The sequence below is a fragment of the Aphis gossypii genome, chromosome 2, assembly GCF_020184175.1.
Source record: "Aphis gossypii isolate Hap1 chromosome 2, ASM2018417v2, whole genome shotgun sequence".
Classification (NCBI taxonomy): Eukaryota; Metazoa; Arthropoda; class Insecta; order Hemiptera; family Aphididae; genus Aphis; species Aphis gossypii.
In genome coordinates this window covers 67,739,318-67,802,868 of record NC_065531.1, presented here as the reverse complement: position 1 = coordinate 67,802,868, position 63,551 = coordinate 67,739,318, and the positions used below count along the sequence as shown (strand labels likewise).

The 63,551-nt window shown below is 27.1% G+C and overlaps 5 protein-coding genes across 5 annotated transcripts; 4 read left to right on the top strand and 1 right to left on the bottom strand.

Annotated features, from left to right (window-relative positions):
• The first annotated feature begins 13,992 nt into the window (after positions 1–13,992).
• On the top strand, positions 13,993–15,174 carry LOC114122081 (uncharacterized). The gene is made up of 2 exons (XM_027984640.2): positions 13,993–14,265; positions 14,330–15,174. The coding sequence occupies exons 1-2, from the start codon at positions 14,149–14,151 to the stop codon at positions 14,657–14,659; spliced, it is 447 nt and encodes a 148-aa protein (XP_027840441.2). The 5' UTR covers positions 13,993–14,148; the 3' UTR covers positions 14,660–15,174.
• Positions 15,175–17,957: 2,783 nt separating this feature from the next.
• Positions 17,958–22,061, top strand: LOC114122124 (pyridoxal-dependent decarboxylase domain-containing protein 1). The gene is made up of 15 exons (XM_027984696.2): positions 17,958–18,338; positions 18,651–18,797; positions 18,869–19,074; positions 19,158–19,335; positions 19,398–19,545; positions 19,601–19,728; positions 19,807–19,878; positions 20,104–20,187; positions 20,247–20,348; positions 20,410–20,484; positions 20,557–20,655; positions 20,713–20,874; positions 20,960–21,200; positions 21,270–21,422; positions 21,493–22,061. The coding sequence occupies exons 1-15, from the start codon at positions 18,279–18,281 to the stop codon at positions 21,756–21,758; spliced, it is 2,121 nt and encodes a 706-aa protein (XP_027840497.2). The 5' UTR covers positions 17,958–18,278; the 3' UTR covers positions 21,759–22,061.
• A 1,495-nt stretch (positions 22,062–23,556) lies between these two features.
• On the bottom strand, positions 23,557–29,144 carry LOC114122088 (peptidylprolyl isomerase domain and WD repeat-containing protein 1). The gene is made up of 13 exons (XM_027984651.2): positions 28,772–29,144; positions 27,757–27,859; positions 27,495–27,691; positions 27,241–27,328; positions 26,625–26,730; positions 26,310–26,528; positions 25,702–25,820; positions 25,439–25,631; positions 25,222–25,358; positions 24,949–25,046; positions 24,110–24,295; positions 23,882–24,033; positions 23,557–23,787 (listed from the first exon to the last, which is right to left on the bottom strand). Exons 1-13 carry the CDS (start codon positions 28,893–28,895, stop codon positions 23,644–23,646), a joined length of 1,866 nt encoding a protein of 621 aa, XP_027840452.2. The 5' UTR covers positions 28,896–29,144; the 3' UTR covers positions 23,557–23,643.
• Positions 29,145–29,286: 142 nt separating this feature from the next.
• LOC114122301 (proteasome subunit beta type-2-like) lies at positions 29,287–31,114 on the top strand. Its single transcript, XM_027984923.2, has 4 exons — positions 29,287–29,515; positions 29,592–29,785; positions 29,968–30,133; positions 30,821–31,114. The coding sequence occupies exons 1-4, from the start codon at positions 29,425–29,427 to the stop codon at positions 31,000–31,002; spliced, it is 633 nt and encodes a 210-aa protein (XP_027840724.1). The 5' UTR covers positions 29,287–29,424; the 3' UTR covers positions 31,003–31,114.
• An 8,137-nt stretch (positions 31,115–39,251) lies between these two features.
• Positions 39,252–42,350, top strand: LOC114122336 (transcription factor Jun). Its single transcript, XM_050200684.1, has 2 exons — positions 39,252–40,402; positions 40,987–42,350. The coding sequence occupies exon 1, from the start codon at positions 39,581–39,583 to the stop codon at positions 40,397–40,399; it is 819 nt and encodes a 272-aa protein (XP_050056641.1). The 5' UTR covers positions 39,252–39,580; the 3' UTR covers positions 40,400–40,402; positions 40,987–42,350.
• The last annotated feature ends 21,201 nt before the right edge of the window (positions 42,351–63,551 follow it).

Sequence of the window (63,551 nt, the reverse complement as noted above, 5' to 3'; positions counted from 1 at the left end):
GGCCATTATGCTATGATGATAGACTAGTAGGCCGTAAAATAAATTATTAATCTAATCGAAAACAAGTTTTGAGAATTAATTAATTGCATATTAGTCGTATACTATATGCACAAAAGACATTTGTAAAAATTTATTAGGTATATCATTTTATGATGCCTGTATTATAAATATATACATGTTGGCTATTGGACCGGTTGGCTTTTTGTAAAACTTTCTCACTATAGTTGTATAAAAAGTACGAATAAAATAACGGGAACATGTTAAAGTATTATTTTTAAATACAAATACAACATGATAAATCAACGTCCAATTCATATTCATTGATTAGTGAAGTATTTGTATTTCAACAGGTTTTTATCTTTTCATTTTACCGTTTTTCATTCAATATTATATTACCTATATATTTATATACTAGCATAAATATACAAAACTTCGAATATTGATATATAATATTTGTCATGTGATCTTTGTCATTTGGTAACAGACAATTTTCTTCTTCACTAAACTTATGAAGCTCATTACAATCACCGCATACTCATAAAACTAAATTCTCTGAATCTATATTATATAATAAGGTAAACATCATATTATTATTTTATACTAAAATAGTATATATTATAACAACCGAAAAACGTTGTAATTATTTATCTCTTCGTTAGATAATATTTTATAAAAGGGCATGTCGTTATCTGTAAAACATTCTTATTTTTAATTTTAGATCTTTAAACATAAATATTTATCAAAATACCACAATTTAAATTTTGTATTATGAAATTTAGCCATATTACCCGTTAGATAGATAAAAATTGCATTTACGGTATACATAATCTTAATCTAAATCCAAAAGAAAAAACTCAGCAATACACTATAAATACAATTATTTTAAATTTAAGAAATTTAATAATAATTTAAAAATTAAACCTATTAAATCAATTTTTTTATAACTTATAAAAATGTCTCGAATTTTAAACTCATTTAATGGAATTTTAGTAATTAAATTAATATGTAAGTATTTTAATGTTTCAAAAACACATAAAAGAAGGAATATAATTTTTGAAAAATGTCAGAGCAATTTTAGTTTTTGGTATTTTTAAATTTAAATTTCTTACTATTATTAAGGTACATTTACCAAACACTTCCATACATAAATTTCAATTCCAAAATTATTGAATGGTAAGTACAATTTTGTACAATCAAAAAAAAATGTCATACAAACTGATGTAAATTCTCCAATGCCCGATTACTTCTAAATAATTATTTGATTTGTTTTAACAAGTAACATGTATACAAATATTACTTTACAGCAACATTTTTTTTCGAAATTATTATAAGAGTGTACAATATCTCTTTTTTGTTAAAAAAAAATATGATAAAATATAATAAACCTAAAGTAACATACTGCATTTGCAAGTCAAATTTTGATTTGAATATTTTTAAGCGCTAGGGTAACGTCACTGTATCACGGGCGTGGAAAAATCGTTTTTATACATGTTTGTGAATATTATAACTTGCAAGAGTGTTGTTACAAAATAGTGTTAAACTGTAATGCTGGAATTAAAATTTTGTGTATTTGGTAATACTGACGTAATAGACCTCTTTTATAATATTATTATCAAAATAATTCGAATTTAATATATTATAGTATACTATAGATATAGAATATAATAGGGTGAGTACAACATATACAGCAATTTATTGAACGGTTTTGATAATATAATAATTATTAAGCAATAACTGTGATTTAGTGCGCCAAAATATATTTGTGTACAAAATATATACGCAAACTCTAAACTAAATATTCTGTTACAATATAAATTATACTAATTAGTAACACATTTACTTGATCCCCACGCGACCCATAGTCCCCGGGGTCTCGGATTACTACGGCAGAACAATATATATAGTATATACATAGTGTTACTGTTGCAAAAAACAATATTGTCACAATATTGAGCCACTGGATAAATAAAAAAAAAAAAAAAAAAAAAAAAACTCAACAATTATTTACGCGGATTAAGAAGGTATTATGTAGGAATTCGTATTACACATACAAAGTGATTTTTTTATCAAATGTATTGTAGAAAAACGTTTATGTATTTATAAATAAAATCGTAAATATCACAATTTATATCGTTCATATATATTATGACACAGTAAAGTTGTATTATAAACAAAAATAAGCAGTTACGTTAACAGCAAACACAATACATATTTTAGTGCAGACGGCGTGCAGGATAAATGTATTAATATGGCCCCACTAACATCTCAACGTTATTATGATGTATTATAGTGTGTCAGACTCAAACCGTGGCGTGAACTTCCGTAAAAAGGTCATCGTTGTAAGAAAATAAAAACACTCATAAAACAAAATAATAATTGAGAAAAACTTATTAAATATTAAACACGCGTTCTTAAAAGGTCACATAAAATGAACCATATATACAACATCAGTAACGGCAGTCAACGACCTGTGACTCTTAAACGCTTTTTCTCAAAAATATGTATTTTTATTAACGAAAAGATGCTCGATCGTCATATTATTATTAAAAATCGCTGTAAAAATAACGATATAATTAAGTACTGAATTTGAGGTTTTTGTAATATATATAATGCTATAATCAAATAAGTTGATATATTAATACTTCTTAAACTATGATACTAATACATTTTTTAAGGGGTATGAATCTAGCCAACAAACTTTTAAATTCAACTGTATCAACAGAAACAAGCTCACTCTTCTCACTAATTTCTTTGAAAGTAAGCGCTTTTAGTTTTTTTAATTTTTCGTATGTTAGTTTTTAGTAACCTTATGAAATAGAAATGTATGCAAGTCTTTAAAATGTTTTACCTATATAAATTTTAGTTTACTAACTAAGAAAGGGTACCTAAAAAAAGTTTATTGGTAAAAAAGGGTGCAGTGTTTATAAAAGTTTGAGAATTCTTGTATTAGTATATTATTAAGTCAAAAAAAATACTAAAGTGCAACTTTTTTTAAAAAATAATTATAAATATTAAAGTGTATATTATACTCCAACACGAGTCTTACGTTTTTCATTTGAAACGATGGCGCTACGCGTTAATAGTTTACACAAACAAATCCCTGGACCGAGATTTATGTGTAGTCATTTCAAACTAATGATTATTTTCCAATGTGCGAGGCATTGTCATTGAAACCGAATTAATTAAAAACGACATGACCGGCACTGCTGCAGAATTTAAAACGCGCATTTTAAATTAATTTCGTTTTTCTCTCCTTATCTTAAATAAATTAGGACATATCCACATAATATTATATTCAATAATGATCTCAAATATTCTATGAAAGCGACGTAATTATATTATATTATGACGTTTTACCTACAAGCATCTACACGTAAAAACAATATATTTGTATACTATACGATTTGGATAATATTATTTAAAATATTTGCAATAGTTTTTTGTACAGAATGTTGATTCAGCAAGATTATAATATAAGGAATGGATATAACAAATATCATTCGAATAGTTGCTTTTCGAACTAGTATTTACTAGAATTGTACAAAGTATAAGATGGTATAAAATATTAATATAAATTTCAGGTTTCAGAACTGATATAAATTGTGTTTATTAGGAGGATATTATTACTTAAGTCTATCTAGTCCGATATTAAATATGAATATTAATTTACGGATTGGTATTGATTGGAGCAATATTATCAAGGATCATATTTTTCGGAGATTGATAATAAATAGGATCTTATTTAATCAAAAAATACAGCCTTATGTTAATTATCAGTTATCAGATCTATAATACTCATCCAGTAAAATTAAATTCTTATTTAATATTATTCCCGATTTTTGCAGTCCTGAGTAATAATATTATCTTAATAAAAACTGTTACTAAGTGATTGACTGATTGAGTTCTGGAAATTTATTTTACTGATTTATTTCATCTTAGTTTTTACCATTCGTGTTTTTAAATTATTCTTAACTATATTATTCTTTAGAAATATTGTTCCTCTTTTTAAGTATTATTATTTATTACAAACAAATTTAATTATTTTCCTAATTTATATGAATACCATACGAGTTAGGTCTTTAAAATAATACGATTTGTATAGAACTGCGCAAACACGAATATACTGCGCGAGGTCCATGCTGCGCGATCAATTTAACGTAAAAAATTGAACCCGTTGGATCCCTATTAGAATTAATGGTATTTCACATGTTCGTATAATTCTGCAAAGCAAATCAAAGTCCCGATATCTTTCCCGCATATACATACACACACATATTTATATATACATAATATTATTATAATATTAAACGCACAAACGATCTCGATCGATTTTTGCCAACAGATTATTCGGTTGCAGATTAAATTTCACACGATAACCCGGGTGAATAATCTAACGAGCGTATATTCTGGACGATCATATTATTATGTGGATCAAAAAATAAGATATTCTCAACATAGGGACTACCACTAAATATTCTTTGAAATAATGACCAACGGGACAACCACGCGCCATCTAAATAATATACCTATCTTTACACTTTTATGAATCTCTATACCAAGGTGGTTCATCAATCTGATTTTTAGAATTTTCAAACATACCAACCTAATTAAAAACCAAATTTTCAAATTCTTGAGATTTTTTTTACTACTTGAGAAGTGTCCTGTGGAGGCACAAATTACTATTTTTCAAATGATAATCACCCTTTTCATGTTAAATACAGGCAATTCATATTGTAGACCAAGGTTATTTCAGACATCAGACTTACCTCTCGGCGGCCTACATTATTTTAATAGCAATCTGTTCTCGCCAAGTTCTCAGTATATGGATAATATAATTATCTACGTTTGCCAACCATCTCAAATTCCCGAAAAAATGTTTTTTTCAAATGTTTACTATTGTTTGAAAAAAAATGCATGAGTGCTTATGAACAAGAAAGTCATAAAAATAATAGATAATGATGAGTAGATATAGTTGCAAAACTAGAAAAAAATCCTATGTCCATTTCCACCACAAAAATTTTAAAAAATATGACACTGATTGTCTGACATAACATATTATTTTATTAATACCTATATATTATATATTATATATCATGTTTATTCCTACTCATTATCAAACATAAACCACATATTATAATATGTTGTTATTTTGTAATAGCAGTTATTGGTATTGTGCATTTCGAAATTATTGTGTTGCAGCGGTTTAACTAAAGTGTAAAATAATATTAATTTTATAATTTTATAAATAAGGTCAAAATTATAAAATACACTGGCTAAAATACACATGATGTAAAACAGTTACATTTTCTTAATCGCATACTAATAATATACTAATTTATGATGACATAACAACTACCTATATTTAAATAAATACATTATAATATTTGTACAAACTTACGTACGAACGAGAAGTTGATCAATCATCTTTGGCGTAACGAGTAACGACTCAAAATCTTCATTAATATTTTGCAAACATTTAAGTTCTTGTATTGATCGATTGAACAAGAATAAACTGTATACAAAACTTAGTAACAAAATAGCTACCATTTTTCACATATCGGAACAACAAAAACAGTAGGTATGCCGATGAAATGGTGAAAATTAAAATTGTTATCTTTAAAATGATTACTATTATAGTTTGTAAACAATTATAGCTGTTAATATATTTTACGTTTTTCGACTCTGAACGGAGCAATGAATATTATGTTGATTTCACAGCGATGTGATTTTTTATGTGTGTTAAATATGCGATAAGTGATAGAAAAAATTTTAAATCTCAACTTTGAGAGTTGTTTCTAAAATTGTATAACAAGGTAGGTATGTGGTTTAAACCAAGTATCTGTTTGTTATCTAGTATGTGGTTGTAACTAGATATGTGGTTTAAACTAAGTTTTTGGTTTCAACTGGGTAAATAAACATGCATGAATTCATTTAATTATTTTATAAATCACAACAGCAATATTTAAAAATTGTCCTTATCAGTAGTGCCGTGTATCTGTATTTCTAAGAATAATTTATTTATATTAATATTTAATTTAAGTAATTTGTTTTTCTATTTTATCATTGAAGTTGGTATTCACAAAATAATGAAGAAAAAAATAAAAAATAATTATAATAAAATTTATTAACTAGAAAATAAAATATGAATTAAAATCAAAAATAAAATAATATTGTAGGTACTATTGGTACTACATAGTAGATATTGGTAGAAGTGTTTACAGTATAATGAATAATAATATATATTTGATTTTTGATTTTAATACACACATTTCATTTTCTGGATACTAAAGGTTAAGTTAGGTCTATCTACGATGAAGATGATTAGGTGAATGTTTAAGTATTCCAAAATAGCGAATTGCTTATTATTTGTTTAAATTGTAGATATTATTTGAATTGAGCGTCTGCTGAACTTTATAATCTATTTTAATTTGAAAACATTAATAATATGAAAATGTTTAATCCAAAAGCTGTTCACGTCATTAGCAGTGCAGTTGTATAGATCATCTGATCATCACGTCATGTTCTATGAACTAAAAAAAAAAAAAACATAAATAAATGTTTTATTTTTTATGTTCGACATTATATTTTATATTAAGGTTTGATTGCTATAAATCCTGCTAAATCACTAATAGCTCATTTAGACAACTCTAATTACTGTTTCTCGATAGATTTTACTGTTATTATTATTATAATTTTAAACCATCGTGTCATGATTGTCTCTATTGAATTTTTTAAGTAGTTTATAAATTTTATTTAATACATACCACTTTTATTATAGTCATACATTCTTCACAATTTATAAAATAATGATTTTTATCCATTTAAAGTACATGAATAATATATTCTAGATCATATGCCAGTGTAATATTTAACATAAACTAGGTATAAAAATGAATAAAAAAAATTGAAAAATTAATTTAAATACTCAGTAGTGAAACTGACTCTATTGCCCAACGGAATATTTTTATACATAGAAAACGAACTCTCTAGATCCCCTTAAGAGATCGGTGCATACTGCATACAAGAGGTTTCAAATTACAACGCTAAATCTTAAATTTTGAAATGGTCGATATGTTATAGGCATACTGGCTGTATAGGTACTGAGGGCTATTATAATTATAATATGTAAATCAATAATCTATATACGTTTAATACATTTAATAATCAAGCCGATAACGAAAACAATAATAACCCAATATAACCATTTAGTCCGCATTCTGGGTTTTTACATTTCTTATTAATTTATTTATTTTTATTACAATAACATAATAAACATATAAAAAATTCACAGTTGGAATAATTTTAAAAATATCAATAAAAAAGCAAAAAAAAAAATTGGTTAATTTGGAATAAGAATGACGTGAAACGAATTTATGTATAAAAATTAGATTCCTATATCATACATAAAAAGAAGCATATGATTTATAATCCGAGTCCTATTAACTACCTAAATATTTTTAATTTAATTTCTATACTTGGAAACTAAGGTTATACAGTAGTATTATGCTTTAAATTTTAATTCAAAAACAAATTTATCAAACAGAACATTTGCTGAAAATGTTTTTTTTCGTGTTCATTCATCATCGTTTTATATTATTTGTATTTTGCTAGATTTTTTGAAAACCAAACTTAAATTTGTCTCAAATTAAAATTGCTAAATACCTTATATCAATCTAACATTCAAAAATGTCGATTAATGATAATACACCCATTACACGGGACGACGTTTGAAAATATATTATATTAAATTTTTCTATCATATATAGTGGCGTATCCAAGAATTTTCAATGGACTGCAGGGAGATATAGGTATATAATAACTTATAACTTATAAGTAATAATTTATTCAAAAATTGATCCGAATACAAAAGAAGCTTATAAATTTGTACATATTATGTCATATGTGTATATCGAGCATTACAACAATTTTAATAATAATTAGTTTATTTTTGTAAACAAGTGGTAGGTACATTGTTTTTCGATAAAATTTAGCATAATAAGTTCACCAAGCGTTGCTTTTAGGATGTGAGAAATTAAATGTAGAAGTTAAATTATTATATAAATGTTTTATTTTTAAGCGACCAAAAAAAGCTTTAAATAATCTTTTATAGGAAATTTTATTTTTATTGAATTTTGACTTTTGAGTAGCCTTAGCCTTTAAAATACATTTACTCAATAGCTTCAAATAGTTATTAAATTTTCAAACTATTTGCCATTATTATTAGGTATATAAATATTCATGCATTACTTTTTAATTGTTTTATAATAAGCTTATATGTAAAAGTAAAAATATTTTTTAATCCTAAAAACAAATTTTTAAAGTAAGTTGCAATTAATTAAAAATTAGTAAAGGCCAATTACTCCACCCAGAATCTAAAATTAGCCATTAGATTACAAATAAATATACTTATCATTTGTATAATTCAAATTGTGCAGATATGTGTAACTCAATTAGACTACATACAAATATAGTCTTTATCCAAAATGAAGATTTTAAAGTTAAGATATTTTTTTTAAATGGCTTATGTCCTATAAATTTTAATGCAAATTATAGGTATATAATGTTTACACCTTTGCCACTTATACCTATTTATAAGTTATAACCGAGCAAACGGGATCCCATATCATTATTCATTAATTTAATAAATCTATTTGACGATATCCCATTTTTAATGTCCTTTATACTTCTTTTATTTCGTTGTAATAAAACAGTAGCGTTTTTTGTGTAGAACTTGTCCTTACTCATAGTTATAATTAATCCCTTTATTTAATGAAAAAAAGTTAATTAAATTAATATAAGAAAATTTATCATCCAAAATTAATTATTTACCGTTTTGACACAACACATAATTTTATTGAATTCATAAGTAAGTAACAAACTTACGCGAAAGAAACAAAATATTTATAGCAAAATTATAATACATGTACTACGAAAAATTAATTATAAATTCTTACAGTAAAACGGAAAGTAGAAAATGAATATTTATCATATGCATAAAATAAGGATGTAAAATTATAAAATCCCTTCTTAGAATATTCAAAAATAAATTAAAATATAAAAACAATTCCTCATCAAAACATCCATCTATATTGCATTTCTTCGCAATTTGTCTACAGTTTTCTTTATTTCTATATATGTCTAAGTATATTACATAAATTAATAACTGATAATATGTACCTAAATGGTGGAGATTTAAATGTTTTATTATTATGCTTAATATTTTCGATTCGACTTTTCCAACAAGAAACTGTTACTCATAATAATCATAATACTCGGTTTATACTTAAAATTAACCAATGGTGTTTACCAATGGAGAAGCCAGACTTTTTTTTTACTAGAAGGGTAATATTTCATTTCACTGTTTATTGGTGGAAAGGATGGTTAGGTTAGATCACAATGAATCATGTCAATTTTTATATTTTATATATAATCTCTAGCTTTGACATTTTAACTTTAACTTATGCACTAGACATTAAAATATACGCGTATCATAGGAGCATATAATAACTGTCAGTATACAAACTTTGCTGATTACAAGTTACTACAAAACTAATTTATTGAATAATTTTATAATAAACGTATTTGAACTTAATAGTTGATACAATTTAGAAATAGATCCGAAGTGTAAATACAATTCAGCCAGCACCAATGTCACATAGACGCTTGCTTCTCAAACTGATGAAAATTTTTAAAAGTATATTGACAAGTTCTTAGATATTTTTTTGTCAAATAGTTTTTTTTTTATGGGAAATGGGCCAAAGTAAACGGACCAGCGGCTAAACAAAAACTTGTGTGACACCTACTGTCACCGTCAACGGCAAGCGAGAAGGTCGGACCATGAGGAGAAGGAATGTAGTGCGTACACCCACTACCCCTTTATCACCCATTCTTTCTCTATTTCTATGTCAGTTAAGATTTATACTCCCGAAGTAATCTCGAACATCGTCTCACCGGTGTACGCTGTAAATAGTGACGATACTCATGTGTTAAAAATTATATACAATTAATTTTATTTTAACACGAACAACATAATTATAAAATATATCACTAATACCAAAAAATGATTTTAGAGTGAAATTTAAAAAAATTAAAAAATTAATTTTCTAAGTTGAAGTTCAATTTTTTTAATTTTTCTATAAAAACTAAAATAATGTCGAAACATTCAGACGTTGAGTTTAAGATAAATAATCTAAATCCATCAAATAAAATAACGAAAATGAGTAGAAAATTTTTAATAAAGTATGTGTAGGTATATAAAACTCAACTGTTCAACGAATAAATATCCTCTTATGAAATGATAATAAATTTCCAAGAATCGTATACGGTGGAAACAATATCCCACGAAGCTTATTATTTTGTTGAACATGTGGAGGAATTGTCTTTTCTAACTATTTACCTACTTTAATAACTTTTAACATTTTATGATAACAAATATATCATTAATGATGACTTCAAGTGAATAAAGACACAAAATGTATTATACCTTATCATTCATTGTATTTTGTTATAAAATAACGAGGTTAAGAATTTGTGACTGTCTTAAAAATTAGAATAACATTCAAACACATTTGTTCAAATTTAACTTATAGTATTAAGAGAAAAAAGATATCTTTTTACTATAACTAAAAATTTTACAAAAAAAGGAACACCGACAGCTTGTATAGCTCTGCCAGTAAGATAGGATGAATTTACTTAATACAGTTACAGTTTTCTATACAATTAACAAGCAATGGAAATGAAATTTTGGAGTATGTTGCATCGAAACAATAGTTTTATGGAAAAAAGTACCTACCTACTCTTATTAATAAAGACGCAATGACCCGAGTCATCTATTTTAATAGATTGGTCAATGTATCAATTTATAATCAAAAAAATATTATTCTTTCTGCTGCTATGTAATAGATAATTAAAAGACGAAAGTGTCATCAATCGAAAAATCTTCTCCGATTAATTTTTCATGTTAACTAATTTTTTTAGTTCATACTTTTATTGTATCGTAGATTTAGATAGTGTATATTTGATAAAGAAAAGGATAATAAAAAAATTAAGTCGTTAACTATTTTAAACTTAAGTCCCAGCGTCGTGAAATACGTCGCTAAATGCGTCCCAAAGTCACATATCATGTTATTGCATGAAAGTGCTCCAAATGAGGAGCTTGACCAAGATCATGATGCATAAATCAGTTTATTCTGCAGTTTAACCTCTGTTTCTATATCATAGGTAAATGGAAATATTGCAAACGCATAATTATACTTTCACTTGATACAAAAAAAATGTAAGTTTGAAGTTTCTTTCACGCCATGTCACTCTACCTTATTTCTCTCTCCGGGAAACAAAAAGACCCCAAATTTGAAAAATATGCTCAAAGATATACTGAGATTAGATTTTGGAAACCGCAAACTATAAAAATGTTGAAGAATTTTGCGAAAAGAATGATATTCTATAAAACGATGGTGAAATACTTTTATGATTTTAGTAAATATATACGTATGTATATTAATTATTAGGGCTCGGTTTTTAAAGCATAATAAATAACTAAAAGAGCACACGATTGTTTTAAAAAAGCAAAAAAGAAGTATTTTTATTTTTTTAAATAAAAACATGACCAAAAATTAACACGAACTAGCTTTAAAAATAAATAAAAAAATTTAAAAACCTAATTTAAATTTAAAAAAAAAGAATTAATTACCATGCCTCTCTCTAGATTTGCATTAGTGAAACTAACTCTATATTGTCTATGACGGAATATTTTTATACATAGAAAACGACTCGACATCTGTTGCATTGATTTTAGCATACTGCATACAAGAGGTTTCAAATTACAACACTAACTCTTAAATTTTGAAATGGTTGATATCGATGTTATATGCATACTGACCATATAGGTACTGAGGAATATTACAATGAAGATCGATAATCTATTTACGTTTCATACATTAAATAATAATCAAGCCGATAACGAAAACAATAAGAGCCCAATATAACTATTTAGTCTGCATTCTGGGTTTTTACATTTTTTATTAATTTATTTATTTATTACAAATTACAATAGCATAATAAACATATAAAAGTCCACAGCTGGAATAATTCAAAAAAGTAATAAAAAGCCAAAAATAAATTGGTTTATTTGGAATCTGAATGACTTAAAACGAATTTATATTTTATATAATATAAAAATTAAATTTATATCTCATATATAAAATAAAAAAAGCATATGCTTTAAAATCCGAGCCCTATTAATTATATAAAATAAATAACACGTCCCAAAGAAAGGCTAAAGCCCCTTAGCCCCCCCTTTGGATCCGCGTCTAGAGGTCAGCAATTTACAAAGAAAAATTTTACTTATAGTTGGTTTCGGTATAAATACTGATCAGAAACTTTACCTACATTCAATTTTCAAGGCCTAACTATAAAAATTGTACGTTTAATAAATATTTAACAGCAAATAAAATAGCAAATTTTCGTAATTTTTGGTACATTTTTATCGTTTTTATTTGACCTTTAAATGCTTATAAAAATAAAATATGCCTATAAATTTTAAATATTTTTATATATCTGAACATTTTGGTAATACCTACCCATCATATATTATGCAATCTTTAAGCATTTTTACTCAGCGAATAATTGTTATCAACATTTATCAAACAAAACAAAAAACATTAATAATTTCAAATAAAATAACTATCAATAACTCAGAAACATAATTTAAAACACTAATGAGTAATGACAATAATAATAATTCATATTTTATGGACTGACATTGGACGTAGGTAGATGTTTACTTACACCGGCTTCTGCTCATAATATTAAAGATCGGTATTATTATTTTTTTTTTATAGATGAAATGCTTACACGAACGATCAGTATGACAGAAAAGCCGTGGTTGAAGCCTTGTAGGAGGTATTCGTATTCCCTATTTAAATCTACCAATGTTTTTGTTAACTCGATCCCGTCTATTTCACTTTACACCATAGACATATTATGGTTGAGACAACTTTTACATTTACGTTTACACCAAATCTAAATGATAATGTAAATAATGAAGTTTTATAGAATAAAAATATAACCGAAAAAGTAATAATAATTGAATGTACACAACCACAACAATCGACTTTGGTACTTTTCCTACTTTTATAGTGTATGATTTCTTTTCCAGAAACCCGATTACCATTTCCGGCCGAATTTCCGGTAAAACGATTTTCACTAGACCATCTCGAAGGCGCCGGAAGCGGCTTCCAAACACCCGCAATCGAGTTTCACCGGCCCCTAGTAGATACAGTAAAACATTAAGGTTAGAATAAGGAGAAAAAACAATTTTTTTTTATAGTGCGGCCGCCCGCATGAAAAAACGTACCAAAATGAGTCGCACGAACGGCCATAGATGGCGCTGCGTATGCTAGTATTGCTACTTTAACACGTTGTTATACCGATTATTCACGTTTTTTGCATTTTTTGTAAAATATATGCATTATTTCGAACCATGACCCATTATAAATTTTATAGGTTGTAAAATTACGCATTCATACATGTGAATTTGTGTGTATTTCATTTCATGTAACAAGATTTCATTCAAAAAAAAATAAAAATATTTTAATACTTCTAAAATAAGATAATTAAATATTAGTACATAACATCTATAATAGGTATTAAATTCAGTAATATTTTGATTTCATGATCAGAGGGTCAACTTAGATATTTTGCTAAATATAGCAATGGCCATGATTGCATTCATTTTATTTGTATGGATACCAATTATAATTGGGCAAAAAAATAAAATATACACATATGCACATGTATGAATGCGTAATTTTACGAGCTATAAAATGTATAATGGGCCATGGTTCGAAATAATGCATATATTTTACAAAAAACACAAAAAACGTGAAAAATCGGTATAACAACGTGTTAACTTAACAACATTAGCATACGCAGCGCCACCTATTAAACGGAAATTGTGCTTACTCATCACGCATTCACGCCCATGACGCTACGTTATCAGAAGCGTAGTTTTGTCTCATAGTATTTGTGTTCATGCAGTCAAATACTAAAATAATAAAATAGTATTTTTAATTGTTGTACTAATACATTTTATATTTGGTATTTTTTTATTTAAACATCACTTTTGATTTATTTTCAACGAAAATTACAATGGATAACGACGATCAGTGGTTTTTGGAAAGATTCAAAGAGTATGTGGAAGACACCGATGATTTATTGGACCCAACCATTGAAGAGATTGTAATGGAAATGTTGGGCAAGGGAATGGTGCGTTTCATTTATGATTTATTGGTTAGAAATGTATTATTTTGTTATTCTAAAATTGTTTTAGGTCCCGGATTTTGTTAATATAGACACCATGGTAAACGAATCACGTCCACTGACATTTGCAATTGCTTCATTAGAAACTTACTTTCAAAACTTTTCATGGGATGAATCAGCGAAGAAGGAAATCGTACAATTCATTTCAGTTGTAGAAAAGCATTGCAATCAGCAGGATTTACGCCGCCATTTATCAATAGATATGTTGAACTATACTTATGAAATTGTACATGGATATATGAGAAAGCTCAATGAATTTGATGTTGATCAACGAGATCAAATCACTAAGGCGGTTGATTCACTCCATGGACATATAATGGAATTACGACGTGGTGGCTAAATGGAATTTGTAATTTGCATTACGTTAGTATCCAACACTGGTAACACTGATACAGACCTAGTAGAATTAATTATTATTTCACAAGTCATCGAAAATTAAATTTGTATGAACCTATTAACTAAAAAATGATAAAAAATTTTTTATATAGTATACTTAGCAGGCACACATTTAATAACTAAATATCTTTAACAGTTAACAGTTAAAATAAAGTTTGACAAAGTAGAGAAGTGCTCCAACAAATTTAGATGTATTTCATTTATGCTTGTTATAGTGATTTTCCCAACTTTGTAATGATGATAACAGAATAATAGAATGAATTATTACTCATTTTATTAGATTACTATTTACTACTTGTCTTAATGTTTAACTTTTTAAATTGATACTTATTTTATATTACTAAACTAATTTTTAATTGTTGTAATCAAATACAAACTTCTTCTTCTTATCGTGTCCGGTGCTGGAACTATATGGCATAGTATGCTATTACATTAATAAATACAATAAAACAATATAAATTTGTGTTATTTTAATTGGATTGGTACCTAGTCCAAATTGTATGATTTCTGCATTATTTCATTTTAAAAATTAGCTAACCACTACTTACAAAAGACTGTTGACATGAAGATTTTTAGTTGATATTCACTAATCATGATACTCCTATAATCTACAGAAAATTAACTGTAAGTATCAGTAATTAAAAAATGGTTATATTATATTAAAATACCTATGTTCATTGTACATATATTTTTGCTAAATGATAAGTATATTGAAATTTTATTATTATTTATGATGTTATGTAATAACATTTAATTATTTTTCATAATTTTTTATGAAAATTAAATTAATTATTTATGAAAACTATTTCATTTTACTTAGGATATTTTTCGACTTTTAAGAAACACAATATATTTCATTAAATTAAGTACAATGATTTAAGAACTAATTATGTGAACCATTAGTTTTGAATGTTTTGATTTTATGGGTGTTATGGCGCCAACTAGGATACCCTTCTTGTACTCAGGCCGCCCCGGAGAAGACTTCTAGTCCCTCTTAAAGGTGGACTATTTCCATTCTACATGATGTTTGTAATCAACTTTTAACCATAGAAACTAGTATCTAGTTTCAATGACCAGATAGGACACTGAAAATTAAATTGTAAATTTTAGTTAATATGGGGTACAAGAATTGAGGAATATGAATAACAACTTGTCCAAGTAATGTATACTCCCTTTTAAACATTATTGGTACCTATATGTCAATATTATATTTTTAAAAATGTTACCACAAAAATATTATTTTTCCTATACCAATAGAGTAAAAGTATACTTTATTCTTAACAAAATAATAATATGCATACCTAATGTTTTTAACATGTTATACTTCAACTTATATTTTTTAAGTACAATTCACAAAATATTTCAAATGACAATTTATTGTAAATAATATTGGGCTGATGGATGAGAATCATATTTATATAGATCTAAAATAAGTATTTTATTTATATTATATCTTGATATGTATTTAAATAATAATAATAATAATATGCTCACTTATCGTTGTATAGGTTACAGCTTAAAAAATAATTAATAAATAATGGTCAGGTAGTCGAACGCAGATAATAGTTATTCCCAACATAAATTTCGATCATTGACGAAAATGCACGAAAAATTGACACAGGTAACACGTATTTGTGACAATGAAGCGCAAGACTTGTGACTTTTTTATGTGGCACCGGTGACAAGGGATGACCGAATTTGGGTCTTGGCAGCTGTCAAAAAGAAATATGGTTTATTGGAAACACGCAGAAGCTTTAGATAAAGTCTGCACTCTGGTCAGCATGACCGTGTCGTCTTTTTCACTAGTTCATGAACACAAGCTATATACGAAATAGACAGCACTTCTCCGCATCGGATCCTGCGAGCGACAAATAAACCTCTTTTTTCAACAAGCTAAAACATAATTGTATTTATTTTGATTCTCATATTTAGAGATCTAATTTATTTAACCTTACTATTCTACGCATAGACCACCTTATTCTTAGTATAAAGTCTATAATTCTGCGCCATAATGTAGGTACGCGTATACACATTACACAGCTGCGAGCTAGGTAACCTATACATTACAATTATGTAGGTATTTCATACTAAAATTGTAGTTTATAAACAAATTTCATTATACAGTTTACTAGATCGAATTCTCAAATACATGATCTCAAGAGTCTACCCGAACATTAGGAGAAAGGTAAAAGCGTAAATTTAAATTTATATCTGGTAGGTGATTAAATTGTTCAGCATTTATAGCTGTAGAGAATAATTTACCAAACCTACCTACATCCATTATTCAAGTTTTAGTTATCTACTTGGCTCAATTTTTTTATTTTTACTGGGTAGGTACTAGGTAGGTACCTATTCTCTTATTCTATTATAGTCTTATAATAATCCTTTATAATTTAAATTTAAATACGATACTTTATGAATATAGGTACCTGTGTTATTTAAAAATATTATGAAAAAAAAACTGTGTATTGATTCAGCCAGTGTATGTCCAATACTCCAATCCATGAATCATTAAATACCACAAATAAAACAAAATTATTATAGGAAGAATATATTATATGTACTATAGAGGCATAGAGCATCTAATTTGTAACTACCAATTAAAAATTATATCATTTTAAATATCGAAAACTATTTTATGCAAGACAATGTTGTTTCGTCGTCTGTTGAAATCCTATTGTCAAAATTTGCTCTAAGCAAAAATGTTTTAAAACTTAATAATCTAAATATATTTTATGAAGATTATATATCTAAAACAGTCTTTATTAGTCTTATATTTAATATGTTTTGAAAAATTGGTATTAGTGTAGTAAAAAAAAAAACTGAAATTATGGATAATATTTAGATTCGTGTGATGCAAACTTTTAATCTTGGTTACCTACCTACGTTTTCTGAGTTAAGACATACAAAAATGAGAGTTGCAACAAACCAGCCCCATGGCTGTTAAACTAAGAAGTATCTCAGAATATAATGTTCAGTAAATTTTGATTATAAATTATGAAATTTCTGTCATTAGCTACCTACGTTTTGCAAATAATATGTACAATAATAATAATTTATTATTCATAGATCAATGAAATTTTTCCTAAAATTTTTATTTATTATTATTACGTTATAATCTTATCTATTCTGTGGTCATACCTTGGTTTTCTACAAATACCACATTATACCACGACTATAGCTCGTACGCGTGCAGATAACAATCGATGTTATCAACACACCGTTATCAATATCAATACGTAATACAAACACTTTTGAATTCACTGTAATGTTTTTAATGTAAAATATAAAAAATGAGCAAGGTATATTGTACGTATGTTAAATTTCCATCGCACCGTTTTACATAAATCATTTCGGACGTATTTAATTTTGTCGTTGGTTTGATTTGTTAATCAAACAACGAGCCTGTTAATTTTCCGCGTAACGTTCTAACGTGTAATATCGCTCGCCCCACACACATGAAGACGACACGTCGATATTGTTTTCGTTGTTACTGCATTCGTTGCTTTTGCTGTTGACTTTATCCGTACGATTGAATAACAGAACCGATCGTCGCTGACACCATGGCATCACCTGACGCAGTCATTGAGACGAAATCTGATGTCCAAGTCCCGGATCATGATGTAAGTCCGTTTGTAACCTAAGCTGCCAGCCAGCTACAGAGTTGTTCTCGGTCTGTCATTTGCACCGTAGGCATATTATATATTATACGATTCCAATATCTAAACTAATAAAAATAAGAATGCGTTCAACATTTATCTTTAGAGGTCTTCTAATGCCACCAAATTTGTTTTATTAAATTGCAAACTTACTACATTTAAGTTAAATCAAGATTCAGATTTAATTTTAGAATTAATAACTGTAGCTTCTCATTGCTGATTCATGTTCATTTAAGTTCATTTTTATGTTAAATGTTGTTTTGTTTTTAAATTAAGGTTGAACATTCTCCTTTCACGGAATTACATGAACAGTTTATGCAAACTTTGGACAATCTAGACAACAACCAATTAAACACCCAGTTGACGTCACATGCCCTGCCTTTGGGTTCCAAGACATTTTGTGATATTCTGGCATCGTTACAAGTTTGTTTTTTGAGATATGTTAATTTTCTATTGTATGAGTTGTTTTTTAACAATTTTTATTGTTGCGATAGACGCTGGTACTAACTCAAAACAAAAAGGATGATGGAGAGGGTTTTGAAGAAAGCGCTCTTCCTGTTCTTCAAGACCTGGATAAATTCAGTTTGACATCATATTCGTTAAGCTATTACATAAGTCACTGTTTACCTAATGAACAGACTGTGCCCGTATTGTCTTTGGTCAATAAGTCTACAACTATGTGGATATCAAAATTATTTCAGTCAGTATAAAAATATCTTTATTACATTTTTTTAAATTGTTTATAGGTTTTATATTGTTATAATTGCTTAATTTTTAATTTAGATTTTCAAACTGTGGGGCATTTTATACAGAAAATATGTTGTTGAGCTATGAAAGAGTGATACTGCTTGCTTTGCACCGCATGTTTGGTGCAGAATTCCTTCATCTATCCGAATTGCCCATAGTTTATTGCACCCCAGATCCAGTATTGGTTGGTACAATAAAGAGAACTGCCTTACAAGTAATTAAAATGACTGACAGCTAGACTTAAAAATTTCAATACTTAATAATAGAATTTAATAGATTGGAATGAAAGAAAACTGTGTACAAATCATACCATGCCTATCAAATGTGTTATGTCCGTATAAAGCAGACTTAGGAGCATTAGAAGCTATCATCAAAACTGATATTGATAACCATAAAAAACCTCTTATTGTTTTTGCAAGAGCAGGTAATAAATTAGGTATTATATTTGTCTTACGTTAATGCTTATTTTCTTATACTAGGTGCACACGTTACTGGTCAGATGGATGATATTGTAAGCCTCAAAGAATTATGCAATAAACACAATATTTGGTTACACTTATCTGGTGATAATTTATCTGGATTGGCCTTGACAACATTTAAAACAAAAGTATTTTAAATAATTATTAGTCATAATGATATTAAGAGTTATTACTTATTATTAACTGATTATTTTTTTCATTTTCAGAGTTCTAATCTGGCTGATAGTATGACATTAACTCCTAGCATTTGGTTGAATATTTCTGCACTGCCTGTTATTGTATCCTTTTAAAGATGGGAATTATTATAATTATTTAATGATTTAGTTGTTCAATATCTTAAAACTGTAAATAACAATTAATATAATTTTATTATGATATGTTATAAAAAAAATTGAGAAAAATTCTCCATCTTCTGTAAATGTATTGAGTTAAAAAATTAAGTACAATTACTTTTTCTAATACTCAGACATATTCTATCAAATTTTTCTTAAAAATATTTTTAGACTTTATTTGATAAACAATATACAAGCACAGAAATATTAAATATTTACAAGAGTAAATGTTTACCTATTTGGACGTGTTTTCAAGTTAGTATCAATAACTTAGTACTTTTTTTATAAAATACTAAGACAATCATATTTTTCAGGCTTTAGGACATGATGCGCTAGTGCTAAGGATACAACAAAAATTTGAAATTTGTCAGCGTATATATAGTTTGGTTAAACGTTATGACTGTTTGAGGATTTTGGTAATACATAAAAGCAATTTATATTAATTGTCGATAAATAAACTGTTTTATTATTATTCAGTGTGAAACTAATGACCGTAACAGCGAAAATGAGGAAACAGTTGCTGATATTATTGCCAATCAAGAAAATATTCCAGTTAAGTTAATGTTAATATTTCTTGTGCTTATTCAAATAACATGTATTAATATCAGTTATTTTTACCATCAGGATTTATTACACAACTTATCGAGTTGTCTTGTTATCCAATTCGTACCAAAAGACTGTAACCAAAGAGTTTCTCCTTATTATGATAAACTAAATTCTTGGGTAAGAAATATTTCTTCATGCTTAGAATTTATATTGATGTATATATTTGTTTTTCAGTTAGGTCAAGTGTTAGAACGAGAAATTCCAGAAGCACCTTTAGAATTGTGTGAAATTGAGTCCCTCGGTGTTGTAGTAACGTTTTCACCTTTCACTGTTTTAAATTCACTAGTAACAGAAGATGATTGGGAAACGTTTAGCATTTGTTTGGATCAACATATTGTTAGTATAATATGTTAATATTTATCTATTAAACAACTTAACGAACAAAGCATTAGTTCCTTGTTTCATATTATGTTTTTGATAGGAAATTTTGCTAGCTACAGTTGATTATAAAGAAAAACTGACAGCGCTAATAGCCAATTTACCATCACTGGAATATGTCGAAATCGATGACTGGGCAGGACTTGGTGCTGTAAGGTATGTGCCACAACTGTGGCAATCGTCTGACCAGCAATTGGCCACTGATCAGGCTAAACAAGATTTAAATCGACTAAATGTACGCATCGTACAACAGCTTCGTTCTATTGACGCTGCATTTTCATTAGGTAAGCCAACTAGTAAATAAATGCTCTGCAACTGTAATGCTTTGAACCAATTTGTCCGCGTGTATTCAGGTGAAGGAAGTGACGGATTGGCCTGTGTTCGTTTTGGTATGGTCACAGCTGACACAGATGTAGCTGAATTGTTGTCTCTGGTCCAAAGTACTGGGCGTAAAGAAGAAGAGTCAACCAAATATATTGATTCGATGGCCGAACTTGTGAAAAAAGGTATAAAAAAAATCAAGTATTGATTAATATAGCTTAATCATTTGTATAATTTTTTTTATTATTATTTTAGGTATAGAGACTGCAACTGTAGATTTGAAAAAAGAAACTGAAGAAAAGATATGGCAAGAAGGTATTTTAAGACACGTACCAGTTTTTGGCAACATAGTTAACTGGTGGTCTCCGCCGGCAAAAAATGCAGTGAAAGGTCGATGGTTAGATTTGGAGGCAGGTGTGGTTCGATCTACTGAAGTAATATATGAAAAGAAGGCTCAGATAGAAGAATCTGAGGGCAATGAAAATGTAACTGTTGCGGCTGATGATGTGCCAATGGAGTAAAAGCAGCTTATACATGTATTATTAAGTTTACTGCTATACATTTTTATTTTATTTTTTTGAGTATTTATTTTCATTAATCGAGTTCTTGCTCATAAGAATTTAATAGTTACTAAAAGATATTTATTTCAATATGAATTTTAAAAAAACTTATTTATTCATATTTTGGTAGAATTTTTAGTTTGTTGGAATTTTCAACTGTTCTTATTATTATTATTTTTTTTTTATAATATGTATATTATTATATATTTTAATATTTATTTTACTAAAATTGTTTAATCATAATAAAGTACTATGTGGTATTTATTATAGTATTTTACATTAAACTGACGATTATGGTTGAGTACTTCTAGTACTTAAGAATCTAAAAATATGCATGCATTTATGCACTTAAAAATGAAGAAATATGTGCTTAAAATATGCTCTAAAACAAATTATTTTATTTTATTATTTAATGTAATTATAATATTTTCATAGAGAATCACTTAAATTCCAAAACATAACTTTTTAAATGAAAAGCCAATGATTGTTTTTCCTTTGGCATACTTGAAAATGAAAAAAAAAAACTTTCTAAAAAAATTTAAAATAAACTAAATTATTTCACGCAGTGCGCGCAATAATATAACGAGTATGCGCCAAAATATGACGAAAACTAAAGTTTACTATATTAAAATATAGTAAATTACCTAACCGATAATGAAAATATTATTTTTAAATGGAAAATTTACCATATTTTGTCTAAGCTAATTTAAGAAGTTATTTTGAATATTACAAAATATGCTCTTAATTTTTCTAAAGTATTTAAGTATTTATATGCAATATTGACAAAATATGCCAAATAAAATTAAAAATTTGATCTCCTGGTATTATGAAACACAATTGTTGATCATTACAATTTTTCTACGATCTTTCTAAATATAATATGAAAAACTAGAAGTCCTCAACCCTACTGATGATTTAACAGTTGATATGATATTATGTTCTATGAAAAAATTATTGAGAGCAATAATGATTTCATATGAGTGCTACCAAAGCAATGCAATCAAGCAATCAGTGATATTGAATGAATATGTTCAACAGACTGTTGACCGCAAAATTAAAATCAATCTAAAAATTATTATGTATCTAAATTGATTTTTGTATCTATACATAAAATATACAGTGTGTAAATTGTATTATTTGTGATAGTTGAAAATCTTCAGACCAAAATATAATATTTCCATAATTTGACGAAGGCTTCACATAATATCATTATTGCTATTATTATTATCTGTGAATGTGAAAATTTAGTTGTGTTTTCATATTGACTAAAGTTGGTTGGCATTATATTTTTGTAAATTGCATTATTTCCCAAATTGCTGCTCTTTCTTTTCTTAAATAAATAATTGTTCACATCACTGCAATATCCGTAATAATTTTATAATTATAAGTAAAATAACAAATCATTAATTTTTATTTATTTAGTTATCATCTTATCGGTATTTTATTTGAAAAAACTCTTAATAATGCTTTCATAAGAAATACAATTTTTTACAATATTTGATGGATGAAGCAAGTGCTGCTTGACAAAGTGTTTCGTTACAACACATTTAAAACTAGCAAAATACACACTCGATGTTAATGAATGTTTGTAAAACCTTGATAGTCCCTTAAAAAAAATATTTATAAGAACACATGAAATTTTTTAAGAATTACAAAATATTATCACGAAAAAAGTTAAACCATCTATGTTTACATAATTTCATCAATATCAAATCTGTATTAGTTTTAAGATCTACTCATCAAAATTTAAGTAGTGATCGACAGTATGACATACATGTTTAATGTAAAAAATTGTTATTAGCAACACATTAATTTTTAACACGAAAATAAAACACAAGTTACTGATTTATTTTAGACTGATGTTAATTATTTGAATGTCATCGTGTGGCTTATCGGTTTTAGGATGAGTTTTTGAGCTGCAAATAGTTTGAACTACTTCCATTCCTTTGGTAACTCGTCCAAATACAGTGTGTTTATTATCCAACCAAGGCTAAAAATAAAACAATAATTTAAATACAACATAATATTATAACTAACATAATACTATTTAACTGAATATAAAAAAATAAATAAATAAAACTCACAGTGGGAATAAGCGTGATAAAAAATTGACTTCCATTAGTATTTGGACCTGCATTAGCCATGCTTAATGTATAAGGTTTGTCATGTTTCAAATGCGAACGAATTTCATCTTCAAACTCACCACCCCATATACTTTCACCGCCTAATCCAGTACCTAAAATTGTTTTAAAAATGTTAACCGTACCATAATGAAATATATTAAAATAAATTACTAAACATCAATTGTATACCTGTAGGATCTCCAGTTTGTATCATAAATCCTTTGATAACTCTATGAAATATGTTGCCATTATAATATCCATTTTTACTATGAACACAGAAATTCTCAACTGTTTTTTGGCATTCTTTAAATAATGCTACTTGGATATCACCAAAAACAGTGTGCAAAGTAGCTGTATCGTATAATCGTTGGATACCTAAACACACAAATTTATATAGTTATAAAATTATAATATTTTAGTTTTACAATTAAAAATTTTAAATTAAATGGCCCTTCATAAAAATGTTAGATGTACTGACTCGGATTGCTTAACAGTTTTATGTAACAACAAATACATTTAAAAAACTTTTATTTTGCATTCTTTAAATAACTTTTTTTTAGTTTGATTTTGATTATATTTTAAAGATCTATAGAATTTTTTATTAAATTTATAGTAATTTAGTAGTTTGGACAAAAATAAGTTGTTAAAATAATACCAATAAATGTGTGATTAAGATTGAGTGTTGAAATATTTGTTATTACAAATTACCTAATTTAAAACTTTCGACCATCCTAAAAATGTCAATTTTGAAGATATTAAAAAACTGTAAAGATCCAAGTTACTCAGAAAAAATAGAGCAGTCAAAATCTAGTATCAAAAATATTGGTTCCTATTTAAGATATTTTTATTTTACTGCTCATGCGCAGATAAAAAAAAAAAGTTAAAAATTAGAATTTATCAAAAAAATATGTATTTATATGTCCTGTACCCGAATCAAATTTAAGGTCATACATCCAAAATATTTCCTGTTACCTTTAAAATTGAACACACAGTATATAATATATATTACAACTTTGAATAAAACTTACAAGCAGCTTCAGTAGAAGATATAATATCTTCTTTTGAAGGTCTTTCATTAAATACATCACGATCTGCATCAATACTTTTAATATCTTCTGGTTCTCGCCTATAAAAAAAAAATTATAATTAATTACAAGTATAAATTATAAAAATAAGGTATTACAAGTACTAAAACTATGAACATCTATTTTTTTAATAATCTTGACTTTTCTAATACGGCTATATTTAAATTATATTAAAAATATTGAAATCTTTATTAATATACAACATAAAAAACTAACTTGGTAAACATATAAAATCTATTCTTTTTATATGCTGTACAAAACAGTGTAGGATCACTAATAGAAGCTTCCAATGCAGGATTTGTTGCTGCTTCCATTTCTAATGTTACTGCTGCTTTTAGTTTTTTAGCCTTACCCTATGGAAAAGTACAGAATTAAAATAATATATAAAACCATATTCTTTGAATAAAACGCACATCTTACGCTGTGTACTGACTTGAAATAAGGCGACTCTCAATGCTCTTAAGTTTTCAGGTTTTCCAATAATTTTGACCAATGTGTTATTAAATATGTTGACAACTTTCACACCTAACATGGTTGGATAAAATAAATAATTTCCACTTTCATCAAAACACAAATTAGCTGTATGAGAGATCTCTGTTTTATCCAACTCTCGTTCAATTGCCATTCTAAAATAAAGTAATACATAATATTGATTATTTAAATAAAAAACAATAAATTAATATTCAAAAGTTTTACCTTCGAATAAATTCAATGTTAGGTATTTGTTGCTTTTTTTGTTGAAGTTCACTAAAACGTATCAAAGATTCATCATATACCCTATTTAGTTTACCAGTCAAAAAGTTAAAAACTCTGACCTAAAAAATAAAAATAACTATTAAACAACTAATTGTACATTCAATTCATCAATATAATATACATATTTATTAATTAAAAAAAAAGTAGATTTAGTATATTTTTTATCAGTAATATCACAGTATATCTAAAGCAAGAGAATAAATATGGAGTATAGTCAAAGAAAAACTAGATTATAGGGTGACTATTACCTAATGGGAAACCACATATCAAGCTCACAATGAAAAAAGTGATTTCAACTCTACTTTGTAGAACTAGTCTTCATTTACTTTAATGAATACACATTAATCATTAAATTGCATTCACAGTAAAATGATTTTTTTCTTAAAAAATACAGCAATTTAATGATATATTGATATGTATAACTTAAGTTGAACAAATGCATTAAATAGGTACTAATGTAAAAACAAGATCAAAATACATGATAGCAATCAATAATATAATGTACTTAATATATACTAATACAATTATATATTTATTATATCTTTTACCTTTCTATCGGGTGACATGGTAGCAAATTTTAATCCATCATTTGAAAAACATAAACTAGTTGCATATGTCTTATGTCTAACAAATTCAAAGAGATCAGTATCCAATTTAGAATCAAACTGTACACACTTTGGGAATTCATAATCTGTTTTAGCTCCAGACCAATATTCAATTATACCACTCTTATCTGCTGATATAGTCACATCAAATACTGAATTAAACTGAAATCATTTAAAAGTATAATAAATTGTTAAATCAAGTCACAAACTTAGTAAAATAATTATATTTCAGTTTATAAATTATAATAATATGTTTACCTTAATAAATACAATTGGTTTTGTATGCATTTTGTCTATTACATGAAGAGGTGTGTTTACTCCTTTTCCGTCATAAATAAATATTTTAGGTTCAGTTGAGCTGCTTCTGTATAATACATATTTTTATTATTAATTAACATAATATAATAACATCAAAACTTTAATTTTATCATTTTAAAATGTTGACTGCGTACTGATGCCAGACGGCGTCATGAGGATCATTCAGCAACTCGTTTGACGCCATTTGGCGTTCAATATATATTTAAAGTAAATGGTTTATTATTTTCTACACGTTGCTGAATGTTGTTTTATTATTATTTAGCGTTGTTAAACGTGTGTTTTAAAATATATATTTATCTGCGGTTTGAACGTTTGACCAAATAGGATAAAATTTTTATGTTATTTTTAGAAAAGTGGTATATGCACTGTATGAAAATTGCAAAAAGATATACGCAGTCAACGTGTTAATAAACTAAAATATTTCATATAAAACAAATATAAAAAATTTGCTTCCAAATTTTAACAGTTAAAAAATATTTAAAGTAAAACCAATAAATTAAAATGTGTTTAAATAATACACAAATCACAAATTTTAATTTTAAAAATACACACTCACACAGCAACAGTATGAATTGGATCTCCTTTTGAATGCACCCAACATGCACTAAGTGGTATGTAATCTAATTTTATCATGTTGATCATATCTGTAACAAAAAAATCAATTATAATACCGACACAAACAAATGCTTAGAGTAAACAAATTTACAAAAGACCATAACAATATCAGTTCATTTTAGAACTGAACAGTCACAATACAATTATAAACATGACATATTAAATAGATAAAGTAAATAACTCAAAATTAAGTACCAAAATTAATAACATCAAAAACTTTGACAGACTGATCTGACGATATTGTACACATTAGAGTTCCGTTATAATTATCTGCTAAATCAGTAATTGGAGTAAGATGACTACGAAAATGTTTTACAAATTCAATTAACTCTTCAGTTTTTTTCCAAAACTTCACATGTCCATCACAGCTTGCTGTTATTAAAAAATCAGTTCTGTAATAAAAATTATAAATACAATTTGATATTCCAATTTTAAATAACAATATTAAAGTAAATACTTGGTTATTATTATATGTGTAATAACATCCCGATGCATGTAACTTTTTTCATAAGTATCACATGTTGGTAAATTTTCCAAGTACAAATGTTCATACTTTAGAACTAAATTAAAAAAAGAAATGATAATTAAAATATTATTAACATGGATTATTTTAAATCACCTAATAGCTTTGGCTATAAACATAATAACTTAGATATGTCTATAGAACATTAAATAAATGGTCATAATAATATATTCCTTTTCATAAGATACAGTGATATTAAATTTTCATTTATCCACAGCATTTTGAGGGTTAAAACTTACAACATATCATGGGGCGTCCCCAAGGGGGGACAAGGGGGGGCACTTGCCTCCCCCTGGAACAATGTTATTTCCACAGAAATTGGTAAAATTCCCAATAAGAAATAAGCTTAAAAAATAGGTTTACCCAGGGCCAGTCTTAGAGGTGGGCGAGCTGGATTACTACCTAGGGCGCCAATATATTATGGGCACCTTCAGGGTTCAGATATTAATTAGTTCGTGAATTTCCAAATTACCCTTTAAAAAAAACATAAATGTATACATTATTAATAAACAAAAAAATGGTCAGGTGTAAAAATTTGAGAACCACTTGCACTAGAAGGCGCATTAATTATCTTTGCCCAGGGCACATAGTTCCCTGAGACGGGTTTACTTATGTATTCAGATAAAAAAATGTTGTCCCCCCACCCCATAGAAAAATGTCTGGGGATGCTCATGCAACAAATGTATTCTTTTTAGAAATCTAGGAGTACCTATTAAAGTTACATTTAAATTAAATTTCGTAAAATTGCAACTAAAATGTTAAAAACTAATGATAAATAATTCAACATATTATATTAAACATAAGTGAAGACTTTAAATAGGTAGGTATTTATTTTTACACTTCCTATTTACACACTTTTTAAAGAAGATTTAGTTTTTATTTAACGATAAAAAATTTACAATATGATATAAATCAACTTATCGTAATTTATATTCAAATAATTATTTACTTTTTCTTTTCTTTTTCTCGACGGTGTTTGTCAATTCGGACAAACTGGGACCTACGCAATCGTCGTCGTCTTCCTCAGACGCATTGGTCTTATCGTCGTCTTCATGTTCTCTTTTTTCCGACATGTTTTCGGTCTAATATAAAAATAAAATATTATAAAAACGATTTTATACAACACACAAACGACAACTGTAAAAGAAAAACACTATATTGATATTGTTATTTCAACTATCGGCGCCAACAGCGTGTTGAGTGTTTTGGCAAAAACTGGCGAATGATCGTTTTAAAATGATACGATTATGATAAAATGATAATTCAAATGCAATTTGTAAACAACCGTAAACTTTTCATGTTTACGATTTTTTCAAAAACTAAGTATTATCAGGTACAATAATTATATCAGGTTTGTTTATTATTCTTATCTTAGATTCTTAACCACGTAAAAGAAGTTAGCTACGGTTTTGTTTGTTTTTAATATTACTGAAACGAAAAACCGCTCAATCATTTTATCTTTTTACAAAACATTATACACATTATAGTCATTACACATTTTACAATTGTATACCTAAACTTTTTAGTAATTAAGTATATTAAAATTCAAATACCGTGTTGAAAGTAAATTAAAATTATTAATTATTATCTGACTGCTACAAAATGGAAACCGTTATTGGAATAAAGTTCAATGATTTTGTACTCATCGCCACGGACATGACTGCTGCCCACAGTATTATGGTCATGAAAGACGGTAAGACATTTATAAAACTATAGTATTCTATCTGACTGTACCTTTATACCTGGACGAAATTATTTTTCTTATACAGATGAAGACAAAACTTACAACATCACCAATCAAGTAGTGATGGGTGTTACTGGTGAAGCAGGCGATGTACCTAGATTTGCAGAGTACATCACTCAAAATGTCAAACTTTATCGCATGCGTAATGGATATGATTTATCCATTCCAGCCATTGCGACTTTCACTCGTAAAACTGTTGCTGAACACCTTAGAAGCCAAGTAATTGTTTAATTGAGCAACTATGATTAAGTTTTTATTTGCTTATTTATTATGGAGAAAGTTTAAAAGCTTTCAAATTGAATTAGACCTCATATTCTTCTACTAGTTCTTAAATTAAAAATTGTTTGAATATTATTTAATAAAAAATTAATTGTATTAAAAGTATTTATTCTTGTGCGTAGAGTCCTTATCAAGTTAACTTCATGCTCGGTGGATACAATCCAATTGAGAAAAAATCACATTTATACTTCATTGATTATTTGGGAGCACAAGTAGATGTTCCTTATGGTGCTCATGGATATGGTGGTATGATGACAATTACAGTTATGGACCGTTACTACAAACCAGGTAATTGTACAAATTTTATTTTTGGAATAATTTTATAAGTATTAAATATTTAATTTAGTTTTAAATTGTTTTCTTTAAATTGGATTGTAAACATTAACCCTATACTATAAGACAGATGATAGATTATTCAGATATGGCATTTTTATTAATTTTAAAACTGGTCTGGTGTCACAGTAAGGAATTTATAATACTTTAATCGCTGTTGAATATATCATAAATACTTGTATATTAAGTATTAAGAATCAAACAATAAACAATTTTTGAATGATAAGTTTAAATTAAGTTAATCTTGAAGTCTATAAGGGATTAAAGCATTTTAAATTTTAATCTTTCAGTTGAGTTACCTAGCATTGATTAATTTAAATTTTTTAGTAAAATGTTTTAAGTAATTGAAGAGTTGAAGCTTTATTACCTTATTACACTTTTAATGTATATCATGTCTAAATATAACTATTTATTATTTTGATGATATTTTAGTAAGTTAAGCCCATCTAATAGGTATATCTGAAAACAAAATATGAATTATTTTTCAGCAAATATATTTTAAATTTATTGCTTTTAAACAAAACAAAATCAAAATGTTCTGTAATGATTCTATTATGTAATAAGTATACTAATATAAATAGAGCTAAAAGTTCAACAAATGATTTCTTAAATTGAAATAATAACTATTGATTTTATTTTTAGATGCAAATTATCAAGAAGCATATGATCTCCTTAAAAAATGCATATTAGAAGTACAAAAACGTTGTATTATCAACATGCCCAAGTTTAAAGTTAAAATATCTTATGCTGGAGGTGTACAGGAATTGCCAATAATTACCAAGGATAATATTGAACAAAATGTCATTGTTAATGTAAAAGAGTAAAGTTTATATATCTGATGTATATTTATTTTTACTGTCTTTTTTTTTTTTTTTTTAATAAACATACATTATAAATTTAATTAATGGAAATATAAACAATATGTATTGCTACTGATGTTCTGTTGACTACTTTCGTAAATATGTATTTAAAGCTATCATTAAATGAATTCATCAACTTCACAATGATGGAATTAAAAAAATATATATATATTTTCTAATATGAAATAATTTAAATATATTTTATAGAAAATCTATTAATAAAAATAATATTTTTCTTGAATTTTATACCTGAACACATACGAGATGTAGAGTGTAAATGACCATGATATCTACCTGTATTTAAACTGCGGAAAATATTCTTTTATCATTTCTTTTTTTTTTTTTTTTTGTAAGTACCTACCTAAAATGTATTGTTAACATATTTTGTTACGTTTTAATTCCATATCAAAATTAATCAAAAGAAGAACATTTTCAACAATTATATTTAAAAATATATTTATTAAACTTTAAACAGATTCAATCTGATTATAACCCATTCATTAAATTTAAGATCAGTGTTAGCACTTCTATGATAGCAATATTTGTCTATAATTAAAATAACCTGAAGAAACATAAATAAAATCACGAGTCTTAAGATACACTTAATAATACAATTGTAAAATGTATCAATTTATAAATAATCATACTCTATTTTATACTACTTCAGTAATAATTAATAACTAATAATATCATAATATCATATAAAGTAAATTATTTTTTAACCAGTGTAAACAAAAATTAATAAAAGTGGTTATTAGAGGATGTTTGATATTATACTTGTAATAAACACTATTCATTTTTTAAACCTTATTCAATAAAAACATTTAACTTGGTGTAATTTGATTTTCTTATACAGTAAACAACAAAATAATTTTTTCCACAATTTTGTTTTTTCTTTTATTTGGTTTACTTAAAATCACTAATAAAAAATATATTTACTCTACAATCAGCTAAAAAATGTCAATATTAGTTTTTTATGGACATTGGATGTTTAAAAACTATGGTTATTTTTTGTTATGCTAAATAAGACTATTGCTTCTTTTTATGTATATAATGTTGGCAGTTAGTTTTTTAAAGTTTTATTTGATAGAAAAAAAATGAATACCTACTTTCTGTCCATATAATATTATGATTCATATTACTATCGTCCACAGTGTAATATTTGATTATTATTAATTTTAAAAAAAAAATGTAAATCATTTGTATTTGTGTACTATACGTATTCAATATTAATATTACAAAAAACATAATAACTTGTTTAAAACGCATTTAGGTAGCATATAGCTTACATATGTATTATAAATGAACGGTTGTCGAATTTGTATCTTGCAATGATATCTATTATCTTAAAAAAGTTAAAAATAATACTATTTATCTCTATGTTTTAATAGCAAAAAAAAATTGACTTAAGGCAGTTGCCTATCATATTTTTTATTTCTAATTGATGTATGGCTAATCCATTATTAATTATCGAAAAAAATGCCTTTTCAATGTATTATATTGATAGTTAGATTCAAGTAGATAATATATTATTAAGAAAAGTCCAGTCAATTCAAAAGATCTATGGGCTTAAGGGTTATCGTTTAATTATTATTAATTTTTAAATTTATAAGTATTGTGAACGACCCTTTTCGGATTAAGTATCAATCTAACACTATAAATAGTTATTATAGAAAAAAATAACAGAATTTCAAAATTTTTGTAAAAATTGAACTACACTTAAACAATCATTACTAGAAACAATTAGAATTCAAAAAGAAGAAGTTATATTGAGAATGATCCAAAAGACAATGGTAAAACTGATGAAAGTACTATAAATAAATTAGAATGCAAATCCTATAAAAGTTGTGTAACACGCTGTTACAATATTCTTATAAAATAATATAATTTATATACATAGTTATGATGTATATTATTGCTTATTGTGGCTTGTCCAAAGTTCATCAATAAGTACATAAATAATATTATATTACCATGCACATCAGGTATGTATAGAATATGTTTAATTTATTATTATTATTATTTTTGTTTTGAAACATCCAGAACAATAAAAACTTCAATATTAATAATTCTTTCAGGTAACATGTGAAATATCTTTTAGATTCTGAACGGAGGGATGAATGTATTAATTTACAATGAGTGTTTTTTTTTTTCTTTGTGATATCTGTCAGTCTATATACAAGATAACTTGTCGAAATAGGTAATGTTTCTATTTAAAACTTCAGGGGTGGTTTCCGATAACAAATTGAATATCCTTGGTGCATCAAAAGTAAGAAGTTTCCAATAGTTTTTAAAAATGTCGGGAAAAACCACAAAAAAGTGAAGGAAAAACAAGAATTTTAACCAAAGCTAGTTTTCGACAAAATAGATTTTTTGTATTGTTATTCAAAAACGCATGACAAAATAAACTTAAAATTTTCACCATACCTATGTTTATATCAATGTTATCTATACACAGTTAAATTTTCCAAATATTCTGGCTTTTTTTTTTAAACTATTTATAGACGCTGAAATTTTCGATTTTTCTAAGTATTACTTTTTATTGTTGATAAAAAAATGTTGGAAAAATAAAGATTTAATATAAGGTTTCTTATATAAGCTGTTTTTATTCCAGTTAAAAACAAAATTAAAAACCGTTAGTCACAATTTTTTTTATAAGCGTTTAAAGTTTAAATGTTTACAAAATATGTCAAAATAACGAAAACTTGCAAGTAATTTTGTAGTAGAAAATTCATAAAATTTTTAATATTTATATGCAAGGTTAAAAAATCAACACAGTTTTCTATAAATTTGCCTTCATATAATATTATAACTATAAAGAATATTTGAGCGTCATTATAGGAAAAATGTTGCGAGCGTCTGAATTAAACTTTTACGAAATCGTATAAGTAACAATAACAAAAAAAATTATTCTGGAACAATTTTAAATATTTTGTTATTACTCAAAAAGTATTAGTCGTAGATACTTAAAACTTTCACCAGTTGTTTAGATTGGCAAATACTTTGCAAAATTTAATTTTCAAAATATTTTGCATATTTGAATGCTACTATAGGCATTTGAAATATTAGTTATTTTTATACATGTCGATAAAATTTTTTTAGCCAAGTCAAAATACTTGAAAACTAATACAAAGAACCTCATGATTGAGGTTTATAGATATTCAAAAATTGTAAAAATATATGGGCAAAATTTTTTTTTATAATAGCGTTAAAAGTTCGAATGTTGATCAAATTCGTCAAAGTCATAAATATTTTCAAATTATTTTGCTGTTTAAAAATTTATAAAAAGTTTTGTATAAGTAGCTAAGAATTGAAAATTTAATATTAGATTTTCCATAAGTTTTTCTTATAATAATTATAATAAATTATATTATAATCAATGTCAACCTTATCACTAAGTACAATTCATGATATGTTTTGCATATAAAAAAATAAATCATTGCTAATGTAAAATCAATTCATTCATCGCTCTACTTACAATCTTAAATACCTATTTCAGTTTCGTATTTATGGTACAATAACTGATTCAATAACAAAAATTTTTTAATAATAATAAAAAAAATTAGATTCATATAAAAGGTAGGTACTTACATAAATTGATTTCAGTAATACCTAGACATATTTAGATATTATTATCTTTTTATGTATATATGCACGGTATATTAATGTATATATGTATTTGATATCTATAATTATTCCTTTGGATTTTAATCTTAAAAAATTCAAATTATATAATATGTACCTATTAATAACTCTATCAATAAAAAATGAATTATTTTAATATTTTATCTATCTCTAGGATTTGTAATCTCTATTCAAGTTTGTGAAATTATGTACATTTCGATTACCTACTTTAAACTTTAAAGCTGCATTGCCCTGCCCCCTGCAGCAACCTTACAATAATGGTTAATTTTCTGTGTCTCTTCTAGGACTGTGGAAAAACGTCTAAATATTATTGCTGTTAACATCATTCTCATATTGATTTCGTTAATAGTTTAATACTATTGTTACCTGTCGGCTGTCTATGAATTGAAAATAAATTTAATTAAATGTTAATAAATCCAGTAAATTTATAGACAAAATGTGACGCCGAGAAAAGGGGAATGTTTTGAAAATATTGTAAAAAACAGTAAACATATTTGTCGGTGAATTGAGATTCTACGTGGGATATAAACTTGTAGAAATTTAGTATTAGTAGTATTACCCTTAGTGGCTTAGTTGCTTTATACCTCTCCGAGATAAATCATATATCTATTATAATGTTATACTTATTAGCTTACTTAATAGCTACTACAGCAATTAGTAAGAAAAATCCAATTTAATAGTATAATTTTCAACAATAAAATGTATGCAATTTAGTTAAAAAAAAATTGAAAATAGTTCTATTTTTATCATATAACAGCTTGAATAAAAAAAAATATTTATTAAAACGGAAATTGACCAAACAAGTTAGGTGTTTGATTTCGTAAGAATGATATAGTTTTAATATGTATTAACCAAATACGTATTCACTACCTAATTTCAACACGATTACTGATTTATTCAATTTTCATTAAATTTGAATATATTTTAAATATATTTTTAAAACATTCAAGTACTCAAGTACTTAATTCATCCAATCAAAATCTTATTACTATAAAAAAAACACATTTAAATATTTTGTTACCACGGTAATACGAAGGGTAATATGAGACTCCTGAGACATATTGTATACCTAATAATGTGTAAAGTATAAACATTTACAAATAGTTTATTTTTTTGTTTCCTATATTTATAATAATATTTTTCTCATTTGTTAAAAAATAATAAATGTTTAACTTATTATTTTTAATGTAAGTTTGATATTTATCATAGGTTACTATACATAAATCTAACCTTAAAAGTAGGTAACTAAGGTCATTATAAACTATAGATATAATGTCCCGCATAGTCACAAATACATACTTATTAGCTATTAGCTAGTTTCTATTTAAATCTAAGTACTAACATATCACAATAACAAATTTGGAATCAACATAAAAGGTAAGTATTTATAAAAGCGTATTCGTTATCATCAGTCATTCGGTCCTTTCCAACTATAATATATCAGCCCCTATATACACTCAACAGTTTAATAAGGGTCAATTGTTAAAAAAAAATATATTTTTTAATAGACGGTTAAAAATTTACAATTTAATTCTTTAATACATTCTCAGACAAATAGGATACTAATTGTCAGCAATCACTCATAATTGTCCTAACTCTATATTGCACCTCTGTTTATACGTCTACCTTACAAAATACAAATATCTACTAATTTTATACTTTTGTAATTATTTTTAGTCGATATCATTGTCAATAAATCTATAAATTATAAATATGTCTACCTATTTAGTATGTTAAACATTTTAAACATTCAAAAACTAATCTTTCGAATTTTGAAGTCAAAAGTTCAAATTTTAAAGATGTTGTTGTGTGTATCACCCCACATGACACTCCTTAGAAATGGTATATAAAAATCCAATAAGTGTACAAATATGAGTAGGTGATTAAAAGTTTTAAAAATAAAAATAGGATTAAAATTATTATTAAAGTTAAATTAATTAGTATTAGCGAGTAAAGAAGGTCAAAAGTAAAAAATTCCCAGTACATTTCTTAAAAATTGAGAAATATAAAAAAAAAAATTAGGACATTTCTACGTAAAACCAGTTTTTGACAAAATCAATTTTCTTATTCTGATTTAAAAATAAATAATAGTAAATTCTTAAAATTTTCACAAAATATTTATAAAAGCAGTTCCTAAAAATTAAAAAATGGTATAATTTTACTAATTTTAGACACTTCGACATTATTGTCGTTCAATTGTTTTTAATTTTTTTCTATAAATATCGATAAAAAAAAAAAAAAAATGTGAAAAGATTGAAAATTCAATACAAAAAGTTTCTCCATAAGTTTTATTATAGCTATTTAAAAATATTAATGGCTGATTTTTTTATCTATTACCTACGTGTATTATATTATTTTTTTTTACAATGAAAATTTCAAACACATAAATTTATTTTATCCTATTTATACCATATTATATATAAGATTAAAGTGAATAGGTCACTGCACCGTTCTACGTAAAGCCGGTATTGATTCAAAAGTTAATCGCAATGACAATATATTTATAATATAAATACAAAATATATACTATCATTTTCATCAACATTAATAATATAATAAATGATAAATGCCGTGTGTTTATAGCAAAAAAATATTCAATCTACACTTTATTATTAATAATAAAATAAATACTATAATATAGCATTATAAATAGTAAATACACCATTATAAAAATATATACTTAGTGTCTATTGCCTAATATAAGGCTGATAGATCTCTATTAAAATTTGCTTTTCGTATGAAATGATTATCATCATTAAATTAAAATTGAACACACATGGGTACACGCAATGACTTGCTCAACAACAATAATTGTTAGGTATTACAATTTTTATTTTACTTTAAGTAATATTTATCATTGCTGTACAGACAACAATGTGTATAGTAGAGCGTACTACCGTCGGTACCTACTTAGGTTCACTTTTCTATTGGAATGGATACTGAAGTTTTAAGCCAAAGCATTTTTTTTTTACTCTAAAATACATGCACATAAAAAACACATTGTTGTAAAATTAATAGGTTAATTCATCATCACTTTGTTTAGAATCTAAAACGGCGTAGTGTGCATGCTTCATAAATCAAACTATAAAATTCTAGAATTGGTATAACTTATATTTTATAAATAGGTTTTGCCGGTTTTCGACTAATACATTTAAAACGCTATTTTCAATCAACAATTATCATTTTTTGATAATTTTTCACTGAAATTATGCCTATTTCTATAATTTTATTATACACCGGTATTATATTTCTATATAAAAGCCAGAAACAATTAATCTAATAAGTATACCTATGTGAAACTGCCAAATTATAAATATAAATAATACATAAATGATTGATAAAATAATTATCGTAGTACCGAACTACCGAAATTTGTAGTTTAATCAAAAATTCAAATCGTTACCTATAATAAATATTGATAACATTTATTATTGGCACTGCATCATATTATATGGATAACTTTTACTATACTGCAGTACAGTAAATTCAAGAAAAATTATGCCTAGCAAAAAATCATTTTATATACCTACCTACTTGCTTAATGATAATTAGAGCTCGGATTTAAATCCTCTAAAAATAACCAAAACTTTAACTTTTGTTAAACATTTCTATGTCTTAACTAAGCTAACGCCTAACAATACCTAATACAAAAATAAATTACCGAACTTAGGCACGCATAATATTAATTTAATTTAATGTTCCCGTCATATTATTTTAGATACAATATCTCAATGTTTTTAACATACTATTAATTTTATTTCTTAAATAATACCTTTATACTTAATTTATGTGATATTATTATAATAGGTACTATAATTAATATAAATTACCCATATTTAATGTATACATTGCATTATTTTTTTAAATTCTTATTCTGGGATCTTTTTTCCTAATAGGGAGAACTTTTTTTAATTACCACTACATTACTATCAATACATAATATAGGTACCTAGTTTAAATGATTTAATTTTTAATTTTAATTTTAATATATAATTGTATTTTTTATGTACCTATTTTGTTGTTCCTATCTATGTAATTATGCATTTTAAGATTAAGTTAAATAGGTAAACGTTTTTTTTTTTTTTTTGGTAAACCTAAACCCTTTTTTCAACCATTTATTTTGTTACATAATGCTAGCTGCTTTATTTATAAGTATCAAAGTACACAGTGAAGAGTGAAGAGTGTGGGAGGATATGGATAAATGTGGAATTATTGTGAAAAACATTATGATTTTCAGATTTCATCACGATCAAAGTACCCGAAATCCGTTTCGGTTGTCGACGAATTCACGCGACCCGCACGCCTTATCGGTTGGCGGGTATCGCGTAACCGCTAAGGCGCTAAACCACCGTCACCACCGACGCTCTATGCCCATTATCCGTCTAGATCCGTGTTGGCGGCGGCGGCGGGTAAGTGCTCCGACGATTCCGCGTCCACTATGTGTCGACACTGTCGACCGACGAGCCAATGGGAACGCCGGGAAATGACGTACTTTACTACTTTCCGAAAATAACGCGATGACTCATCGCCGACCACATCGGGGGGGCCCGAGCGGTCTGCCGTCCGACGTTCATTCATTCGCGTACCGTGTGCTATTCCGTCGTGTCGTTCGGAGTTCGTGCTCAGTTAACCGTCGTGATTAATCACTTGATCGTTTGTTTTTTATACACACCGTGTTATCACACCGCACACTTTTATAATATTGTTGTTACGTTTTATTATAATTTTTATTATTTTTTTTTTTTTATTCATACAATAATATACACCCACCTTGGGTTGATTTTTATATCTAGTTAATAAAATTAATAATAGTATATCACACGGTCCTCCGTAAACCGTGTTCGAAATAAGCGAAAAAGTCTGTAATCGCGCGGGCGCTTGTGTCATAGTAACAAAAATGGTAAATAACTCGTCCAGCTGCATGATGTTGGACGAAGCGTTCTACGACGATCCTCTCATCCCCAAAGTTGAAACCCACACCAATGAAGTTAACTTCCTGAAGAGACCGATGACATTGGACCTGAACTCTTGCAATAACGAGAACTCGGCTAAGAAACTGAAAGTCCTGCCACCTTTGTTGACATCGCCTGACTTACGCATGCTCAAGTTCAGCTCCCCCGAGTTGGAACGGTTCTACATATCCCAACAGACCGCTCTTGGCCATATCAACACACCAACACCGTCTCTGTTTCCCAAGTCAGTGACTGAGGAGCAAGAAATGTATGCACAACCGTTTGTCGAAGCACTCAAATGCCTACACCACAATAATGATTCTAACAGTGCCACTCAAGTAGAAATACCAATGACCAGCAGTGGTAGTAATTCTTCGGAATACCAATCGGAACCCCAGTACTCTGTGTTAATGACTTCAAATGACTTTTCCAATATTATTCCTCACCATGTTATCAAAGAAGAACCTCAAACCGTACCCAGTGTCACATCATCATCACCACCCATGTCACCAATCAACATGGAATCCCAAGAAAAAATCAAACTCGAAAGGAAAAGACAAAGGAATCGAGTAGCTGCATCCAAATGCCGCCGAAGAAAATTAGAGCGTATTGCCAAGCTCGAAGATAAAGTTAAAGTACTGAAAAATGAAAATTCTGAACTTACCACAGTACTGAATAGACTCTTGGAACAGATATGTCAATTAAAACAAACTGTTGTTGAACACATGCATAATGGATGTGAATTTGCAGTTAACTGCCTGTGACCTGTAAGTTCATAAACATTTATACTTCATTATTTTAGATTTTTACTCAAATACCTACTTGATCTATTTGTTTTTTAATGTTCTGAATAAATTATTAACTATTATTTTGAATTCACCGGTTTTGTTTGAAATAAATAAATATTTCAATTAATTCTTATTTTAGTAGTATAAATACCTATTTTTAATTGTATAGTTGTGTCTTATGTATTGTGTGAGAATCTTTACTGAGTATCGATAATCATTATAGAAATTGAATACATAAAAAAATAGTCTGTTGACTATATTTAATGAAGTGGGTATTTAATCGACTTCTAGTACCTATATTAGGTACTTCAAATTATTTTTTTACACATCATCATAGTTATAGAATTACAAGTTAACATCAAACTTACTTAACCTAATTTATATTTTCATTGATTAATTTAACACAGAAGAAATATTTGTATATAATAGGTATAAAATAGATTAATTATGTATTTGATAAAGTTCCTTTTTTAATTAAATATTATTGATCATGTTTTGTCATTTAAGCACAGATTATTTTAATAATTAATTAATAATAACATATATTTTCTTTTAATTTACAGTTAATTATGAACACGGATGAATTTATCAAAAACATCCTGAATTTGGGTGTTACTTCCTGCCTGTCTGTGAGTTTTTCATATTTTTCTACAAAATTTTTAATGAACCGATATTATTGCTTCAAAAGTTGCTCAATTTCTTTGTAGCCTATTTTAATATATTTCTTTTTATATGTTTAATGTGTGTAATAGTGTATACTATTGTAGAACATCATGATTTATTCATTGAATTGTAATTAAAAAAAAAAAAAACAAAATCAAATTAATTACCTATTTATTTATTTATGTATTATGAACGTGCAATTACTAGGTTATCATACTTTTTTATTGTACTTGTCTATTATTTTGTATTTACTCTGTACCATGGTATTATTCACTGAATATAAAGGTGCATATATATTGCTGTAGTAGACTGGCATGGTAACATTAACATTGTGCTCAGTAGTTTTATTGGTACCACACCATCTATCGCAACAGTATGTAATATGTATGGACCTTAATATTATTAATTAACTATTAACTTATACAAATAAACTAGTAGCGATAGAATAATTTTGCACTTGATGCCTTTTAATTGTACGTAAGCCATAAATTACTGTATATGTTATGCTCAAAATGTTTTTGAGTACTAAAGATATTCCAAGAATGTTTTAATAAAATTATTGAAATGCACAAAATATTTTTATATTATAATATATTTTTTTTAATGTTCTTGACAAAATTTTATGATGAAATTGTTACGTGAAAAAACCAGTGTTGCCTTTTTATATGTATATTTCAAGTTTATCTCCTTCACCATTATAGATTATAATATTTTATGTGCCGAATAAAGGGTACATGTTTACAATGCAATAACTTAACTGATATTTTAAGCTTTTTACCAGACAATAAATAGGCCAAAGTTAATAATTAGATGTAATTTTTTTTTGTAAAGCTATACTTATAAAATACTATTTTATTGTACATCTATTAATATTCATTTGTATTGACTGGACTTAACTTTTGTCTTGTGATTTGTCAATCCCTCCGCTCTTTTTGCAGACAACTTGAAGTGTATCAGTCATGTTCCTAGGTGCTCTTGAGTGTAACAAAGCAATTTTTTTTATTCTTGTTTATAAAATAATTTAAAATCAACGATAATATATTTTTGATTATAAGAATTTATATAACGATATCTAATGTTAGATATTTTAATTTATTATTGTAAGTATAATTTATGAGAAAATTTATTGTGTGCAAATGATTATTGTGATTTTAAGATTATTTTTATCGTTAAGGCTTTTGTGTGATTTTTTTTTTTTTTTTGACTAAGTGATGTTTTATTTATGAAAAAATTTTATTAAAATTATTTTCTAGAAAAATCAACATTTACAGTGTTTTTTATTTCGTTTTCTACACCCCTAAAAAACTTGGGACTTTGTCATGACTACATCGTCTTTACACAAGAAGGTGGTACGAAGGAAAGGATACCTAATAGTGTACACCCGACTCGTGACGGCCGTAGTCGCCCAAAAAAGTAGTAAATGGTATAACAGTGTGGTAGTTATGTAAACGGTTTGTTGTCGAACGAAACAAAAAAAAAAAAAAAATGGGAAGAATAAAAAACGAGTTCGCGATAAACGGCATGATTATTGATTATAGCATTATACGGTTTTTGTCGGGTATAATCTCGCGTTATAACGGCGGCGGCGGCGGCGTCGGCAGCTCTCTACGCGATGACGTCAAGGTGAACCGGTTATAATGTCGTCGTGTTTGCGCGCGCGGTGTGCTGGCGCGCGTGTTGGTGTGCGCGCTCGTACTTGGAATAGGTGTGCGTTTATATTATTATTATTATTATTATATCGGATGCACGTTTTTCGAGTGTGTGCGCTTTGGCGAAATAAAAAAAAAAACGTCGACGACTGCGGCCAGAGATCTTTTAATTATTATTATATCGTAGTAATATTATCGTGTGCGACGGCAAAGTCGCGCGGAGCCAACGCGCGCTGATTTATCCGTCCGTCCGTCTCGGTCTCTCTCGGCGCCGCCGTCGCCGTCGCTCCTCTCCGCCGCGTTTGACTGTACTCTTTCGCGCCGAGCCGCACACGACCTTGATGGTCGATTTCGTTTTGGCAAACCGTCAACGCGCAAACCGTTCTCTGCCGCGCTCGCGGATATTGTGCGCGTACGTTACACTCGCCTCGTAGCCGTCCCCGTCCGCGTAAGACTCGGATAAATGCCTTAAAAAAAAAATAATAAATACGTTTTCGACGCCCCTTAGCCGTGTAATGACCGACAATTATTTTATACGCACGTAACTGCGTTGGGTGAAAAACGGTCGTTTAACTTTCGACGTTTTTAATATTATTATAAACTGCAATATTATGTATCTTGTTACGACATTTTACATTTCCCGATTTACACGAAAAGCTCGTACGATGTTTCAATTTCATACGCTCTGAAAACCTGTAAAACGACCCGGAAATGCCGATTAAAAATTTGATTCTTGAAATATCTGTCGCACGGAGCGCGAATCGGGTATTTTGAAGCACCGGATAAAAAAAATGGTTTTTGCATTAAAATCGTGGCTCAAAACGTATACGTTTGCAATGCGCGAGTAAGATAAAACGTTTTCTAAACACTAACGACCGGACGTCGAGCGTCGCACGATTTAAAAAAATGACGTGTAGTTCCGAATTAATTCGCGATCCCTTGCCAGCAAAGATCTGCATGTTATATAGTCGTCCGGTAGGGAGACGTCTACTGCGATTTACCCCGACACTGCATATTACACTCACGACGTATAACACTATATGCATTGTCATCGCACATAACGCGTATACGGCGTGATGAAGAATTTGTATTATTATATTAATTATTATTATTATTTACGCCCATCGGAGGCCGTTGCTGTAACACCCACGACGACACGCCGTATGTGCGTACCTATCATGATAAAAATATATACGATAAAATAAATATATGTGCCGATCATCGTTAGAGCAGTATATGTGTGTACGGTGTACTCTCACTCCCCGAAGTCTGTCCCGCTTTGACCCCATTTATATTTTGCAGTTGTCTACGCGTATAGTAGGGCGAGGGTGACAGTCGCCGGCGATCGAACGGGATACTGTTTTTTTTTTTATGGTTTTTTGTCCGTTTCAAGGTCGACGCGATGCCGCGAGTACTCGTATCTCGTCACTCGATTTTCTGTTGTTGCATACGCGTATTTTGAGTGCCCCCTAACGCCGGGTTCGAGCTTTTTTTTACTTTCACACTTGCGACTGACTCGCTCTATATTATCGTGCACCTACACGAAACGATACGACCGCGACCTATGACAGCAAAACGTGCAATGGTCTACCACTAAAAATATGCCTTTGTATACGATCGATTGTATATTGTTTGTTATGCATAATATTTGGTATTAAACACATTCTACAGTTGAGCACGTGTGGGTCAGAGGTCGATTTAGGGGCGCATACATCCCCGACGAGGGAGTTATGTTATATAATTGTATGTGTAGTTTGGCGATTATATTATACACTGCTCTCAAAGTACTGGTATAAACACAAAATCACACATGCAAACTGCGCCCGGGTAAAATTTTAAAAACGAATAGCTATATTTTGGTGAAATTAAAAAAAAAATGTATAATTTAGGATAACATAATAATATAATATTAGGACAAATAATAACATATTGTTAATACGTCATATTCATCTAATTGGAGTTTGACCACCATTATACTTATTAATTACAGTTTGTAACATTTCGCTTTTCTTTTTTTGCTTTTGGTTTTAAAATTTTGATGTTTAAAGAGTTCATTTGTACTATTTAGTGACTATTTAATTTTTTTTTTAACTTTTCTATAAACATAAAAATATTTGGATGAGTTGTATAAAAGCTAGAATTAAAATGAGAAGGAAATGACTCGCATGCATCAGTGATAAAAGTTGGCTGTGCTGATGCTTGAGCTCCCATGTTTCAAGTGGATGCTGAGCTTCTTCTCTTATAAATACATCTACCAAATAATCCGCAAATCGTGTCATTTTTTTCATCGTCAGGCTTTGATTTTAATAAAAATAATTTACAAAATACTCAGATACACTTCTTGGGCTTAGGCATAGTGTTATAGTAAACTTTAGCATAACCACTTTTTTCAGTGCAGTTTACACAAAAAAAGTCATTTGGGCGCAGTTTACGTATGTCCATAACTTTATTTCTCGTCCGACCTCACAAGATAGACGATTATCCGCTGTGGCTAATGTTCCATTTATATGTTATCTAACGTCGATAATGACGTCTAGTCATAATGGTACGGAGCAACGGAGGTTACGTACGTGCATCAAATAGGGCTATCTTGTGAGGATGTAATGGATGTACAGTAGGTAATACTTTAAAAAAAAACCTTTAGAGTTTTACAATGTAACATTAAATAAATAACTGATTTGATTATTCAAGGTCTGTACTTTTAAATTACTTGATACTGACACCACAGAACACGTGTACCTATAGAGGTTTACCATCCCTGCCATATAGATATCTTCCAATTTCTACAGGATTCTGCAGTACCTACAACAATATTCAACAACACATTATTATATAATAACATTAACATTGTATACCTACACAAATTCGTCAATGTGCCTCTACGCGAATACGAGTGCAGTGCACGAAATTTAATTATAGGTGTGAGGTAGTGTTATGGCGCGATATCGTATAGGTATTTGATTGTTTTTTTTTTTTTTGTTGTTGCATTTCATTCGCTCGATATGAACATGTCGAGACTTGTTCGTTTCTGGTGTTTAATGACCCGCCAACAAATACACGCTACACAATATTGCATATCGCCATTCGCCATTTTAACCAATTTCACCATTATAGTAATTGGAGACGAAAAATCGTGTCTGTTGTCCGAGTAAAACGATCACCGGAAAATAAATTAAGTCTTCTTCCGTACACAATACAATATTATTATATTGTGTACCACCGGTACCACGTGCATACCTAAAAAGTTATGTTACACGTAAAGTAATGCGTATACATTACCGCACATCGCACGTGTCCATCCTGTAATTATTTCTAATAATACCTATTGGTTATATTGAATTATATTTTAACGGACGGATTTGGTGGTTTTTAGACAAGGATGGATCACCCGAGTGACATTACAAGTGGATATTATCGACTATTATATAGGTACGCGGTGATTAATCAAGTATGATCAACCGCCGCCCTTTTTACAATAAAAGTTAATTTAAATCTGACTTTTGGAATATTTAAATTGTATCATATTTTAAAATATTCGAGTTTTTTCTTAGGTACTATATGGGCATGTCTTGTAGAGATACAAACTTTTGTTTTTCTAACGAAAACTCCCGTTATCTACTTAAAATATTTAACAGATAATTTTTCTATAAATGTTGACGAACAAAAAAATTTCGAACGAATAGGGTTTTTAGTTATTTTCCTTTGTGTATTAAGGATAATAACTAATAGGTTGGTACATAATAATTATGGGTTTGGAAAAAATAAAGGTTATGGTGATTTAAAAATGTTAACTAAAATTAAAACTATAATCTATCAATAGATACCTATTTATAATTTTTTTTTTTAAATGGTCATGTATTTAATGAACAGTAAGTATATCCAATATTAAATCTATTATATATATTTATAAAACCATTTTTAAGGATTATTATGTTTAGTATAAATATTTTAATAACCATAAAAAATCCCGTTTGAATTTCGAATTAAGTTCATCAAACTTTTTAAAAACAAATCCACCTAACTAATTTACAGTAAAAAAGGAAGTTCCCATTTGAAAACAGAAATTTATATCATTATAAGAGTATCTTTAGTATATAGAATAAAAATCTCAAAATTTTAAAAGTATGTTTTTTTAAGTATACTTTAAAATTCCAAACATCAGAATTTTAATAAGTAAATTATTAAATGAAACAATGGAGGCAAACATGCTTGGTGAATCGCCTTGTATTTTATAATAGACTTTAGGTTATATAAAAATTGAGTATATTTATATAAAATGGTATTTAAATATTGAATACCTACCTATATTATTGTATCCGAAAAAATATTTAAATACAAGTATCTTATAACTTTTATTCGAATATTTTCACCAGTAATAACTTTTTATTTAAAATTATAAAAAGCTATTATTTGTATTTGCTCAAAAATAAGAAAATATTATCGTATCCGGAAACTTGTATTCAAATGATTTTACAAAGAATTTTATGCTTAATTAATAGTACTATAGTACGTATTATTTTAACGTGTGCATAGTGCATTGTGAGAATAATAATTTGTATATACGAATACGAGTTTGTCGCAAAAACGATTTACGAACGAACGCGACAGCGGTGGATGGATCGTAAAAATGACAAATTTTCAGACGCATTCAAAACGTGTTGACCGAGAGAAAATAATTTTTTGTCTCGTATAAATATATCGGGCAAGGTTGACGACTCGAGACAATTATTGTTATACACGTATCATTATAAGCACGCGCGCATACCACAGATATCTCTGAGGTTTCGTCGATTGGTGTTAAGTGCAATCGGAATGTTGATATTCCGAGTGTTTGTTTTTATATATACACATACATATCGTATAAATAATAACATAATAGTGTAATACAATGTAGTTATATATTATTATTATTCTCTGTTAAAAATCTAATAAATTTTTAGGGTCACTAAAAGTATATTATATATATATATATAACTGTGCGTGGTCGCGTGGATAAAGAGACCAAAAATACTTGGCGACAACGATTACGTTATTGCAGGAGACGTGTTTATCATTTGACATTAATGGAATCTTAAAAAAACATATTAACCGAAAAGTAAAATATATTATATAATAATTTATAACCTATATAAGAAAAGTATTTCGGAAATATTTGTAACAATACATAATAGTATTTTAAAATCAGATATTATATAGGTATACTATAACTACTAATATACCTACTAAATTATATAATTTATAAATATCTACTCGTTTAAATCGGATCATCCGATTACGTATAAATAATCTTACTCCACGAGATCCTATTTAGTGAAACTGACGTAGCTGGTTTACCTTTACACGCAAGATTCGGCCAGGGACCTATTACCTGTGATGCATATTACTTTTTTGTTCAGTTTTTGACTTGATTATTTTTTTCCTCTAAACCTTAAACTCTTCTTTTATTATGCAACGTTTGACCATCTTCTAATTATTTTCCATTTGTTTGGAAACTTGCAGGTTTTGTTACCTCTATTTTGAATAAGGTAATCTATAACAATTTATCGGAATATTTCACATTCATTTCTATAATACCTAAGATTTTTGAGTTAAATATAACAAGAAAACTATTAAAACCATTAATAAATAAATAAACTTAAGCTAACATGATGGTTTTATTAAAGTTAGATCAACGGCTATCGACCATTAATTAATATTAGTTTTCAAAAATTTATATTGGATGCTTTTTTTCAGCTGGTCATTAAGTCAATGTAATATTTCTCAATTTTTCAAAAGATTTTGATGTAGTAAATGATTCTGTACTATTATTTCTAAATTTCATGGCAATCGATGTGTTGTAATTAAGAGTCAATTTTATGTATGGATTTCATCACACATTTCCAATGGCAAAAAATTGTCAAGCATATACAATTTTTTAATTTATTCATTTTATTCTATTCACATACCACAACATTTTCATTTAGCTCCAATTTTATTTATTTATTTAAATTATTTAAATTCAAGAAATTTCTATTTGCCAACGATTTGATGAAATTATTCCATCTAATTAAAAACTGTAATGATACAACTCTATTACGTATATAAGAAGATTTAAATATTTTAGCAAATTTATGTGAAATTAATAGATTACCATTCAACTTTAAAATATACAAAGCTATGACATTCTCAAGGTCTTGTGAGTTGGACACAATACACCACAACTACAATATTGACTATCACACGTTACTTTGCGTATCAATTTCTGCGATCTAGGTGTAATATCTTCGAATTGAATCTTTCTTTTAATATAAACATTTCCTACATATAAATACTTATTTTTTATTTTATATAAGAATTCGGATGATACTATAACATAAATATTGAAAGTATTTCACAAATCATAATGCATTAAAAAATCTATTTGTGTCATTAGTCAGACTTAAGGTTAAATATTTAGTTTCAGTTATTTGGTGTCCATATTTAAAATTACATATTCAATGCTTAAGTTGTAGGGAATGTTCAAAATTATTTTCTTCGTTTCGCAGCTTATAAACGCATCATAATACGTGTCTTTCATTCGTCTTATCAATCATTGTTGGATACATTTTATTAATCAGAGTTAATCTAATAGAAGAAATAACATAAATGATCTAAAATTTTGTTTAAACTTCATAATGGATTTGTAATCTGTTCCGAACCGTAAGTTATTTTTAATTTCTTTATTCTTTAGTTTAAAACTAGGTCATCTAATATATTTTATTTAAACAGACATAAATCTAATTATGCATATATATAACTATTCGATTTTTTAAATTCCTATGCAACGAACATTTTTAAATTGTCTTTAAACAACTATTTTATTTATCGCATTGTCTAGTTAAGTATATTAAATGTAAAATGGTTATATACTCGTATCTTGTATGTACACAATCAATAATTTCCACTTTTCTCTCGATACATAATTTGAATCTGCTATAAAAATTGAAATAGCTTTTATTTTGGAAATTGGCTTTATCATATAACTGTTATTTTTATATTATATAATGTACGTTATTACGTTATAGTTGTAGAGCTATCATAGTATACTAGTAAGTAGTAGCTTTTTTTAAAAAAACAAATCGTAAATAAATATAACATAATATATATAGTCACCAACTTCTAAATATTAAACACTTACAGATTTTATTAGCAGCGAAATGTGGCTTGTACATATTATTTATTATACTCGTATACGCTGTATAAGTTAGCTATTAACCTAAATTTTTAAAATACAATATTATAAAAAATTTCGCAGAGATAGTTAAATATTTTTGAAATAAATGAGTATAGATAACCTACAGGTACCCTATATTAGTACATCATATTACATTACAATAAATAAATTAAATCAAACCGTATCTAAACTTTAACGGCGTTTACGCGCTCACGTGTACTCGTAAATATTACTAGACGTTTTTATAGAGTTTATATTGATTCTAAAAATCAGTGGTCCTATACTCCTACACATGTTTAAGTGATCAATTTGTTTGCAGTAAAATATATATATATGTATATTTAACGTCATTAATATAAAATAAAAATTGATGGTCTCGAGAGGGAGTGGGTGACCATGTGTTCGCACAATAATTATTTTAGAAACCCCACCCGAAAGTGTATTGTGCATGCTGTACGCCACTGTCTGTAGTAATCAGTACCTTCATTATGGTATTATAGGTTTATAGGTGCCCATTATATCCACGTGTATATCTTAATACAATGCGATTTCTTATCGACTTGACGGATTATTAAATAGCTGGTACCTATCGTATAGTAGGCGGCACGCTCGAAAAGCTTATGCGTACGAAGCGTTCCCTCCACACTCCCTAGAAAAAAAAAAATCACGGACATCAATCCGTGTTATACGACGATTAATAACGATGCGTACAATAAAAAGAAACAAAAATCGGTCGTGTAACTTACTATACATATAATATATTAAGCTACTACCTATAGTATACTGAAGCATTAGCAAGACGCGGCATGCAAATTGCACGTTACAACAATAAATAAATATAATATATAATGCAAATGAAAAAAAAAATGCGTACCGTATACAAATAATAACATTAATCAACAATATATAATATGTTTTTTATGAGTTTTCCTCTCCACGCTGCGTGTTGTCGTATACCTGCAGTGCATAAAATTCTAAATATTTCACAATAGTCTAACACACATGCACAATACAATTATAGGTATAATATGAGCCTGTATTGCAATAATGTTTACCTAGATTTAGTCATTTAGATTTACATATTTGTACGAGGTTATGATACAGGGAGATTCACCAAGCGTGCTCATCCCTATTTTTTCCGTGGTAAATTAAATGAATCAAAATTCTGATTTTTGGAATTTTTAAGCACACTCGAAGACCATGCTTTCAATTATTTAGATTTTGTGTATGCACTATGCACCATTATTTGAGAAGTTACTATACACTCGTGTGCCGATACTATTTTTTAAACGAGATCTAGCCTTAAGTTTTTCCAAATTCATTACCATGGACCTATAAGAATCCTTAGTATGTACACACATTTTAATACTATATTAAAAAAACTACTCATTTGAATTTTGATTTAGATACATATAAGAATTTCAAAAAAGTCACCTGATTAACAATTTACATAAGGAAAAAAGTGATTCTCATTTGAAAAAAAAAGAAATTGGAATCGCTACATGATACATTTTGTATGGTATGAAAATTTAAGTGTTTGAAAATTTAATCCAAATTGAAAAAAATACTCGATAAATAATGAAAGTACAAATTTAGTATAACATAACTAATCAATGATTAAATAAATATCTATAATACCTATATATAAATTTTAACAATTTTTAAAAATGTTTGCCATTGAGAATTGAGAAGTGTCGATATTGCGTATCAAACCACCCTAATAAATGTGTCTAAAACCCTGAATGGCTGAATTTGTACTTTTATATTAAAAAATGATTACATAATTATATTTATATAAATATAAAACAAAATATATACCAACCTGCCTATTATAGTATTATATCACCTTTCACCTTGAAATTATTAAACTTATCTTTTAAATAATTACAGTAGATGAATGTTGTAAACAAATTAATGTTTTGTACGTTTTATTTTTTACTTTAATGTTGGATCCATATATAGGTATGCGACGGTTTCTAAATATTAATATTTCACATAAATCATTGAATAATTATAATTGTACAATGTACATCATAGTATATTATATACCTACCTGTCCTACCTATAATTATAACTTATAAGTTATAAGTGTTATAACCTTTCTATAAAAATGTGCCTTTGTCTGTATAAAAACATATCTGATAAAGTTCAAGTTAAGCTTAAGTGCCATCTATAGAGACATATTCTATTTTGTCATTTAACTAATTTTTTTTTTATGAATGAAATCGTGATTTTTGGAATTTTTAAGGATATTTAAAGACAAAATTTTCAAATACTTGGAATTGTTAGAGGTTTGCTAAATGTTGTAATTATACAAACTTCATTTTTTTCAAATGAGAACCTTCTATTTTTGCTTTAAATTATAGAGAATCAATTATGATTCTATACTGATACTTCTGCAGTTATACAATATAGAAAATCGACATTCAACAGAATCCGTTTTGTGTAGGTAAATTTAATATTACAGTAAATTATTGACCTATAATTAAATTTAAAGGAAAAAATTGTATTCATGTTATTTTGGTACTTTTTTATATTTAAATCTTTAAATGAGCTATAAATGTATAAAATATAAAAATTTTAAGTTTTAAAATTAAATAACGAAAACCCTGACAAGATAACACATAGTATTCTTACCTTTATATTTGATAATAAGTAAATTTACTATTAAAACGATTAGATACTTACAACACAAAATGGATTCTGCTAAACGCAGAATTTATCATTTTTAAAACATTATTTGAGTATAATAAAGACTAAATAATGTATATGTTTTATATTATATGTATAACCTGATTAATTACTGTTATCCTTAATTTTTAATAATTAATAAAATAGAAAACGTATGTTATAATCTGAATTTAGGTAAATAAACATTTATTAACAAAATATACAATTATATATTTCATAAAATATACAGGAAAAAAATGTACTTTTAGTTTGAACAAAAATAATTATAAAATACGTTTTTATCGTTATAGGAAACTTTAAATGACATAAAAGATTTAAGTATACTTTAAGTATGCATCTGCAAGTGCACATAAAAAAACTACCAACAATCTGAATTTGAATAAACGCATTATTAAAGGAAAAACCTTGTGGTGATCATGCTTAAGGGTCACTCTGTAGTCTGTATATTGCGTGTAGTGCATATTATGTATAGAAATATTACTGTGCATTTCAGTCAATTGAGGGGACTTTGAAATCAGCTTATAAGCTGTTGCATGCAGTGATAAACCGAGAATCGTGTTCAAATATACATATAGAACAAATGTATATAGTAATATTTTTTAGTATACTTTCGAATTCTGGGCCTCCTATTACGGCTTATATGTCTTATATGTGTTAAGACTTTAAGAGTAAGGCCACTCACTAGCTATGTATGCAAATTCAGTATATTGGATATGCGTATGTATACATTGTACACGAATATAATATTTAAAAACTTTATGCACACAGCGCATTTAATATAAAGGCACTTCGACTTCGTGCAGTGTACTGCACAAAGATGCACTTCTATAATACCACACTAGATTTTAAGTACCTAATGCATATATGAGTAAAATATACACGGGTGATGTGTCTTTTTATTATTTTATATTTACAAAAGAAAAAATGACACATTTTTTTCAAACAATAACGAAAAATAAATTACGATTAAAATTTGAAGAAATATAGGTCATAAAAAATATTGTATATAATCGAATAGCGACAAAGTCATTATTTTGCCGTATTTATATATAATACGAATATTTATTTTTTGTCAAATCGTTTATTTACCTCTATGTAATGTAATAAAAAAAAAATGTAAACAATATTGGTGATATAATGTACTTAACAACAACATTTATGTTATAGACGCGTATCTACACTTTGAAATTCCGTCATAAATACATAGCTCACGAAAAACAATTATTATTACTTATTAGTTATTAGTAATAACATCAAAATAAAATAGTATACGGCGGTGTAAGTCAAATACCTACTTCACTAACCGTATATATGTAGGATGTAAAGCCTGTTTGTGATTCCGAAATGTTTTTATTTTTAGTAAAAAAACATCAATAATTATAATATTATTTAAATTTTTTCACATGGTGTAAACATCGTACATATAGTATACATATTGTGTAAGTGTGTGTGTGTGTATGTGAGGAAACCTTCAATTCGGATAGTTTGAAATAATATAGAATAATATATATTTTGCAGTAATTAATGATTGATTTTATTTATATTGGTTGGGTAAGTTATTAATCATTATAATTTTTTAAGTACGCATATTTAAGTCATAGGTGGAAATTTGTAAAACTGTCGGGGGAGGTTAATATTTTTAACTTACGTCATACGTGTAAGATGTGAGGGCGCTATCACAGCCTCATATCTTCTACTAAAACTAATATATTTTTGTGTTATATTTATTTTATTGTAACGGATAGAATATTATTTCATGAAATAATTATAAACAAATATTAATATACCATTAAATAAAAATGTACTATATACTATTATTAAAATATCACAAAACAAATAAATATTAAAAGATTAGTGGATTACCTCACTATTTTCAGTAAATATTTCAACTATGTCTTATTATTAATACTTTTAGATAACTGTAATCAATATTGAGGCAGAGAATTAAAACGATTTTGATCCGTTGAAGTCCTCGCTGTATTTAAATATGTCTCGAACTCTCAACTCACAAGTAAGGTACCTAGTATATTACTATTAATTATTTATACTCAATACTTAATTGATATCACAAAAAAGTATTACATTCATCATGATTGAGTTGTGAAAGTAAAATAATTTAATCAATTGATGATATTTACATAAAAATATTATTAATTTTATAAGAACGTTGAATGAACTAGCTCGTGAATTCATAATAATATAGAAACATAGGTTTTAATATATATATATATTAAAATTACGTGCATATTTCCAATTTAGATCGAAATAAAGTTGAAGAAATGGTACAATTTGTATGCATTGTATAGATTCGAGTGCACGACTAAATTATATTATTATAACTACAACAATACAAAACGCAATGAAGTTTTCATAAGTATTGATACACTGTTATGTATATTTTATGAACATTTCTTTTCAAATATATTAAGTATGTGTAGTTAAATAAAAAAATGTTAAATGTAAATTATTTGTACTCAGATGTAGACGTTTTTCAAACATTGATAATTTCCGAGTGTGATAAATAAAAAAAATTCTTTAAAGTATTATTACTATTTTAATTGATAAATCAATAAACTAATAACTATAATCTATAAGGATTACATAAGTTCGATATTTAAGTTTTGAACTATGGGCATGATAATAAACTATTAAAATTAAAACTAGATTAAAAATTATGTAGGCAAAGACTCTAATACATGAAAAAAAGCCCTAACAAATATTACGAAAGGCGGATAGTTAAAAAAAAGCACTTAAAATATATTGAATAGTCTATAATAATAGGCACTTATTAAATAAAATAATATACAATTTAATGTGCAAAGGAATCATTTTTTTTTTCTAACAATATATTAATTCTCAACTCTAACTAGTACCACGAATAGAGAAATATTAAGCTCAACGGTAGTGTATAACACTTTTCATAATAGTGGACAACATATTTTGATTTATACTATAATGCTCGTACCTATGTGCATTTAAAACTCATAATTATTAATTAATGGCTTGAATATTTTCAAAGCAAAAATATGAACCACTTAATTATTTTTTACTTATATAATTTCTTATAATAGTTATAGACTGCTAGTAAAACAATTAGCAACTATGCTACTACTTGGCATTTATCACTATTCACTGTAATGCGTACGAGTACCTAATAGAAAAGTCGGAAACAGTATTATTTATGATTGTGTTTATAACTCGTTAGTATAGAAGTGATGTATTTTTTTATTTTGCTTATTTTTTTCCTCGTTTGAGTCGTGATCTTTTTTTCGATTCATTGATAATAATTGTTATACCCTCGTCATTCGTTACACATACGACTACTATACTACTTAAACTCTATTCAAATAAATTGGTGCCTAATCAAATTATAACTATTTTGTTGTTTCGACAAAAAAAAAAAAAAAAAAACAAAAAATAACCGATCGGTTGTTGTTCCAAGTGGTAAAACATCACTTAATATACTCCTCGGCTGACCTAGTGGACTTGTCTTATCGTGGAAAAAACCAATTTAAAGCGATAAAAACCATACAATTAACAAGTTATAATATGTTATTATACTAAATACTTATATATTATATTATTATACTTGCAGCATTGTCAATGTTATCGTCGGATACATTGAATGCGATATTAAACACATTTAATAAACGTTATATTTGACCAACACAATAATATATCGTTTACATCGTGCGCGCGCATATATTTATATACGGATGTGTTTTTATACACTCATAATAATGCGTTTTTAGGCATAATAAATCAGACACACGAATCGCTCGTGCCTCGTGTTATGTCTACAACACGTCGTAATAAATTATTATATATTATTATTGTATTATAATACATAATTTTTATAATTAACTAATCAAAAAATCTTTTCAAATAATCAAATGTGTATTTCGTGTTAATGAACCGCTTAAGACGCTTAAGTCAATGATATTGATAATATTGCCATGACCCAAACGTGTAATAGTTGATTACAATAAATCGCAATAAAATTACATTAAATTATTGCAAGTATAACACTGTAATACACAGTCGTACGGATCTTTGAGTTATTCGTACAAACGATGTTAGGTACACCCTTATCGCAGCGTTTCTTAAACTTTTTTATCCGTGGAACTCTTTTTTATGTCCACTTTTATTGTGCAACCCCTATGGTTTTTTTTTTTAGATTTTTAGCTATTTTTATTTAGCTTCCAACGATAAGATATTACACAGCTCGATAATTAGAACCCCTACTTTGTTTCAATGGTTTTAATGCGTAAAACATTTTTACCCCGCTAGCCGTTACTAATCTTTAGTTAGATTTTTTAAAATTATTTTCTTAAAAATTTTGAAAAAAACACTTAAGTTTCGCGGAAGCCCTGGCCCCTGCAAGGTTTTGTGAACACAGTTTAAGAAACGTTACCTTAGCGTAATATAATGTATTATACTCGAACGGGAGAAAAAAATCATTTTTTAAATGTACGTTTTGCACAATATATTTGCATCAAAATAAAAGAACTAGGCGTCTCGCTCTGCTGTATAGTAGATTTTTAGTGCATCTTTAATGTTTATTGAATAGGTCGTCGTAGGTTAGGTCATTGCATACAAATAACTATTCTATACGAAGGAATTAAGAATGAATCCAGCATTTATTTCTAAGGATGTTTTATTATATTTGTATTATTACCTATTTCTAAAAATTTGATCAATTCAATTCGTCACAATTACAAACTAAAACTTTTTCAACACATCCCATACCTATAACTTTTTTTTAAGTCTATACTATCGTATTGTAAATATATATATATATATATATATAAAATGTCGTGAATAGAATAAATGGACAGTGGTAAAAAAAAATAGCTCAAAATTAATAGAAGTATTTTGAAAATTACATATGTGTACACTGTACATACTACATAATATAATAAATAATAATTGCATATCTAATGGCGTAATTACTAATTTACACGTCCCTACTCCCTAGTGTTAATTTTTTTTACTATAACAAATAAAAAACTGTTTAAGAAAAAATTATTATTTTGCATTTGAATATTAAATTTCATAAATAATTGAATATATTCACTTTTCAAAAATTGTAATGTGTTTATTTTCAATATTTTGAAACTGTTGTTAGAATAGCTAATGAGAAACCTTGTATTAAATAAATTTTAAAACTTTTTGACAGTGAAACAAAAAGGTTGTCAACATAATTTTTTAACTAAAATGTTTTGAAAATTATATCATACGCATAAATAATGGTAAAATAAATATTTATAGATTATGTAACAATTATTCCTCTTTATGAATTACGTCAAAAAATTGATTTAGTAGTAAACTAATGTAAATATTGAAAAACTTGTGTAAACATAAGTTAGCATCCATTTTCTTTGCACATACTATTTGTTAGTTTTCCCAATTATTAAGGAATATACTGACATCTTCCTACTTTTGACTTTCCAAGCCTCCAAGGTACCAAATAAATAAAATTTGTTAACAGAAAATCTTACTACTCTAAAACGTCTTTAAATAGATGTATCAGAAATACATCACTGCCAAATCAATAGGCATATAGCTTCTAAAATCTTAAGCTGGAAGAAATTATTATTTTATTATTATTGTATATTATTATAAATGTTTTTAATTACTTCGAACTACATAAAAACCTGATAAAAACTGACTGGCAATGAATAATTAGCATTAAAAAAATAACCCTTTCATACGCATTTATAATATTATTTACAAAAAAATATGAAAATATTATTACATAATAATATAATAACTTCTTTTATACACCATTATTAAATACTACCTATATAAAAAAATCAAATGTTTTTAAACGATAATATATAATAATGTAATTTTTATATTTATCGTACCTTATACATAATATCTCTTATACTTTTTCTATATTTTTATTATAGAAAGTAAATAGTATAGGTACAGTTTTAACGTTATCGCCGATTGTTTATTTTTTAATTATTAGAGATCGACCGGCCTTCAAACATAATGTACAGAAAGTATTGCGCGTTTTATATGTACTCTGTGTAGCAAAGTTGATAGGTACCTACAATATATTTTATAGATTATTATTATAGCCAACAATCTATGAAATATTTCTTTACGAACCGGTGTTTAAAAAAATATACTATTTAACACTACGGCTAGCCTATACTGTAATCGTTATTATATAGTTAATCAGAAATTTATATCAAAGAATCTCTTAATGGCTTAGTGTTTTTATAAAGATTTATAATATATTATTTAGACTATACATCATATCAGTGTAGAGTATTAGAGTGCTATATAACTATACTATGCATACCGTGAAGCGTAAACTACACTCTCAATATTAAATTATTTTGTGTTAAATAAAGAAATTTTTAGGATAGTTATTGAAATATGCACTACGTGTGTCGCCGCACGTTGTTTCTGCCACAGTATTGCTAAATTATTCGACAGGTTGTTTTTACGTAGTTCTTATTTATACTTTTACAATAACACTTATAGATATATTGCTTCCTTAGATCAATAAACAGTTAAAAAAATATTCGAGTTTATTTTGTGAAAAAATATTAAATATATTATATTTTGCACCTACCGAAAGCGTTATTTTATCTACTTATGTGCGTTAAACCAGTTATACCATGCTCAAGATAAAATACAATTCACATTGACATTTTATGAGAAATATTAAAAATATTATATTTACACAATTACATTTTACACTTCAGTTATAATTTAGAGTATTACAGCCAATGTCAGGATGTCATTATAGTATATAGGTAAGTCGGTGTCACATTATTTACGATTTAGGTAGATACCTATAAGACTGTGTACGTGTAGTGTAGTTACGCCACATCGTAAACGCAAAAATATTTTAATGTTTGTACACTCTAAGAGCTATTTTGACTTAGATATTTTATACATGATAGTTACACTTTGAGTACAATTTAAATATTTCTACAAAAATGTAAAATGTTCGGCGAAAAAAGATTGTTGTAGAAATTTAGAATATTTCAGTAAAATATATTAATATTTTTAAGAAAAAAAAACTTTTAAATATCTTTCAAGTCCGTTGAGAGATGTATAATTATTAATTATAATATGTTTGTACAATATTCCTATAAACAATAATTATGTTATCGTTTGCTATCTCATCGATAATTATCTGTAAGGTTTTTTTTTGTTTTGTGTATATAAGTAAAAAAATAAGACATTAGTATGGCGTAGGACATTTTATTTAAATGCTTTTGTCAATAGTGTCGAAATCGATAAGTGTTATTAAGTTCAAATTCAAAATTGAGTGCAATCAATTTAATTGCGTCGAGTTGATTTATTGGCAGCGAACAAAGATAATATGAGCATATCGATAATCGTATAACTATAATTATTTGTCGTTTTATTAATGTTTGAATTGCAGTATACACAATACTCAATATATGTGACTTTCTTAATAATATACATTATATTATGTAAGCCTAACTCTAAAATGCTGAAAAATAACACTTAATAATTAATTTAATTTTGAATATATACAAAGTATTCATATTGTTATCGATCTTATTATTATAATATATAATCAGTAACAAATGCATTTATAATGGCGGAATTTTGTCGATAAGGAGTTAATTTTAATCGAGTCGGATCGATATGCTCACTTTGTATTCATTAAAATCGACAAAAATAACACAAATATACATGTTCTTAAAATACTGTGATGGGGTAGTTATGCCGAATTGAAATAAATTAAAAATTACTTTTCCGATTGAAATGACCTTGGCCTATAATCGGGAACACTGAACTGCCCGAACTCATCATTGAAAACCATCTCACGTTTATGGTTAATAAATTCGATGCGTTTTTTTTAAATACATACAATGGACATGTATTTAATTATTAATAAAGAGTTTTTTTATCATTCCGAAATCTCGAGTATATATTAAATGCATAGTACTTAAGGTATCATCTATACACGAGTATTTAGGCATAAACAATTTACCATAAAATTAATAAATATAGGTACAAATTTGTTATTCTGTTTGAATCTAAATTTGTTAAAGAATATAATTGTGTTTAATTATAATCCTTAAAAAAAACCCAAAGTCCCTAAGTATAATGTTTATTGGTTATATTATTATAAGCTAAAAATGTCAAAATATGTAAGTCTTTGGGGTAGAGTTTAAATCTAATATTTAAAACGCTGAAAAGATAGAAATCTATAAAATAAATTAATAATGATAATAATATTATCATGAACCACTGACTGTAAGAAATCCATCTCATAGTAAGTTCCTTATTTCGTGGTGATAGCGCTTTATGCCCCTTTAAAAATCCAATTATTATATTTTGTTTTTGGCTGAAATTTTCGCCCTTGGTTAGGTAAAAATTAATATTATACCTGGGTTTTACACTTGTTCCATATCAATCATTTTATAGTTATGACAATATTAATACATATGAATAAATGATATCTACAATAATAATCGTAGAGTCATAAAGATTAGTTTCGGATATTATTGTACCGACAATATTATAGATACTAGTTGTCGTCACAACGTATAATATTTGTATTTCATAGTCATTACTGCAGTTGAAATATAATATCATAGTTATTATTTATATGTGTCTAATACAATTATTTAATGTAATAGTATACCATTATTGTCAATAAAATTGTCATATAAATCAAAATAATAATTGATAAAAAATTGATGTTTGAAATTAAAAAAATATAATTCGGGTTATTGGCTTCGTAGTAGGGAATACCGGGAGTAATATATTATATAAGAAATATTTTATCAGAGAAAATTAAGGTAAAAAATTTTATTTCGAAAAAAAAACCATTAAAATACGATTTTATATTCAATTTTTTTTAATTCAAACCAATTTTGAATTGCACATGCGTACTTAACTTTTTCTAAAAAAAATTAATCCGTAACTAAATAGGCGTGTACAAATGACTACAAAAGTTTAACTATATGTATGTGTGGTTTTAAGTTGTTGTAATAATAAAAACTATTTGGATATAAAATATTTTTATGTTCTTATTAATACATTAAGTTTTATTTCATATATAACTTATTATACAGAATGAAAATGGACTTAAAATGTTTGGAGTTATTGAATATTTTTTCATTATTGTTAGGTACTATTGGTTATTGAGTATTGGTCATTTTTAAACATAGGCTTTAAGTGGCGGTAAATAAAGACCATTAATTCATTGGATCGTCTAAATTTTAGATCTTAAAAAGAAAATAATATGAATTAATAAGTCTATATTATGTACATTATATATACCTATCTATTCCGTCCTAACTGTTTGTTATAGTAAAATGTACAATAATATGAATATCAGAATATGAATATGAATAGGACATGAGTTCTTTATTAGAAGTAGTATTATATAGATACTATAAGACCTATGAAAATCATACAATAATATCGTAATATAATAATTTCGGATATGTCCTCCCACGGCCCTGCAAAGCCAACTCGGTCGAGAGCGTATTACGATTTCGTATTGTATATTATATAAAGACGAAGGCTGCAATAATAAATATGCCTTTCCGGTTTTCCTGTTGTTCGTGGTAATATCGTGCGTTATGTTTCACACGAATCGTATAATATTATTATTGTGCAATTCAATGTCATAAACAATAATATTAACATCGGTTGAACGGTTTTTTTTTTACACGATTCTTCGCCGCCATCTCCCATTATACCTACTCCATAAGATATTAGTATAGTCTTTACGTATAATAATATATTTAATACCTATAATATTGTTGTAATATTCTTAATAGCACCGACAATGATCCTCCGTTCCGAGCGATATAAAAGTCCGGAGGAATTGAATGCCACGGACTTCACGGGTGACCTTCGGTGCGCCGTAATTACACATTGTTTGTACCTATTTATTTCGTTGTGACAACACGGTACAGACTCACAACTACCAATGTATATTTTGTAAATTCAGGTAATGTGTTAAAAAAAAAAAAAAACAATAGATAACAAACCGTGAATACAATTAAATCCGCGTAATTCTTGCAAGTACATAACTCTATATAGACAAGTCGTCATCGTAGCGACAAAAATACATAATATAACCGATGTAGGTGTAACTATATAGGTGTATTTGGGTCACTAACATAATTGTACGTATTTGTGTATTTTATTTATATTTATTGTATTGATGATTGGTATATTAATTACGGTTACCCATACGTATTTGTATATATATATAAATAACTTTTTGTATATATTTGTAAAAAATAACGTATCCGAAAATTATTGAAAACATGCAATAGGAGGTCAAGGCAAACTAATGAAATATGAAAATTATAAAATAAATAGCTCCGTCTGCTTCGAACATTTTTCTAAAATAAAATTATTATTGTTATTAAATTTATTGTTCTATTTTACATATCTACAAAGCAAATAAGAAGTAAACAAAATATATAAATATTAAAAGCACTATCTTGTACATCAATTAAGATATTAAGCACTAAAAGTATTTAAGTACTTAAAAATAATAAATAGTGAGAACTTTCGAAATTAATGAATATAATATAATATAGGTACATTATTGTAATTTAGTAATTTACGTTTTATTTTATTTTATTATCATAATATATGATAATATTATCATTTATGATTTATCGTTGAAACATGCTCTTTAAAAAAATAATTACGAAATATGCTCAACTATACGTACTTAAACATTTAAACGTCTGATTTTTTTCGTAGTATCTTGAAATTAATTTCTAACGATTAGGTATACTCAACAATAAATTAAAATAAATCTAACAGCTCAAAAAAAAAAAAAATAAAAAATATGCAAATGCAGTAAATTCTTAGCTCTAATTATAAGTACTAAGTTCTTACCTTGTGTAATATACTGTCTTCAGGTATTTTTCGTTCCTTTCCTCAGATTGCGCTC

What these genes read in the sequence shown, in the direction of transcription:
- LOC114122088 (XM_027984651.2), bottom strand. Translation starts at nt 28,895, where the DNA reads ATGTCGGAAAAAAGAGAACATGAAGACGACGATAAGACCAATGCGTCT. An exon ending in ATCTTCTACTGAAGCTGCTT is followed by an intron (nt 24,296 to 24,948) that starts GTAAGTTTTATT and finishes TTGTGTGTTTAG; the next exon opens with GTATCCAACGATTATACGAT. An exon ending in ACAAACTGGAGATCCTACAG is followed by an intron (nt 24,034 to 24,109) that starts GTATACAATTGA and finishes AAACAATTTTAG; the next exon opens with GTACTGGATTAGGCGGTGAA.
- LOC114122336 (XM_050200684.1), top strand. Translation starts at nt 39,581, where the DNA reads ATGGTAAATAACTCGTCCAGCTGCATGATGTTGGACGAAGCGTTCTAC.
- LOC114122081 (XM_027984640.2), top strand. Translation starts at nt 14,149, where the DNA reads ATGGATAACGACGATCAGTGGTTTTTGGAAAGATTCAAAGAGTATGTG. An exon ending in AAATGTTGGGCAAGGGAATG is followed by an intron (nt 14,266 to 14,329) that starts GTGCGTTTCATT and finishes AAATTGTTTTAG; the next exon opens with GTCCCGGATTTTGTTAATAT.
- LOC114122124 (XM_027984696.2), top strand. Translation starts at nt 18,279, where the DNA reads ATGGCATCACCTGACGCAGTCATTGAGACGAAATCTGATGTCCAAGTC. An exon ending in TGGATATCAAAATTATTTCA is followed by an intron (nt 19,075 to 19,157) that starts GTCAGTATAAAA and finishes TTTTTAATTTAG; the next exon opens with ATTTTCAAACTGTGGGGCAT. An exon ending in TAAAGAGAACTGCCTTACAA is followed by an intron (nt 19,336 to 19,397) that starts GTAATTAAAATG and finishes AGAATTTAATAG; the next exon opens with ATTGGAATGAAAGAAAACTG.
- LOC114122301 (XM_027984923.2), top strand. Translation starts at nt 29,425, where the DNA reads ATGGAAACCGTTATTGGAATAAAGTTCAATGATTTTGTACTCATCGCC. An exon ending in TATTATGGTCATGAAAGACG is followed by an intron (nt 29,516 to 29,591) that starts GTAAGACATTTA and finishes TTTCTTATACAG; the next exon opens with ATGAAGACAAAACTTACAAC. An exon ending in CTGAACACCTTAGAAGCCAA is followed by an intron (nt 29,786 to 29,967) that starts GTAATTGTTTAA and finishes TCTTGTGCGTAG; the next exon opens with AGTCCTTATCAAGTTAACTT.